Raw genomic sequence first — 72,089 nt, 5'->3', positions numbered from 1 at the left:
AAGAAACGGTGGGGTCGGCCCTGTTGATGAATCGATCTATGAAGTCCAACATTCGCACTCCCTTCGAAGTCACTAGACGATCCACCTCAAGTCTAGTCAACCCAAGTAAGTCTCTAAATTTGCTCTTGTACCCTTGCGAAGTAGAAGGAATGGCAGGCAAATGTTCAGGGTCCCACCCACCAATAGCGGCAATTTCTTCAAGAAATGGGCAAATATCTCCTCCAGGAAACGCAAAAACATGGTAATTCGGGTCCCAATAGTCAAGACAAGCATCCAAGAACGGTTTGACAACCTTGATGAGTTTTAAACTCAACAACGACCCAAGATTATAGGCACCCATATCATATTTCTCCATGTTCGAAAATTCGTTGGTCCATTCCTTCAAGCGAGCCTCCAAAGTATTCATGATGAAGAGTTTATTTTGAAAATTTTATGTAATAAGACGAAGAAGAGACGGAAGAATTGTATGAATAAAAGCCCCATCGACGTTTCTATTTATACTAATTTCTGTTTCCAAAAATCTGCCAGAACAGAACCACATGGGAACAGGCGCAGCACATGCTGCGCCTCTTCAAAGAGACGCAGCTCATGCTGCGCCTCTTCCTCAGCTCAACTTCTGTGATTTTCCGCGTTGGATCTTTCCTAATTCCATGACGAATAATTTCCTATTCCTACGGGTTATTGTTTTGGTAAATACGTGAAAATTACCATGTTTCAGGTTTCCTAATCCCACGGGCACGCATTTCGAGACGACATCAACATTTTCGTCATTTTACCACGTTTGCACATTTTCATTTTAGGAAATAATTTTCATTTTCTTAATTCATTTTAGGAAATAATTCTCATTTCGATTTACATTTATTTATTTCATTTCTTATAACTTATAGATTTATGTTTTTTCTTTTTTTAGGGGGTAACCCTCCCTACCGTCCGGTCATTTCAGGCAAATTTTTGCAAATTTTTGCATTTTTTTGAGTCTTTCGTTTTGCGCTAATTAAAAGCCATATGTATATACAAATGTATGTTTTGCGTGATTTCTATGTAAATTTCGGCGGCATGACGGCATAAACCATCATCTACCAAACCTGTTCAAAACTAACTGCGCAGTACAAGCAATGCAACCCAAAGAAAGAAAGGCACTCGTGGCCATCGTATATACAACCAAAAAGGGAAATGTACAACAAACTGGGGGCTCGAGCCCCGAACAAAGTCCAACATGTTCAAAATAAAGGTCCAAATGTACAAATACGGCCAACAAACAAACAAAAACTGCACAAAACTACTGCTGGTCGCCCTCCAGCTCTGCAACCCTTGCTGCAAGAGCGGCAATCTCGGCGTCTCGAACCTCGAGCTCCCTCAACAAGCGAGCTGTCTCCTCCCGAGACTGGGTCAACTCTCGCTCCAGCTCGCGGTCACCCTGTAAACAACAAAATTGGCTCATGTCAATCGTTTCAAGAAAAATCGGAAAATCAAAATTCAAAAATAGAACAGCCACAAGGTTCATACCTGACGGCCTCGACCGCCGATAAGTGCCTCGACGGCAGTAGCTCGCAGCCGGTTGGCCACCCTCCATAACACCACGAACCGAGACGGCGCGATCTGCATTTTCAAAAAGAAGTTCTCAATAATTGAACAAACTCAATCAAATGTGTTCTTACACAAAAATCACGCAAAATTAGAGGTTTACCCTCCGAATCAGATGCTGCCAGTCGTCCAGGCCAGCATCCGTCACAGCCACGTCAAAGTCACGCAGCTCGGAGATCGTCGTCCTCCAAGTCGCGTCAGTGTACTCGAGGGTCTCGGGGTACTCTGGGGGCTCGATGCCCGCCGCCTCAACCTCCTGTAAAACAAAATGTTGCTCATTAACCGATGATCTTTCATCATAGTTCTCAAAAAAAATCAAATAAAGAGAAAAGAAAAAAAAAGCTCACCACTACCGGCCAGTACGCCAGCCTCCCGTAGAGGAACGCCGAGTAGTCCTCGCCAGGAAGAAGGAGGGCGTCACCACTAGCGCCAGCCAAGTCCGCCTCCCTCTCTGCCTCAGAAGGCTCCCGGAACATCGTCCTAGGAGGATCGATGGGAACCGTCAACACGTCCCGAGAGCACTGACGAGCCAAATGCTCGCCCAAGTACCACACAGGACCCATCGACGTCCTCAATAGCAGCCGGCTCGAGCTCCTAGGTCGAAGGATCTCAGCCACAAAAGGAGGCACGTCAGCGTACTCCGCCCAAGGCATGGGCACCCACTGGGACAAGATAAACAAAGGAATAATTCTTATGATCAATATAAAAGCAATATAGAAGCAAATGAATATAAATGAGATGCTTACGTTGTCTAGCTGAAGAGCGTTCACATCCCGCCGGTAGACACCGTGAGAAGAACGCTTGCTCTTCGTCCTGCACATCACCCAATCCCTCACCACGGGATAGGCCTTCTCCAGCGGCTCCGTCCTCTTGGGCACGAGGCCCGGGAAGTAGGAGTACACCCACGCCTGCGAGGCAAGATAGTCAATGACGATCTTTCGTAAATTGGTAAGGAAAAGAATTGATTTTGATCTAAATGAAAGTTCATACCTCCAACAGTAGTCCAGGTCCGACAGCGCCAGGAGAAGTCCCCTTCTCCATCAACCCCGGACGAACCATGGCCCTCATGAAGCGGATGAGGACCGCAAAACCAGTAGTGACCCAGTCCCAACGCCCTAAAGAGCTCAGGTCAGAAAGGAAGGGAAGAAGCTTCGTCGACAGCCTCTCGCCCTTGTCTCCGAGGTAAATCGAAGACAGAAACCACCAGAGCCACAAACGAACCCTCTCTCGCCACCAGACAGGGAGGAGGAGCCGTCTCCCTCCCATCAATCGTCACCAGCGCCGGGATCTTTCCCACAAAGTAGTCTCGAACGTAGGAGCTGGGCACCAAACCCGGCACGGTGACAGCCCTCGGCGACAAGTTCCAGCCGATCAAACCCCTAGCCTCGGCCGAGTCCACCCTCATGGCAGTCTCCGGCCACTCCACAACCTCAGTCCCACACGGCAGACCAGAAATCATGCCGTAGTCCTCCAGAGTGACTCCCACCTCACCAAAAGGCATGTGAAACGTGGAAGTCCTATCCCAGAATCGGTCCAAGAAAGCGCGGACCAGGCTAAGGTTAGCCTGCAGCTTCCTCTTCGCGATACCCCTCCAGGCCTGCACCAAAGAACTGAACGCTCCGCGCTCGATCATGGCGCGCTCCTCCGCCGACAGCCGCTCGTAGTACTCCATCGCTGTCGTGTAGCCCGAGAATGACCTGATGTTCCCGGCCTCCTATTATGATTTGAAACAAAAGTTATCTTTAGTTTTGAATGAAAATGGGGAGAGATATGAACAAATGAATGAAAGAAGATGGATGATGAGTAGTGAATTCCTATTTACCAAACTCTTCACCGTCCTGTAGGACAGGTGACCCTCTGCAGCCCACAAAGAAGTGCTACTCTCCCGTGTCTCGGCCACGCAGAGCTCCCCTCAGCTGACGACCTCCTCGTCCAACGTTGGCCCATCTCGAGGCCTCCTCCTCCTCGACAGCCTCCTCCTCATGGACCTCATTCCCAGCAGCTATCACCGCGGCGGTGAAGGCCTGCTCAAAAGCCTCCTCTAAGTAGAAGCCTCGTCACCTGCAACATTAAAGCAAATTTAGGCCGCGTCACGTGACGACAAGCCTTAGTTAAGGGATTTTCGAACCTTCGGAAGCCCTGAAACCGCTCTTTTCTCGCCATCTTTGGCCGTATTCTCACAAACCCGATCACTCATGTGGTAATTTGGGTCAAGTCAAGCCTAATTTGAAGCCTAGTTTTGGGTTCGAGTCGAAATTTCGGCAGCATTTCGTTATAACGGCGGCGATTATGCCCTAGAAAAGTGTCCTGAAAAAGCTGTCACAAACCAAAATTCCGAGATGGTAGGAAGTTTACCCATCATCCAAGGATCCCAAATATCAAGTTTCATCGCAAATGGGCAATCCTAAGGCTATTTTCGAAGCAATTTACGGTTTAGCTGTGAAACTGTCTCAAATTTCACTCAAAGACTCAAAAACTCAACGAAAATTCGAGACAAATACATGGTTATGTTCCTTATATTACCAATTATCCATTTCTAATGTCAATTTGACAGGGCAAATGCATTTGGGGGAAAAGCCCCAAATTTTCGATCAATTGGGTCATAAACCCTAATTTTTCCGATCCAAAATTGGACAAATACCGAAGATTAATGCAAGAATGAGACACATACCTCGATTAGTCATGATTAAAGCAAGCTTTTGGATCAAACCTTGGCGGAAATGGTGAAGATTTGAGAGAGAAATGTGTGAATTATGTTTCGAAATAATGAACACAACCCCTTCTGATTATCGCGTTTTTACGCAGGAAATACACTTTGGGGAATAGACGCGGGCCGCGCGCTCTTCCAAGAGACGCAGCTCTTGCTGTGCCTCTTCCTTGTGTTCCCTCTATACGATTTTTCAAAAATTCGTTATGAGTTCGTTATTTGTGGGCCCATCTTTGGTGCGCCTATTCCCCGATGATATTTTATCCTTTTGGTCCGTTTGACGATTTTCTTTCGTTCCGGCCCGCATTTTCCAAGCCAAAGAGAGAGATCACATACATTATTTATTGCTTCCAAGACCTTTGCTTGTCGCAACGAGCATTTATTCCTTCACAGGTGTTTCGACACGCCTTCGTTATAACGAGAATAAGCGGATATACTTTCCCTCTCACGACATGGAGATCAACATTGTCTCCTCTCAGCAGTTCTCGCCTGTGTCCTGCTACTCGCAATTATTTCTCGAAGACTACCTAAGCAGTCTCCTCTCAGCAGTTCCCGCCTGTGTCCTGCTACTCGCACTTATTTCTCTCACTCGCAATTATTTCTCGAAGACTACCCAGGCAGTCTTCTCTCGGCAGTTCCCGCCTGTGTCCTGCTACTCGCCTTATTTAGCTCCCACGCTTGACCTTAGCTCAATAGCTCCCATGCACCTCCGGAAGCATCTCGAGAAGAAGTTTCAGGTATGGTTTCTTCTTATGGCTGGCGAGCCTCCTTACGTAGTCTAATGGACTTTAAACGACCCTCCCCGATAGTCGACAGACTCTAAAATGTTCCCGACGACAGGTCCTTGGCTCAGACCCCTTGAGCCGCCTCGCGTCGCCATAGTCGTCAGGTTATAATCTTCGATTGACCTGATGGCTATACTTTGACTTTCGCCTTGTCCAAGCCTTAGTCAAAGTGGGGGCTCTGTAGATACCTCATTTCTGCACCTCTCGCAAACCACCCGGTGATGATTGGGCCGCATGTGGGAAATAATCTGTATACTTCCCTTTATATTGAAGGATTATAACGAATTTAACATTGATGATCAAAAGTCATAAATAAAATACATAAATAAAGTATAAAGGATTCAGAATTAACCTTCGGTCTTAGCAAAATTGGCCTAAGAACAATATCAAAATTGATATTCGCCTATCAGTTGCACCCAAGACGATATGAGATATGCCCTATTGATTGTGCTAGAATCGATCTAAAATTTTCTGTGAAATTTAGTTGTTTTGTGTTTTTTCTGATGAGAGAGAGAGGCTAGGTCAAGAAAAAGAATTAGGGTAGAATAATTCTCTCCCTTTCTTTCTTATACTGGCCAAAAATTAGGATGAATAATACTTTCCTATTTTCGGCCTAACTGACCGAAATCTATCTATATATATATAAAAGAGAGTTTTTTCGAGCGATCTGAGAGCGTCCACATCATCAAAAATCAATTTAGGAAAGTATAATTTTTTATGTAAAAAATAAAGTGGAAAATCTTTTAATTATTATAATATGTATATTTCCTAAATTATATTCAAGTGATATTTCCAATTTTTATATCAAACTTTTACATTTCATTTGGCAAAAAAATATCGTTAAAAAAATTATGAAAATAATATAATTAGCTTTGTGTTAAAAAATGCTATCATTAGAGTATAAATTTCATATTATTTGCACATGTTAAAGATGGTGTACTTCTTAATACGTAAAATTGTATAATTTTTAGTATGTTTTGTCCCACATTGGAAAATAAGTAGGTGTGGTGAATATACTACATATAAATGGTAGAATTGTCTCACATCGAAAGATTAGTATAAGGTGATGTGATCCTATGATTATAAACAGGATACATATTTGGAACTTATGTATCCACCAAAATTTTTTGAGTCTCATAAATATTGTTTTAAAGAGCTCTTAAGATTTTCTATCGTTATTTATGATATGATATAAAAATAAAGTGGAAATCGTTGGGAATTACTCGGGAAAGAGTTAAGAATATGAACAAGAAAATCAAAAAATAACTAAAGGTTGAACAAGAAAATCAAAAAATAAAAGGTTTTACTAATGGTACTCTCCTGACACAATACAAAACTAAAGATTTTACTAATGGTTGTCTTCTGAATGCAGTAATAGAGCTTTAATGAGTCGTTTTATGTACAATGTAGAGATCCATATCTAATGATCGAGACTAAGTGGTTTTAACCTTCAAAGAAAAATAATATGTATACAATAGTGATTTTTTAAGAAGAGACATGTATTTCTTGGTATGTTATATCTTTCACATTGAAAAATAATGTAGGCATTATGAACATACTACGTCTAGATAATTAAATTATGTATCTCACATTGAAATAATAGTATACGGTAGGGTGATTCTATAAATATAAATAGGAGGCATCCTTGAAACTTAGGTATTAATCCAAAAAAATTTTGATATAAAAGATATAGACTTTTTAGTATGTTATATGTCCCACATTGAAAAATAATGTAGGTGTTGTGAATATATTATGTATAAATAATAGAAATGTCCCATATATATACATTTTCTATATTATATTAAAGTGATGTTTATTATTTTGATATAAAAACTTTATATTTCATTTGAAAAAAAATATCGTATGAAAATTATATAATTAGATTGTGACAAAAAAAATGCTATCATTAGAGTGTATATTGTATTGTATTGTATTTTCTAATTATTAAATCGGGTTGATCTCAAAGTAGGTACAAAAAAAATGGTGTACTTAATAGTTAGTATGTTATTTTTCCTACACTGAAAAGTAACGTAAGTGTGGTGAATATACTATGTATAAATATTAAAATTGTCCCACATCGGAAGATTACCGTAAGGCATGGTGATCTTATGATTATAAATAGAAGTCATAACCCAAAATCTTTTGATTCCCTTGAGTATGGTCAGAGATAACTCTTAAAAGAGTTTATATTACTGTTTCTACAATAATGATTTCTAACCTAAGTTAATGTTTGGAAAATCTTTTAGTTATTATAATATATACTATGTATTTCTTATTTTATATTCAAGTGATGTTTCTAATTTTCATATAAAAACTTTTAAATTTCATTTGACAAAATAATGTCGGTAAAAAAATTATGAAAATAATATTATTAGATTCATGGTAAGAAATGCTATCATTAGAGTATATATAGATTTCATATAATTTGCACATATTAAAGATGGTGTATTTCATAGTATGTTATATCTCCCACATTGAAAAATAATATAGGTGTGATAAATATACTACATATAAAAAATAGAATTTTCCCACATCAAAATATAGCATAAGGTGGGTGATTCTATGAGCATCCTTGGAATTTAGGCATCAACCCAAAATCTTTTGAGTCGCTTAAGTATTGTCTTGGAGAGATTCTACCTATAGAATTTATATGTCCCATATTGAAAAATAATGTAGGTGTGGTAAATCCATAAATATACAATGTTTAAATAATATAATTAGAATTGTGTTAAAATATATTCTATCATTAGAGTATATGTTCTTATCATTTGCACATATTTTAATTATGATAAAAAAATAGAAAACAAACGTCAATGGTAGCATGTGTAATCTATCAAAGTTCTAGGTTACCATGAGAAATTTTCAATATTATAATGATATAGTTAATTAAATTTGCATTTAAAAGAGAGATATTCGTACCAATAAAACAATAAAGGGGGTATTATTTTTTAATTGTTATTTTATTGCCACGCCATCAAACTTAACGTCCATTTAACAGCCTTTACATTAGAGGGTACCATGGGCAAAAAATGGAACCTCAAGGGTACCATGGGCAGATTTTTAAAAGTATGGGTAGCATGGAAAATCTAACAAAACTAAGGGGTACTAAGGGACATTTCCGTATCTCAATTATTTTAATTTTTTTTTTTGGAAGAAAAACAACGTACAAATATTATGTAATACTCCGTATTTATAAGTCTTGGGGTACTCTATCGAGTAGGCCTTACTTTGTCGAGTAAGGGTAAGTTGCGTTTTAGAAAAGTTTCTGACCTGTTGGGTACTCGATCGAGTAGCTGGGGCCCTCGATCGAGTAAGGGGGTACTCGATCGAGTACCTCGGGTACTCGATCGAGTAGCCGGTTTTACGGGGAGTTTTCTCGGGTTTTGTTAATTATGCGACTAAGTTATATAAGCTTTGTCGTCATTATTCTAAATCACTTTTGCAAAACCTAAATTACTGTTTAAGAGAGAAAGCAAGCAAGTTCTTCATCCTAATCGCATAATTAGCAATCCCCGGAGTTTGGAAGGTTAGTTCTTAGCGTTGGTTATACCGTTGAGTTCCTTGCGTCGAGGGTAAGATCTATGTACCCTTTTTATTGTATTTTCTTTATTTTGGTTAAACCCTAATTAAGGGATTTGGGGGTTTTTGTATAGTATATGATTCGGTAGCCTTTATATGTTGTATGATAGGAGGAGGGTTCATAGAGGAAGCTTTTTGATTCGGCAGTAGAGACCGTCTGATTGTGTGCTTACCAGGTAGGATTTCCTACTCAGTATTAGTCCCATAATGGGATGTTGGTTGATGTATTGAGATTGATTATTTGATATAGTAATTGTATTGTGACGGTTGTGATTGCGATAGTGATTGTGATTGTTGTATGTGGTTCTCGAGGCGTGTCCTCGGCTGAGTGGGGTTACTTGCGGGAGTGGCTTCACGCCCTAGTTTCGCCTTCTGTGGAACCCGCCACAGAAGGGATGTGCACATTAATGGACAGGGTTGTCGCTCACTATGTGGAGCGGGGATTTGGTGGGTACGGCCGGTCCCCCATCGGCGGTCGGGTCCAAAGGGATCAGTGATTGAGATGATTGGATTTGGCGTGATTGTGTGTGTGTGATTTAAGCCGTCTGTTTATCTTATTGTTAATATATATTGAATTGTGTGATTAGTACGACCCCGTGTTGTTTTGTAAACTGCGGTGATCCATTCGGAGATGGTGAGCGGATATTGAGCGGTATTGAGATGAGTCTGGGATAGGGGATTGCCACGACATGATGATAGGAGTCTTCCGCTGTAGCCTATTAGTTATTTATATTTCAGTTAGAACAGTCAGTTTGAGGACATGTATTATACATTTGGTTTGGTTTTGAGAATTGTAACTCTTCGCTAAGTATTTAAATTTAAACGTTGTTTCTTCATTGTTTATTTGATTATCATTGCCTCGGGTAACCGAGATGGTAATGTCTTCATACCTGAGTGGTCCTGGTAAGGCACTTGGAGTATGGGGGTGTTACATATTAATGCAGAGTACTTGATCATATTATTAAATTTAAATATAACTATTAGATATAATGAGTAGCAATTGTCTGTATTCGGTATTCGAGATCTGGTTGGATGTCGAACTAAGTGCAAAAAAGATGGTGTAATTCTGAGTATGTTATTTGTCCCACATTGAAAAATAATGCAGGTTTGATAATTATATATATTACGTATAAATATTAGAATTGTCCCACATCAGAACAAAAAATCCAATTTTTGTGAATATATTACTTATAAATAGTAGAATTGTCCCACATCGAAAGATTAATATAAGGTAGGGTGATTATATGATTATAAATCAGAGTTAACCCACGTATATATTAATCTTTTTTTTTGAAAGAGATATTTTAATAATATGTAAACAAATCATTAGACATATAATGTAAACATTAAACGCTTATAACGTTTTTTTTTTGCATTATAAATAATTTAATTACCCCGTTGCAACGCACGGGCATTCAAACTAGTAAGGAGTATATTCTCCTTATTTTTGGTCTTTCCAAAAATATATAAAATGTGTTGAATTGTCATCTAGTGAGGATCGAACCCATGACCTCTTGGTATGTGTACCCTCACTATTACCACTATGACACATTCATCTTGTTGATATTTAATATAACTGATTATATTTAATTACGAATTAACAGATTAATTCGTCCAAGCTAACATTACATATATTTAATTAAATATAACTTATTATATTTAATTTACGAATTGACAGTTAATTCGTCTCAACTAATATTATTTAATTTTCATTAAATAATTATCTCATCAACACATTGACTAACTTTTTAGTCATTTTGGGCATCAATGTGATTATATTTCTATAACCACATTTCTCAAACACATCCTATAGGTGTGACCTTTAGGGACCAGTTGATCACCGCCATCTGTATGATAATAACGTCAAACTTTCTAGCAAGCCAACCGTTATTAGGTAAACATTAATCAACTGATTAAATATACGAAGTATACCCTTGTGAACCTATAAGAGATTTACAAATGTTATCACACTAATTTGTGGAGGACACAAGCTCCAACAAACTCCCACTTGTCCTCACAAGTGTATGTGCGATAACCGATTCTCATATCCTAAAATTTCTCCCACTCAATATAAAACAATTCGCAAATCCGAATTCACAAAGGTCGTATTTTACAAGCGATCAATATCAAGAGTGGTTTCCCCGACTAGAGAGTAACTTAACTAATAAACGAATCAACATTCGAGCATGGCCATGCATTTCAGTTACAACTCCTCGAGTGGCCCTGAGAAATAACTACACCTGATAAGGGTTGGATATTTTCCTCAACTCGAATCCTGCAGATGTAAGCACGATGAAATGACCCGGAAAAAATCTACTTAGCCTCCGATTCACGACCGTGAGAAAGAAACCAAAGTCACCCAAAAACTGCCTTAATCTCAAGAGACAGTCGATAGTCAAAAGAATCGACTCTAGGAACACAATGGATGTCCTATCCACGACCTGACACCAATGTTTTAAACATTTAGGACTCCATTACGTTGTCACAAAAAGTTGTCCTACGAGGTATCGTCATAATCTCGCATCTGTGATCGATCAGTCAACCGTTTGACTTATGGCTCGTTGAACCCACCATCAATCGACTGCACAATATAATAGCCGGAGTTATCAGCTCACATTGGCGATTACGGACCAAAACAAATATAATGTAATTCAGTTCACTTTGTGGCGTTCAAAGTTGTCAGTACAATCCACATGAAAAACAAAATATTATATATAAAACGATGAAGTTATAAATAGTATATGAAAAAGATAAAGTATCAAATCCATAATCAAGTACTACAACTCAGAAACATGTTTAATTCCCATGGAATTAACATGCCCTACATGCTTATCATAATTCAACGGTTTGGTGAGAGGATCCGCGATGTTATCATCCGTCGCAATCTTGTCAATCACTATCTCTTCTTGCTCCACGTAATCACGGATCAGGTGAGCTTTCCGAAGTACATGTCTAGATTTGTTGCTAGACTTTGGCTCCTTAGCCTGGAAGATGGCACCTCTATTGTCACAATAGATGGTGATCGGGTCATTCGAATTAGGAACTACCGAAAGCCCTTGTAAGAATTGACGCATCCATATCGCTTCCTTTGCTGCCTCCGAAGCGGCATAGTACTCGGATTCAGTAGTAGAATCTGCTACAACACTCTGTTTGGAACTCTTCCAGCTGACCGCAGCACCATTAAGAGTGAAGACGAACCCGGACTGAGATTTTGAACCATCTCGATCCGTTTGGAAGCTAGCATCTGCGTAACCGGTTGCGCATAGCTTAGTATCGCCTCCATAAGTCAATACCCAATCCTTAGTCCTCCGTAGGTACTTGAGGATATTTTTGACTGCTATCCGGTGTGTTTCACTTGGAGTCTTTTGGTACCGACTCGTCATACGCAATGCATATGCCACGTCTGGACGTGTGCATATCATGGCATACATGATCGATCCTATTGCAGATGCATAAGGAACACGACTCATGCGCTCTATCCCTTCAGGCGTCGTGGGTGACTGAGACTTGCCCAACTGCATCCCAGTCGTCATAGGAAGGTTCCCCTTCTTGGAGTTGGTCATGCTGAACCTCTCAATAACCTTATCCAAATAAGACTCCTGACTAAGTGATAACGTCCGTCGTGATCTATCTCGGTAGATACGGATTCCCAAAATGCGTTGTGCCTCACCCAGATCTTTCATCTGGAAATGGTTCTTCAACCATTCTTTAACCGAAGATAGGAGAGGAATGTCATTCACAATCAAGAGTATGTCATCGACATACAATATCAAGAATACAATCTTGCTCCCACTCGACTTGATATATAAGCATGGTTCTTCGACCGATCGAGTGAAACCATACTCTTTTATCACTTGGTCGAAACGATGATTCCAACTCCGAGAAGCTTGCTTAAGTCCATAAATGGAACGCTTAAGCTTGCATACTTTCTTAGGATGCTCAGGATCTATGAAACCTTCGGGTTGCACCATGTACAACTCTTCCTCCAAATAACCGTTTAAGAAGGCGGTTTTCACATCCATTTGCCAAATTTCATAATCATGAAATGCGGCAATCGCTAAGATTATCCGAATAGAACGTAACATGACTACAGGTGCAAAAATCTCATCATAATGCAATCCGTACACTTGAGTGAAACCTTTTGCCACAAGTCATGCCTTATAGATATCTGGTTGCGCGTCTACAGAACGCTTTATTTTGTAAAGCCATTTGCACTGTAGAGGTTTTACCTTATTAGGTAAATCAACTAGATCCCATACGTTATTCTCATACATGGAGTCCATCTCGGATTGCATGGCTTCAAGCCATAGCTTTGAGTCGGAACAGGCCATAGCACCTTTATAGGTTGCGGGTTCATTACTTTCTAGAAGTAAAACGTCATTCTCCTCGACCATACCAATGTATCTGTCCGGAGGATGAGAGTCTCTACCCGACCTTCTAGGTTCCTCAGGAATATTAACCGTATCATCAGTTGAAAGAACCACTTCCTCCATCCGTTCCTCAGTCGTTGGTTCTGGAATCTCCGACAGCTCGAAGGTTCTATTACTCGTCTTGTTCTCGAGAAATTCTTTCTCTAAGAACGTCGCACTAGCCGCAACAAAAACTCGATGTTCGGTAGGCGAATAGAAGTAATGACCAAATGTTCCTTTTGGATAACCTATAAAGTATGTCTTGACCAATCGCGGGCCGAGCTTATCCTCGTGTCTCCACTTGACATAAGCCTCGCAGCCCCAAACCCGAATAAAGGACAAGTTAGGGACCGTTCCCTTCCATATTTCATATGGAGTCTTGTCGGCTTGACTTTAGACGGACTTCGGTTAAGTATAAGAGCGGCTGACAAAAGAGCATAACCCCATAATGAATCAGGTACTACCGTGTGACTCATCATGGATCGAACCATATCAAGTAAGGTTCGATTTCTCCGTTCGTACACACCATTCAATTGAGGTATTCCAGGTGGAGTTAACTGCAAAACGATTCCACAGTCTTTCAGGTGTTGATCAAACTCATTTGAAAGATATTCGCCACCCCGATCTGAACGGAGTGCTTTAATCTTTCTACCCATTGGTTCTGCCCTATTCTCGTATTCCTTGAATTTCTCAAAGGACTCACTTTTATGCTTCATTAAGTAGACATATCCGTATCTACTCAAATCGTCCGTGAAAGTGATAAAATATCTATAGCCATCTCTAGAGGTAATTGACATAGGTCCACATACGTCCGTATGTATGAGTCCTAATAGGTCACTAGCGCGCATTCCAATACCTTTGAAGAAAATTCGAGTCATCTTGCCAATGAGACATGATTCACACGTGCCATATGTAGAAAAATTGAATGTGTGAATAGTCCCATTATCGATGAGTTTCTCACACGTTTTTCATTTATGTGTCCCATTCGACAATGCCATAGATAGGTTTGATCTTTGTCACCAACCTTTAATTTCTTATTATTCTTGTGTAATACTTCCATGGTTTGATCTAAGATATAAATTCCATTAATGGAAACTGCTTTGCCATAAATCATTTCATTAAAAGAGAAAATACAACTATTATCCTTTATTGAAAATGTAAAACCGTCTTTAGCAAGTACGGAAACAGAAATAATGTTCTTAGATAAACTCGGTACATAGTAACAGTTATTTAAAAATAACTCAAAACCACTAGGGAGTTGGATTACATATGTTCCCTTCGAGGCAGCAGCAACTCGTGCTCCATTCCCGACTTGCAGGTCCACATCACCTTTTTCGAGAGGTGTGATGTTCTTTAGGCCCTGCAAATGATTACACAGATGAGAACCACAACCAGTTTCTAGTACCCAAGTTCCGAAACTTGCATGGTTAATCTCAATCATATGAATATAAGATGACATACCAACAGGAACGACGCGGCCTGCCTTGATGTCCTCACGGTAGACGGGACAGTTCCTCCTCCAATGTCCAGTCTTGTGACAATGGTGGGACTCTATGTCACCGCCCTTGCTCTTTGCCTTGCCTTGTGAGCCACTAGTCTCACCAGGCGCACTCTTACCGTTTCCTGGCTTCTTGAACTTTGGCTTACCTACAGCTAGGTCGCCATGAGCCTTGCCCTTACCTTTACCCTTGTTGTGAATTGTGAGAACATCCTACTTCATGCTCCCACTCAATTTCATATCCTTCTCGGTCTGTACGAGAAGGGAGTGTAGCTCATGAGGACTCTTTTTCAAGTCATTCATGTAGTAGTTCGCCCTGAAAAGAGCAAAGCCATCGTGAAGAGAATGAAGCATTCGGTCAATGACAATGCTCTCACTGATTTTACAATTCAGTGCCTCCAGCTTCTCGACATTCTTAATCATGTGAAGAATGTGTGGGCTAACCGGTTGGCCCTTCTGGAGTTTCGCATCAAAGAAGCGACAGGTATGCTCATATGTAACGATTCTCGGTGCCTTTGAGAACTCGTTAGTGAGTGTGGTGAAAATCTTGTTTGCACCTTGGGCAATGAAGCGTCTCTGCAAATTGGTTTCCATTGCAAAGATGAGTACGTTCTTTATCGCACCCGCTTCCATAACGAAATCATTATAAGCGAGTGACTCGTTGGCTCCTGCATTGGGGCCTGGGTTGACCGGTAATGACTCAGTTAAATACCTGAGCTTACCGTCAGCAGTGGCAGCATTCCGTAGTGCCGCCTCCCAGTCCGCAAAATTGGACCCATCATTCTTCAGTCGAGTGGACTGATTCATTTGGTCCATGAACATTTTTAGCCAGGACGAACGATCTAGTGTGGCACTAGGCATTGGGATTGCGTTATTTCCAACCATTTGTTGTAACAGTATTATCGATAATAAACGTGTTCTACACTGCGAAAGAAGAATAAAATAATAAGCATGTGCATCATTTTGATTTTAAGTCTAATGAACTAATGTCATAACGCGAAGACTCAAAACATTTATACAATTGACCTCCCTCAAGAATTATATAAATGACCCCAAGACTCAATTCTCTGCAAATTGATAAGCTAACCTTTTAGCTAATTCTACCGTTAGAATTCTTGGTCGAAAAATTTCTGTAAATTCTATCTTTAGTCCATCATAATCACGAGAAACTCTTCGGACTATGATGTTGAGGTAAACTAAGTCAACACAACTACTTACCCAACGTAGAAGGGGTCATATTAGGCCTACCGACGAAGAAGGGATTCATAGATGTTTGCCCTTATAAAGACTAATCTCAATTTCCGTTTTAGAGGAAGACCCCATCATCTTTACTTTAATTCATTTTAAATGAACTATAATCTAGCATGCGAGAATGAATAAACTAAGGTGATGGCTTATAGACTGTGACATCTGCATGTCCATGAAAACTAACATACAACCTATATGAGTCAATTTTCATGCATTTTAGAAGTAGGTGGTTTGGTTTTAGGCGGAATATGATGCAATTACTAACATGTGAATGAAAAGCAATAATAATGAAAAACGTAAAAAACAGTAAAAGTCCTAGTGTGGCCTATCCTATCAAAATGAACAATAAATACAAGTTTGGAATCCATCCTTGGACCCGAGAAGCTTGTCTTGATGTTCCATCTTGATCCATGTAGCGGAAGTGAGCTTGAATCTTCATCTTTAGTCTTCTTTGAAATTACAATAAATAAAATTACATAATTAACCTATTTATTACATTCTAATTTCAAAACCCAAAACTAAAATAAAGGAGATTCGAGATCTCATAATTACATAAAAAATCATGTTTCCTTCATTACGAAAACATAATTTGACTAAGGCCACACTAAGTAATACAAATTACAACCGATTGCAAAATTAAATACGTAAATAAAATTCATTCATTCGATTCATTCAACAAAATTAAAAGCATCAACTAAAAATAAATTAAACATACATGACACAATTCCTTAATTATGTTGATTAATTTATCCAAACCACCTATTTAAATCAAATTAAGTGACAATTCCTCAATTAATCACATTAATTTCATTCTTAATCCATTTTAAACTTGTAATATGAATTCTATCCGTCAAAATTTTAAACTGCTTTAAAATAATATGATATCTTTAAATTGTGAACCGTTTCACAATATCTAATTGGCCAAAATAAAAAAACAAAAATCCATTTTTATTTTATCTCGGCTGAACAAACAGATTTTTTTTTTTTTAAAATTCCATCACGGCTAAAAAAAACAGAAACAAAAAAAAAACTTTCTTTTCATACGGTAACTCAAAAAAACGAATTAATCCTATGAAAAAGACTCGGTTTTTCAACAAAAACCCAATTTTTTTTTTTTTTTTTTTTTATAAACTGCCGTGAACAGTACCAGAAGCAAAAAAAAAAGTAAAAAAAAAAACAGAAAACCCTTATGCCTCCTTTTTTTTCCTTTTGCGGCAAAATGCCCTAAAACAAGGTTTGATGAATAAAATTGTTTACAGTTGCTATTTAGAACATGATTAGCATATGAAATAATTAAACATGATTAATTTATATGCCAAAAACTATATAGCAAAACAATCTTTATATCATAAACATGATGATTCCATTTAATTTTAACTTAATCTGCATTAAATCAAAAAACTACCAATTCTTCATATGATAATTTTAACTGATTAAAACAACAATATGAAAGATAAAATGGAAAAATATCATCAAACAAAGAAGAAAAACGGCTGGAAACAAAAAATTCTCTCGGCCAAAAAAAAATTTCAGCCGAAAAACCCTAATTTTTTTTTTTCGAAAATCCCCATTGTTTACATACAATTTTACGAAAATCATCAAAATTAAAATCCGTGGCCTATGCTCTGATACCACTTGTGGGAAATAATCTGTATACTTCCCTTTATATTGAAGGATTATAACGAATTTAACATTGATGATCAAAAGTCATAAACAAAATACATAAACAAAGTATAAAGGATTCAGAATTAACCTTCGGTCCTAGCAAAATTGGCCTAAGAACAATATCAAAATTGATATTCGCCTATCAGTTGCACCCAAGACGATATGAGATATGCCCTATTGATTGTGCTAGAATCGATCTAAAATTTTCTGTAAAATTTAGTTGTTTTGTGTTTTTTCTGATGAGAGAGAGAGGCTAGGTCAAGAAAAAGAATTAGGGTAGAATAATTCTCTCCCTTTCTTTCTTATACTGGCCGAAAATTAGGATGAATAATACTTTCCTATTTTCGGCCCAACTGACCGAAATAAGGAGTATATTCTCCTTATTTTTGGTCTTTCCAAAAATATATAAAATGTGTTGAATTGTCATCTAGTGAGGATCGAACCCATGACCTCTTGGTATGTGTACCCTCACTATTACCACTATGACACGTTCATCTTGTTGATATTAAATATAACTGATTATATTTAATTACGAATTAACAGATTAATTCGTCCAAGCTAACATTACATATATTTAATTAAATATAGTTTATTATATTTAATTTACGAATTGATATGTTAATTCGTCTCAACTAATATTATTTAATTTTCATTAAATAATTATCTCATCAACACATTGACTAAATTTTTAGTCATTTTGGGCATCAATGTGATTATAATTCTATAACCACATTTCTCAAACACATCATATAGGTGTGACCTTTAGGGACCAGTTGATCACCGCCATCTGTATGATAATAACGTCAAACTTTCTAGCAAGCCAACCATTATTAGGTAAACGTTAATCAACTGATTAAATATACAAAGTATACCCTTGTGAACCTATAAGAGATTTACAAATGTTATCACACTAATTTGTGGAGGACACAAGCTCCAACATGTTTGCTACGCGAAACGATTTGTGACAATTCGTAAGTTTATCGTCAAGTGATTGCTCAAATATTAATGTATATCTCTTAGTTGTAATCTACGTGCCGATACGGTCGTTTTGACAGTAATTAGAGTACATTTGGAGTCCGGGCCTAAAACCGTCTTCATTTTCTGATAACCGTTAAATCTCGAGTCAGAATGTTCTGGAATGTTCCGGATATTTCTATTCCATATTTTACAAATATTTCACAATCTTTATCCTTTGGTAAATAATTTCCCGTAATATTCACATAAAATATTAAGGAAAGCCAAATTATTCCGTCCTACCATAACTTAAACACGGAAATCTTTCTTCCGCAGGAGGAAATCACTTGGGAACAGACGCAGCAGGTGTTGCGCCTCTTCCAAGAGACGCAGTGGCTGCTGCGCCTCTTCCCAGGTCCTTTTCTGCGTAATTTTCGTATCTTTTTCATATATTTCCGAGATTCACTTCCAAAGAGTCTCCGAAACCCTAATTCCTTTACGTGATTAGTATAAATAGGAGCCTTCGCTCCTCATATTTCTCACGTGAGTGTCCGCCCTTCTCTTCTCCCTTTGCATTCTAGTCCTTTGTTCTTACTTTTTGGCGTCTACGTGCTTGAACATTCGACCACGTAAGCTCGGATCCTTCTGAGTACCAGCCTCGTTTTGCATGACCGACCAATTTGACCAACTCCACATCAATCAACTTAATTAATCTAATCGTTTTCCTCTTACGAGGGCACTTTCGTTACATTCGCGTCGAGCATCACTAATCAATATCTTAGTCCTTCTCGTTTCGTCAAGCATGTAAGTCTGAGGGTGTGAATCTCTCTTTTATCATTGTATTTACTTTTTGTATCACTAATGTAAGATTTATGTCAAAAATACCAATTAAAACCGATTTCTAAAACCTTGTTTAAAACCCTTTTTTACGGATTTTCAGAAGACTAACCGTCGAGAAAGGACGCAGCAACTGCTGCGCCTCTTCGTGAGGCTGCCGCAGTTCCTGCTTCCTTTCTTCTTCCTTCGTCCTCTGTAATTCGTTGTTTGTTTTATTTGTTTTCGTTTGTTTCTTAATTCTTTGACATAATAGCATATTAGTTTCACATGTATATTAATTATCATCTTTAACACGTTTTATTCATCATAAATCCGACTTAAATCCCTTATAATCTCATATTTGTGGGTTTTCGTCATAAAATTCAATCCGGGTTGTAGAAATTCGATTTGTTCATATTGAGTTTCTGGAATTCGACCTTTGATATATTTTCATCTGTCTATTATGTTATTCGTCATTAATTTGTCATCAATTCATCTTGTTTAGTTTATTTCATTCATCCATGTCACTAATCAATCATTCTTTCATGTAAATAATCCGTCGTAATTCCGTCTTATCCGTGTTTTATTGTTTTATGACCATTAATCATATGTAATTAACCTACTAATCACTTTCATCCGAGTAAATAATTTAATCAATCATTAAATTTACCAAAGAGTATTAACAACACGCAATTAAAACTTCACGGCCTGAATTCGAGTCGAAACAGACGCAAAGAATCGTTGCGCCTATTCCAAGAGACGCACTCTGCTGCTTTATTCGGTTGAATTCTGTCCCTGAACTCCGTTTTTTGCCTTGACTTAGTTATTTAGCTTACGTATAATTAACTATTAATCGTATTATCACCTACTGACCTGTGCGTTAATTCTTTCTTTTATTCGTTTTTTCAAATTATCCGTTTTGAAGGTATTTTCGACATGAATCACCTAATCCATTGTAATTATTGTATTTTTTTCATTATTGTAATTTTCTTTATTGTATTTACCATTATTTCTTGTATCATTTGTATGTTTTCACATGTAATTGAACATTAAATCCTACTTCGACCCAATTGTTTGCTAATTACGTGTCAACCGACTTAGTTAATTTTCACATGTTAGGATTAAAACTTAGATGTTGCATTGCATGCATATAATCGACGATATATCAAGTATAAATGACTTCCCTAATCATTAGTAGATGCCGCTATCGAGGCGGGCGGGATTAGGTGTTCGATCAAAAGAGCTTCCTAATACGTACCCTCACCCCTTACTCCAGATCTCCGTGAACACCCGTGTTCATTGGCATCCACGAGAGTCATTCTAGACATAGAATGCTAAGGGTAACGATTGCTTAGTGTTCATGTCTTTACTTTGTGTCTTGACATGACACGAAGTATTCGAACGGTTCCAATTTCCCATAAAAATTGGTGGCGACTCCAACAAAAATGCAAACGCTTGTTCTCTTCCTCCCAAGCGCCCCCGTGGGCCCCCCGCTGTCCACACTAAGCTGAACTTTTGAAATTTTGTGACTGTTAGCGAATCTGGGCGTCCTGCAATAGAATCCGCCCGTCTTCAGAAAGACGCCCATCTTCAATGAAAGACGCCCGTCTTCTTGGCTGAGGAAAACAAGAAAAATCCCTGGAAAGGAATCCGCCCGTCTTCTCTTAAAGACGCTCGGCCCGCATTTTCAAACCCGCCCGTCTTTAGGCGAGAATTATGAAACCCAGAACAGACAGAATTCGGGCGTCCCGAAGGAAAGCCGCCCGTCTTCCCCCTGCATTTCAAATTTTTCGGGTTTATTATAAACCCCCTCCCACATTCATTTCTTCATTTCTTCATTCAAAACACTACCCATCAACCCCTTAACTCCAAAACCCTCATCCTCTCCATCACAAAAACAAGATTCCTCAACAACATTCACCAAAATCAAATCAAAACATCCTTTTAACAACAAATCAATCACTCCTCTTTCAACAAAAATCAAAACCAAGCGCAAAATCTTCAACCTTTGAGTCGATTTTTGAATCCATAAAGGCAAAGCCTTTCATCTTTAAATCGATTTGGGTGCACTAGAAATTGAAGATTTTTCACTCTTTTTCTTTGTTTATTCATCAATGGCAAGGACAAAGGGAGCAACAAAGGCAACAAAGGCAAAGGCACCAAAGGCAAAGGCACTCTCATCAAGACAAAAGAGTCTTCAAGCAAAGAAAGCATTGGCTATGGTGGTAGCTAGCCCAAACATGGAAATGCAACAAGAACAACCTCCCATGGAAGCAACAACATCTACTACTCCGGAAATTGCTCAACTTTCGAATTATCCGGAGGTAATTTTCATTTCCAAATCCCATAGGGACACTTTTGCCAAGTTTACTAGTAAATAATTTCTATCCACCAAGTTTATTTGTGAAGATGCCTTAGATAATTTGGGTGTCCTTGAGCAAACTAGAGCCTTCTTTAAAGCCATGGGGTTGGATAAATTGTTTACAACAAAAGAATTGACATACCCCTCCCTTACCTTAGAATTTTTGAGTTCTTTGAAAGTTAACAAGGTTGAGACTATGGAAAGCATCGAGTTTCGCCTAGCTAATGTTAGTAGGCGCATCTCCTTTGAGGAAATGGGCAAAGCTTTGGGTCTTAGCGATTCACCGAGTTATTTTAAGAATGTTGGCAAGTATGACCCCGACTCTCTTTGGGAGGCGATTTCCGGAAGGAAATTCGAGAGCTTTCATGCTAGTCGCGCTCTATTAGTCCACCATCCGGGCATTAGAGTGTGGCACAAGGTCATAGGAAACACCATCATTGCAAGAAAAGACACCAACCATTTCACCAAACTCGATTTTGTTCTTCTTGAGTCGGCCTTGAACATTGGAAGGGAATTCACCAAGCCTTTCAACTCTCTAAGGCTTTTGGTGGATAGATGGCTAAACATTGATTGTGGGAAGCAAGGCACTACCGTTATTGTTAATGGAGGTCTAGTCACTATCTTAGCTAAATACTTTGATCCAAACTTCAACAAAGATAACAAGTATGTGGCGAAGAAGGTGGTCATCTCATTGATATTGATACCATGATGAACAAATACAAGTGGGTCTCTCATAACCCTCTTGACACCAAGTATGGATGGCTCACTAGTGAGGCTAGATCTTTCACTTTACCTTCGAAGATTTGTCGTTTAAGTGTCCACCGGACCAACTATCTCCTTCCCCTTTCAAAAGAGGCCGAATACATTATCCAACAACAAAAGGGTGAAATTGAAATGCCCTCCTCTTCCATTGTCACACCACCCTATCCTTTCGAGTACCAAGAGTTCAAACCCGAAGGTATTGAAGCAAGCAATGATTATATGACTCTTCTTATGCAAGATATGCACAAGCAAGCCTTCAAGGATCGGAAAGATGCTTACTTAGCCCAATATCCACCCCTCCTTCACTTAGCTAGGCAAGAACTACTTGACCCTTCATGTCCTTTGCCTAGTTGGGCGGATAGGGAAGTCTTCTTTCCGAGTGCATCTAGGGGTGAGTTTTCGGGTGACGATGAGGTTATTGGTGATGCGATTGATGATAACATTGATGAAGAAGCTAGTGAAGAAGTAGAAGAGGATGATGAGCAAGGTGAACAAGAAAGTGAAGAAGAAAGTGGTGATGAGTCCACTTCTAGTGAGGAAGATGATGATAGTGATGATATGATGGAAGATTAGCAAGCTTTGGAGGCTCCTACCCTCTTGAGGTTTGTCTATTTCTCTCTTTGTTTTATTTATTTATCTTGATCATTGTTGGAGTAGTCCTAGCACCATAGAGGACTAGCACCTCTGCCCCATTGAGGTGTTCTCATTTTATTGTTCCCAACTTTTGAAAATCCAAAATGACAAGTTTAGTTTCATGCATTGCATCGTGTGTGCATGAACTACACCCAACCTTAGGACATTAGCAATAATGTCGAGCTCGGTTTGGGGAAGTACATGCATACACAACGGGAGGTAATCTAAATTATCCTCTCCGTCATAAACAAAAACCATGCATCATGTAGTGTAGATTAGTGTAGCTTGCATTTAGTGTAGAAATCATGCATCATGTTTGCATAATTTCCCATCATTTTGGTCATTGAGGACAATGCCCATATTAGTGTGGGGATGGGGAATTCTAACTTAACTTTTATTCAAAAATTCAAAAAAAAAATTGAAAAATTTCGAAAAACCATAAAAATTTGAAATTTGAAAAACCAAAAAACAAGTTCATTTCCTTTGTAGTGTAGTCATGTATATATTATTGTATATATTGTGTTTGTTCTATCCTTGTTCACATTGATCGACTACGCCACATCCGAGACATGAGGATCATGAAGACCGCATGGTATGATCTTTCCAATCTTCTTTCTCCTCTTTATGTTAATGACTATGTGGCTTTATTTTGATTGATGCGGTATAACAATGTGAACTTAGGACTTGTATTTAGTTTATATGTCATATTAGTTGGTAAAATCACTTGCATTAGGATGTATATAATAGTTGCATCATGGCATATAGTTGCATTTAGATGAAATATTTTGAAAAGTGCCTAATTGGGAACTTTGACAAGAGCAACTAAGCCATTACAAATACTTTTTCAACTTAAGACTTCGCCTACTAGAATGGTTGTAAAACACCTTAGATTGTGTCATACTAGTGTCTTTCGACCCATGACCCAAAGCCTAGTCAAGGGTTTGCATGTGAGTCACCTATTCCAACCCCGTGATGCGATGTGGACTTGGTTAACTTGTCTAGGTGACCTTGATTGACCTTGTGGTATGGCAACCCAAAAATACTTTCTATCAATAAGTTTGAAGTGCTCATTTCAAAGATTTTGTATGTGGAAACGTTTTATTGCCAAGAAAACCTCAAATGTTATGAAATGTTGAAATGTTGAGAATTTTAGTTGTTTTGATGGAGGCGTACCACTTCGATGTGCTTTGGAGAGGGATCCATTGAATTGGGCCCCCACACGGTTGTGAATTCAACCGCCCAGAGACAGAGTGACTATCACCCCGAAAAGCTATTATCTAGAGGTTAACCGGTTGCCTAATAAGCGACTGGCGAAAGCAAAGGACATTAGCACGGAAGGGACAAACCCCATCTCTAATTTTTGAAATGTGAAAGTTGAATGAGGTCAATTTTGAATACCAGTCATATCCACCCTTGTTTATAAAGACTTGAGCATTTCATTCCCAAAAAGCCTTTTTGTCAAGCCACTTTGTCGAGCTTGGGACGATCCATGACCTTTACTTTTGTAGAGAACTCGAGACTTGACATGTCATATGCTACTAGCATCATGGGGATCATCATTCCACACCATCCGATCGCTCTTGACGAAAGCATTTGGAAATTGAGGACGAAAGTAGTCTAGTTTAACACCATTTGGAGGTGATTTAGTGCCATCCTCTTAGCCTTAGTAATTTGTTGAACTAGTATTTGTGACGGAATATATGCTCTTAAATTTGTTCTCTTTTAGTTGACTTCGCCACTTGATGAGGAAGTGGCTATTCCTTTTGTAGATGCATCCATTATTTGATTTTGCATGCTTAATGTTTGGATGTGTCGCCATTTTGGCAAGACCCACCTTGCCTTGCAAGAAGGCATTCTACCTCATGGTTGTCTTGTTGTGAGTTGAAGAGGCGGAGTGAGACCCGCTAATTGTCTCATATCGGCTATGTTATTAGGTTAGTTTAAATAATGGTCCTAATCTTTGTCACCTCTTTACTCGGGACGAGCAAAGGTTCGGTTTAGGGATATTTGATGTGACCATAATTAGCGCATATTTAGTCCCCGAATTAGCCTTGTTCCCATGCTTTTTAGTGCATATTTGGGTCATTTATTGTCTTTAGTTCTTTGTTTTGCATATTCTTTGAGGTTTTGTGTCCTTGGTAGAAAAGGAGTACAAACCTTGCATTTTCATGGCAAAATGAGACTAAATTGATTGAATTCAATGACCAAGCATCAAGGAGAGACAAGATTAGAAGGCATTTGTACATACTATAGTAGATGGGCAATGACGCGAAAGGATCCTTGCATCCCCGAGGAAATCCCCAAGGATTTTATGAAGGAAAGGAAGAAAAGAAGAAAGAAGTGAAGCTGTCCAGCAATCCGTGCGGATTGACTGGAAGACGCTCGTCCTCCACCTCCACAATCCGGCCGTCTTCTCCTAAAGACGCCCGGGCAGCAAGCCCAGAAGACGCCCGGATTCCCTTGAAGACGCCCGGCGGACACTCGCTGAATCCGGCCGTCCCGTGCCTAAGACGCACGGATTCCAAGACAGCAAGATTTCGTTTCTTCAAGCTTCAATGAAAGACGCCCATCCTTCGAAAAATACCGGCGTTTCCCTGCTCAAATCTCAAAAGTGTAATTACTAGTTTAACCCTTAGTTAACCCTAATGCATCCACCTAATTTCCACTATAAATACCCCATTAGTCTAATTAGAAGAGCATGATCTTCTTATCAATTCTTAGAGTAGTTAATATCAATCAAATCTCTCTTTAGTTTTGTAATCAACAATTAATCAAGTTTTAATACAAGTTTTATTTCCTTAATCTCTCTTTTGTTCATCCTTTATTTTGGGTAATTGAAGATTATTTGGGTTATTATTGGGAGATTGACAACCTCTCAATCAAGCATCAAGTACTTCTTTTATTCTTTGCTTTATTATTGGAATCATTAGTAGGTATAATTCTCTTAATCCCTTTTTAATTATTGTTAATTATTTTCATTTATTCGTCATGTTTTACTTTGTTGGTATGATTGACAACCTTGCTAGCATGATAAACATGATAATGAGTGAGTAGTGACCTAGCTAGGGTAAATGGGTAATTAGGGGAAACCAACATGGGAATGATTCATGCTTAAATTAATATGCTTTCATGGTTTATTTGCTTGCTTGTTTTGAACTCAACTCATGCACATATTATGTTTGATGAAATGCGAGCCAATAAATCCTTACATTTTTTACCCATCACCTATCTTTTCAATGAGACTTGTAAGACATAAACCAACTCGAGTCTCATTAGACCATGCATGTTGTTGAGTAGGGAAGACTAAGTCGACTTGTAGGTGTTGTACAATCTAATCGATTCGGCTCCGGGACCCAAACTTTCCTAGGATTGTAAGATATAACCCAACTTAATCCATCACAACAATAATTGCTTGCTTATAATTTGAGAACATGTTTGTATGATCAATTCCCATGATTCCCCTATGACCCCATGATACCCTAGTGCTTTTTATCAATTGTTTACAACCCTTTCAATTCATCTTGCTTATTTACTTTCATTGATATTTAGTTTAGTGACCTTCTACATCAACCCAAATTGTGACACCCCTAAGACACCACTAGTTTCAATAGAAATCTCATCTCAATTCCCGTCCCTTGGGATCCGACCTTTACTTGCCTCTTTACTAATTGTAGAGTTGTTTGTGAAGTTATAAATTGTGTTTTGGTCTAGGTGCTTCCAACGACAATTGTTCCGAAAAATAGAATATAGCTCCGAAATAGTCCGACCACTGCTTCCGAAGCGGCATAGTACTCGGATTCAGTAGTATAATCTGCTACAACACTCTGTTTGGAACTCTTACAGCTGACCGCAACACCATTAAGAGTGAAGACGAACCCAGGCTGAGATTTTGAGTCATCTCGATCCGTTTGGAAGCTAGCATCTGCGTAACCGATTGCGCATAGCTTAGTATCGCCTCCATAAGTCAATACCCTATCCTTAGTCCTCCGTAGGTACTTGAGGATATTTTTAAAAGCTATCCAGTGTGTTTCACCTGGATTCTTTTGGTACCGACTCGTCATACTCAATGCATATGCCACGTCTAGACGTGTGCATATCATGGCATACATGATTGATCCTATTGCAGATGCATAAGGAACACGACTCATGCGCTCAATCCCTTCAGGCGTCGTAGGTGACTGAGACTTGCTCAACTACATCTCATACGTCATTGGAAGGTTCCCCTTCTTGGAGTTGGTCATGCTAAACTTCTCAATAATCTTATCCAAATAAGACTCCTGACTAAGTGATAACGTCCGTCGTGATCTATCTCGGTAGATACGGATTCCCAAAATGCGTTGTGCCTCACCCAGATCTTTCATCTGGAAATGGTTCTTCAACCATTCTTTAACCGGAGATAGGAGAGGAATGTCCCAATCAAGAGTATGTCATCGACATACAATATCAAGAATACAATCTTGCTCCCACTCGACTTGATATATAAGCATGGTTCCTCGACCGATCGAGTGAAACCATACTCTTTTATCACCTGGTCGAAACGATGATTCCAACTTCGAGAAACTTGCTTAAGTCCATAAATGGAACGCTTAAGCTTGCATACTTTCTTAGGATGTTCAGGATCTATGAAACCTTCGGGTTGCACCATGTACAACTCTTCGTCCAAATAACCGTTTAAGAAAGCGGTTTTCACATCCATTTGCCAAATTTCATAGTTATGAAATGCGGTAATTGCTAAGATTATCCTAATGGAACGTAGCATGACTACAGGTGCAAAAATCTCATCATAATGCAATCCGTGCACTTGAGTGAAACCTTTTGCCACTAGTCGTGCCTTATAGGTATCTGGTTGCGCGTCTACAGAACGATTTATTTTGTAAAGCCATTTGCACTGTAGAGGTTTTACCTTATTAGGTAAATCAACTAGATCCCATACGTCATTCTCATACATGGAGTCCATCTCGGATTGCATGGCTTCGAGCCATAGCTTTGAGTCGGAACAGGCCATTGCACCTTTATAGGTAGCGGGTTCATTACTCTCTAGGAGTAAAATGTCATTCTCCTCGACCATACCAATGTATCTGTCCGGAGGATTAGAGACTCTTCCCGACCTCCTAGGTTCCTCAGGAATATTAACCGTATCATCAGTTCGAGGAACAACTTCCTCCATCTGTTCCTCGGTTGTTGGTTCTGGAATCTCCGACATCTCGAAGGTTCTATTACTTGTCTTGTTCTCGAGAAATTCTTTCTCTAATAACGTCGCACTAGCCGCAACAAAAACTCGATGTTCGGTAGGTGAATAGAAGTAATGACCAAATGTTCCTTTTGGATAACCTATAAAGTATGTCTTGACCGATCGCGGGCCGAGCTTATCCTCGTGTCTCCACTTGACATAAGCCTCGCAGCCCCAAACCCGAATAAAGGACAAGTTAGGGACCGTTCTCTTCCACATTTCATATGGAGTCTTGTCGACAGCTTTAGTCGGACTTCGGTTAAGTATAAGAGCAGCTGACAAAAGAACAAAACCCCATAATGAATCAGGCACTACCGTGTGACTCATCATGGATCGAACCATATCAAGTAAGGTTCGATTTCTCCGTTCGGACACACCATTTAATTGAGGTGTTTCAGGTGGAGTTAACTGCAAAGCGATTCCACAGTCTTTAAGGTGTTGATCAAACTCGTTTGAAAGATATTCACTACCCCGATCTGAACGGAGTGCTTTAACCTTTCTACCCAGTTGGTTTTCAACCCTGTTCTGGTATTCCTTGAATTTCTCAAAGGACTCACTTTTATGCTTCATTAAGTAGACATATCCATATCTACTCAAATCGTCCGTGAAAGTGATAAAATATCTATAACCATCTCTAGCGGTAATTGACATAGGTCCACAAACATCAGTATGTATGAGTCCTAATAGGTCACTAGCGCGCATTCCAACACCTTTGAAGGAAATTAGAGTCATTTTGCCAATGAGACATGATTCACACGTGCCATATGTAGAAAATTCGAATGCGGGAATAGTCCCATTATCGACGAGTTTCTTTACACGTTTCTCATTTATGTGTCCCATTCGACAATGCCATAGATAGGTTTGATCTTTGTCACCAACCTTTAGTTTCTTATTATTCACGTGTAATACTTCTGTGGTTTGATCTAAGATGTAAATTCCATTCATGGAAACTGCTTTGCCATAAATCATTTCATTGAAAGAGAAAATACAGCTATTATCCTTTATTAAAAATGAAAATCCGTCTTTATCAAGTACGGAAACTGAAATAATGTTATTAGACAAACTGGGTACATAGTAACAGTTATTTAAAAATAACTCAAAACCACTAGGGAGTTGGATTACATATGTTCCCTTCGAGACAGCAGCAACTCTAGCTCCATTCCCGACTCGCAGGTCCACATCACCCTTTCCGAGAGGTGTGATGTTTCTTAGGCCCTGCAAATGACTACACAGACGAGAACCACAACCAGTATCAAGTACCCAAGTTCCGAAACTTGCATGGTTAATCTCAATCATATGAATATAAGATGACATACCAACATGAACGACGCGGCCTGCTTTAATGTCTTCATGGTACACGGGACAGTTCCTCCTCCAATGTCCAGTCTTGTGACAATGGTGGCACTCAATGTCACCGCCCTTGCTCTTTGCCTTGCCCTGTGAGCCACTAGTCTCACCCGGCCCACTCTTACCCTTTCCTGGCTTCTTGAATTTTGGCTTACCTACAGTTAGGTCGCCTAGAGCTTTGCCCTTACCTTTACCCTTGTTGGAAATCGTGAGAACATCCTGCTTCATGCTCCCACTCAATTTCATATCCTTCTCGGTGCTACGAGAAGGGAGTGTAGCTCATGAGGACTCTTTTTCAAGTCATTCATGTAGTAGTTCGCCCTGAAAAGGGCAAAACCATCGTGAAGAGAATGAAGCATTCGGTCAATGACAATGCTCTCACTGATTTTGCAATCAAGTGCCTCCAATTTCTCGACATTCTCAATCATGTTAAGAATGTGTGGGTTAACCGGTTGGCCCTTTTGGAGTTTCGCATCAAAGAAGCGACAGGTATGCTCATAAGTAACGATCCTCGGTGCTTTCGAGAACTCGTTAGTGAGCGTGGTGAAAATCTTGTTCGCACCTTGGGCAATGAAGCGTCTCTGCAAATTGGTTTCCATTGCAAAGATGAGTACGTTCTTTATCGCACCCGCTCTGATACCACTTGTGGGATTTATCTGTATGCATCCCTTTAATTTTAAGGTCTATAACGAATTCATTAAGATGAAACTAGTCATAAAAGAAATTACATAAACAAAATTAGAGAATAAAGAAATAACCTTTGGTCCTAGCAAATATGGCCTAAGTACAATATCGCAATGATATTCCACTATCAGTTGCACCCAAGACGATATGAGATATGCCGTTCTTAGTTTATTCATTCACGCATGCTAGATATTAGTTCACTTAAAATGAATTAAAATAAAGTTGGTGGGATCTTCCTCTAAAACGGAAATTAAAACATAATTTGACTAAGGCCACACTAGGTATTACAAATTACAACCGATTGCAAAAATACGTAAATAAAACCATTCAACGATTCATTCAACTAAATAAAATGCATCAACTAAAAAAAATAAACATGCAAGACATAATTCTTTAATTATGTAAATTAATTTTACCCAAACCACTTATTTAATTGATCAAATTAAGTGACAATTCCTCAATTAATCACATTAATTTTAATCTTAATTCATATTAAACTTGTAATATGAATTTAATCCATCAATATTTTAAACTGCTTTAAAATAATTAGGTATCTATGAATCATGAACCGCTTCACAATTATTTATCATACATTGTAAATTTAATGTATAATCATTCTAGGCCAAAAACTAAACAAAAAAAACCCCTTTTTTTATTTAGGTCTCGGCAAAAAACAGGAAAAACAAAAAAAACAGTTTTTTTTTCTTCTTTGCTCTCGGCTGGAGTAAAAAAAAACCAAACATCCCTTTTTTTTCGGCAATACAGCAAAAACAAAAAAAACAGAATCCTTTTTTTTTAAAAAAAATTTTTGGCTCGGCATTTCAGGAAAAACGCAACAAAAAAAACAGAATTTTTTTTTTTATTTCCATTCGGTTTTTCCGAAAATCAAAAATAGGAGGATAAATCCTCTTATTTTTAGATGTTTCCTTAATGTATAAAAATGTGTATCTTTTTATAAATTGTCAATTAAATTGATATGTATTAATAAGACTATACACAACGGCTTGCAATCGATTTATTAATACCGTTCTATCAACATTTATACTGACAATATAGTATAATATATACATTAACTATAAATATCGCATATTTATAATTAGCTTATTAAATATAACCAATTACATTTAATTACGAATTAACATATTAATTCGTCCAAGCTTAACATTATATACATTGATTAAATATAACATATTATATTCAATTTACGAATTGACAGTTAATTCGTCTCAGCTAATATTATTTAATCGGCATTAAATAATCGTCTCATCAACACGGTGACTAACTGTTTAGTCATATAAGGCATCAATGTGATTACATTTCCATAATCACATCTCTCAAACACATCCTTTAGGTGTGACTTTTAGGGACCAGTTGATCACCGCCATCAGTATGATAATAACGTCAAACTTTCTAGCAAGTCAACCGTTATTAGGTAATCGTTAATCAACTGATAAAATACGAAGTATACCCTTGTGAACCTTTAAGAGATTTACAAATGTTATCACACTAATTTGTGGAGGACACAAGCTCCAAGCTCCAACAGATGCTGGTGGTATTGTATGACGGAGGCGATGCTCGGCCGCTGCTATGATTGTCGGTGGCGGTGGATGCAGAGGAGCAGGTTGATGCGGGTTGATGGTGACGAAGTGCAGGGGAGCTGATGGTTGTGAAGGGGGCAGCCATGGTGACCGCCAATAGTGATTTATTGATTGGGTGAATCTGATGGGTCGAATTTGTGGTGATGTGAGGTGGAGCTCGGATGTTACAGCTGAACACGGGTTGAGATGAGGAGATGCATGGAGTAGCAGGGGTGAGATGGACGGCTGAGATGTGAAATGGGTTCGAATGGCGGTGATGTCGGGCTGTTGCTGCGGCTGTGGTACGCGGTGATTGCAGGGGGTTGTCGATTTTAATGGTGGCTGAGGAGAATGATGAAGTAGCAGGGTGTGCTTATTGTGGTTGATTGATGCGAGTGTTGGACAACCATAGTGGAGTTGAGACGAGCTGATGTTGGGTTTTCGGCGAAGAAACATGGAAATGGTGATGGTTAAATGATCACGAAGGAAGTCGGGAATGTTTGGTCGTAAAGCAATTGGAGGAGTGTGCAACAATGGTGGATTTTGGTGATTACTTTTGTAGTTGATGATGATAGTGAATTGAAATTGGGTGTTTGTTGGTTAATTCCAACGAAAATAACAGGGTCACATTGGGTTGGTATTAATTAGAGTTGGCATAAAGGGCCGCGGGCCGGTGGGCGGCACGGCCAGGCACGGCTTACGGCACAGCACGACACGGCCCGGCAAGAAAATCGAGGAAGCACGGACACGGCACGAATGAGCTTTAGACGGGCTCCGACGCGATTTTCTTCATAAATCCGTGCCCAGGCACGACACGGCCCAGGCACGGTGGAGCCCGGCACGCACCAGGCACGACGGGCTTGGCACGGCCCGACACGAATAATGGCCCGTTGATCATTATTTATTAAACAAAAAGCACATTAATATTTAATAAAATATATATTTAAACCATTAATCATCATTTATTAAATAAAAAGTACTAAAAATATATCTATTATATAACGTTTTTTTATTAAATAAAAAAAATATAAAGCATGTGGGCCGGCCCACGGACGAGGCACGAAAGCCCATGGGCCAGGCACGGTCCGAGCACGAAAATGGACGTGCCTTGAGCGGGCCGTGGCGTAGGTTTGGATCAGTGGGCCTGACACGGCACGACCCGAGGAGCCCAATATCCGTGCCTGGGTCGGGCCAATTATTGGGGAAGGCACGACGGGCAGGCACGCGGGCCGGCCCAGCACGGCCCATTGGCTACTCTAGGTATTATTGAGTAAAACAATAGGCAGCGTTGACTTGCTTGGACATGATTCAACACATTCTTTCACCCTTTCACGTGACTCCGTCTTAACCCGCTTTAATTTCGTATTAAATTACTCTTACTCGAATCTCCTCTTTATTATTCCACCTTGCCTACACATTAAATTAAAATAGTAATAAAATAATAGTAATAATACTAATATTATAATAACAATACGACTAATAATTATATATTAGTAAATTAAAATAACAATAAAAATACGATTAAATATTAAATATGACTAAGACACCTAATTATTATAAGTTAGCAATTAAATGAGCTTATTAGACAATTAGGCACAAAAATTGAGTCGGAATAAGGCAATAAGATGGGGCTAAATCGTCCTAAATTAGTACGATATCACCCTAATATTCCATAATTGTCCTTCTAAAAAAACATGAATTAGAATGACTTATCTCTCTAAACCTAACCAATCCCATCGTTCGATCATTACGGTGGTTGTACGTTGTAGGCGGGGGATGGGGATGAGTAGTTGGCCTTGTGGAGGGGGTTATTGTCGCGGGTATGAGGGTTTGCAGAGGTGGTCGGCGCGGGTACGGGGGGGTGGAGGGATGGTCGACACGTGGAAAGTGATGGGGACAGGTGGTCGGCGGCGTGGGAATTGAAGGTAGTTGGGGGGGTTTGTCGGGGTTGGGTTTTGGGTAGGGTTTTCAGGCATACAGGTTGGCGCGGGGATGGGTGTGTAGAAAGGTGGTCGTCGTCGCGGGAATAGGTGTGTGGTGGGGATAGTCGCCGACGTTAGGAGGGTGGTGAGGGAGGATGTCGGAGAAGAGAGTGTGGTGGGAGAGCTAGGGTGCCTGTAATATTTATTTTTGGGGGTTTTCATCTCTCTTGTTTCTCTTTTGGTGGGGGTGAAAATGAGAAGGGTACATTCATAATAAGGGGAAAAAGTGTGCAGAATTGAGTAAAATGTTGTGCGGGTCGGGATTTAGCACGTCCCATAATTAAACGGAATTACTTTTTTCACATGCGAATTATACTCTTTCACATATCCTTTTTCATTAACTTTTCATATCATACCCTTTTCCTAAAATTAAACATATTAACTTTTATGTGTACTTTTTAGTTTTTTTCTCTTAAAATCGAATCTAATTGCTTTAAAGACTTGAACAATGATTCATAATACTCCAATTAGTGAAGTAATTTAGTTGTTTACGAATTATGATATGACTAGTGGTGGTTTGTTGGTGGCTGAAATGTTTGGGAGTATCGATTATCGACGCTGTTTTTTTCTTGTGATTGATTGATTGATTTTGAATAGAAGAAACCCTATGCAAGATGTAATTCCTGGAAGACCAGATATTGCTAACATATGCATACATTTTTCAAGAACAATCCTTCTGTAATTCTAAGAATTGATGTTTTGATTAGTCCATTATCTTTTTATTATTTCATGATATGTAACTGTGTATGGCCAATTTCAATGTAAAATTGTTTAGCTCTGTAAAATGTTGTTGGCAGAACGTTTTCATTGATGTTGACCGATGCAGGGGTTGAACGGAGTATGGTCGGGCGAAGTGTGTTGCTGGAGGGAGGTGAAGAAATGAGGGGGCGTTTGGTTAGAGAAAGGGAAAGGGAAATGAAATTAGAAAGGGTAAGAAGGGGAAAGGTAAGGGATTACCTAAAACTTAACTAGTTGTTTGGTTACATCAAGAAAATGAAGTGTGGTGGTTTCACTGGTTTGTGGTTTGTTTTGGTGTACAGGTGGTGGTTTAGGTGGGGTGGTGGTAGCGTGGTGGTGGTGGTGATGGTGGTGGCAATGGGGTGGCTGTGGTGGTGGTGATGGTGGTGGCGGCGTCATGGTGGTTATGGAGGTGGTGTTGCGGTGGTGGTTTATGTAGGGTGGCGGTGGTTTTTGGTGGTGGTTTAGGTAGGGTGGTTGTGGTGGTGGTGGCGGTGGTGGCGTCATGGTGGTGATGGTAGTGGTAGTGGAGTGGCTGTGGTGGTTGTGATGGTGGTGGTGGCGGTGGTGGTTTATGTGGGGTGGATGTGTTGGTGGTTTTGGTGGTGGTGGTGGTGGCGATGGGGTCTTGTTGGTGACGGGTGTGGTGGGAGTCGTAATTGTGGTAATAGGTAAATAAGGTGGTTGAAGGATAACAAGGGTAATAAAATCTCATACCTTGGGGGGTGGGGGGTAAGGAATTAGATGGATTGAGAGGTAAGGAAGGGAATTGCATTCTCTTTGTTTGTGTCAAACAAACACCAACAAAGGGAATCAATAACTTTGTTTCCCTTTCTCTTTCTTATAGACCTCCAACCAAACGCCATCTCAATTAGTGAGGGGGAATATGAAAATGGTAAAATGGTAGAAGACGTATGTAAAAGAGTAAAATCGGTACATCCTTAATAAAATAGGCAAGGTAGAAAATCAAAACAATAGGTCTTGATATAGACGGGTGGGGCGAACAAACGGGTAAAGACCTCTAATAAAATGGGTAGGGGGGACAAGGTGGGGCACCCACATGTGCTTTCCACTTTATGGCAAATGAGTATTTTATGGGAGAAAATGATATCCGTCTATACGTATAGCCCGTCTATAATGAGAATTTGTGAAATCAAAATAGGTTGACAACTTATTATTGGTCAACTTATTATTGGTCCAAGCCATGAAACCTTTCCAACATGGAGACTTCCCATTGGCCAACCATTCCCAAACAAACGTGTTTCCTCAACAAAACAAAAATTCAACAACACACTCATCCCAATTCTCACACGACCCACACTATATTCACATCACCGTAGAATTGATTTCTCCGACGACCGAAAAAGACGCCGGGAAATAGGCCGGCGGTAACAAATTCGACCACCGTGGCGCCACCAACCACCCCCTCTCAATCTCTCACCAAGAGAAAACCATCCTTCCAACCGCCGTCTGAGTCGATAAAGCCCACCCGAATAGTTTACCGGGAGAAATTTCCGTCGGATTCAAACTTACCTTTTTGGCAGAAGACTTGGTTTATTCTCTTGCTTTTAATCATGGCTGCTTCCTTCTTCGCCCTCGCTATTTTCCTCTTTCTCTCTCTTGATTCTGATTTCTCTGCTTATACTTCCGTTTCTGCCGCTCCTGAAGGCGTTGAGGTATCGTCATTTCATTTTCTATTCGATTTTAAGTATTTGTGTTGGTAATGTGGTGTAGGTGATGATTTGATCTTGCGATCGATTAGAGAACTGTGTGATCATCAATCATTTGCTTGATTTAATCGTATTATCTTCGTTATTCTGTATGTATTGGTGTTTTTATCGGAATATTTGATGTTAATTTTAGAGATGAGAAATTAGGGAATAGTATGATATTAGGGTTGACATTTTGATTCGACGGTCGGTCTTGGTAATTTGATCGAATTTATTGGAGAATTGTGAAATGATCAATCGTTTACTTGATTTTATCGAATTATCATGTTATTGTTCATGAATTGGCTTTTGTTTTGTAATATTTGATGTTGATAGGGAAGTGTAGAGATGAAAAAAATAGGGAACGGATTAATGTAGCAACTGCATTCCGAAACGTGGTTTGTTAGATTTCTAGGTTATTAGAGAATGAGAAGCTTAGAGATATGTGAGTTGTTGGCGATTTTAATTTTGTTTCTTCAATTTTGACTATGTGAGGGATAGGGAGCTATTCGTTTCTGCAGTCGAGGTTTGGATGGATAACTGTAAGATCGGAGTTAGACTGATTGAATGTCAGTTTCATACCTCAAAAATTTTATGTGTCTTATGTATGTATCATTGTGCCCCAGCTAGAACACAACGAGAAAGAAGCTGTTGTGGTTTCTGAAGGACTTGGTGAACTTAATTTGGCAAGTATAGACAAATCTAGGTGCAATTTAATTAACAAATTTTATTCTTAAAAATAAGATATGTGGTTAATTGCACATTAAGAGAAACTTATGGGGTTGATTTGCTACATTTATAAGTTAAGGGGTTTAATTGCACATAGTATCAAACTTATGGGGGTGATTTGCTATATTTCCTGTTTGCGGACTACAACAGGTTTTTGACTTGTTCTCCATGATCGACAAGTCTTTGAGATTAGTATCGCCATTTTACTGTAAGATTATATCGTGAAGTATTTTTTATTCTCGTGAGCCCAGATGTGAAGCTCAGATTCTATTAGCATAATTGGTGTTCCTCGTTGTAATCTTGTATATTTCGAGAAACTGGTTGTGACGCTAAAGTTTGTTGCTTTAATTTAATTTAAAATCGTGACTTTGGTTTCTAACTCACCCTAAAAACTGGTCCGTCAATTGACACGTGCTCTTGTGTACTTTTGTAGGTTACATATGGATCGGTCATCAAACTGATGCATGAGAGGACGAAATACAGGCTGCACTCACATGACGTTCCATATGGTTCTGGAAGTGGTCAGCAATCAGTGACCGGTTTCCCTAATGTTGATGATTCCAATAGCTACTGGGTAATTGCATGTTTCCATGCATTTTCTGTGTATATGGCTTTTGTAGATGTGATTATTCCAAGTGAACCTTGAATCATCCTTTCCTTTTATAACTAGGTTGTGAAGCCTGTACACGAAACAACTGCAAAACAGGGGGACGCTATCAAAAGTGGAGCAGTTGTTCGCTTACAACACATGAAGACTCGTAAATGGTTACACAGCCACCTGCATGCATCCCCTATTTCGGGTAACTTGGAGGTAGGCAATGCTACATGATATGTTGGATTGTGTTTCACTTGTTCTTCTAGCCAATAAAATGTACTTCCATGCACAATAAGCTCTATATCCCTATATTGGATTTGTAGTGATCCAAATGGTGTGCTTATGTTGATAACATTGTTGAGTTACTAATTTTTTATGGGAGTTGCTTCACTCGCGCCAAATCTTTGCATGGTATTGTGAGTTTGGTAGTAGAATTTTTGAGTTTTTTTAGTTGATCTTCACTTCATAATTAATAGATAATTCTCGTTGGCATGGTGTTAATGAAGCTTTTTTGTTGCCGTTATTATCATTGTATGTGTCATCAACTTCACCTCGCTGCCTACATAGAAGTGCCTGAGGTGGAGGGTTTGGCTACTCCAGTACACCCTTGATCTCCATGTACATGACAAACACATCTAAACTGTAACCCAAGGTCATCTTTCTCATCACAGTGGTGGAACTTGAACATAGCCTGTCTCATATTTCATAAGATTATGTGTTCACTTTTCTATGTAAGTGTAGCAATTACTACTGGTGCTATAAAGGCAGTGGTATTTCACTAGAAATTTCCAAAATACATTTCTAGTGAAAATCCGTTATTTGATGTATATCAGAATACTCTTTAACTGTAATTTTTTTCTGACCGTTAATATAGGTTAGCTGTTTTGGAGGAGAAGATAATTCTGATACTGGAGATTATTGGAAGTAAGACTTAAACTTGCACAATTTTATTGATTTCAGACAATAATCTTTCAATTCTTGTTTGTTGATGAGCTATCAACCCTTATGTTTCTATAGGCTAGAAATAGAGGGAAAAGGAAACGTCTGGAAGCAAGATCAGAGGGTCAGACTTCAACATGTGGACACTGGTGGGTATTTGCACAGTCATGACAAGAAGTATCAACGTATAGCTGGTGGTCAACAAGAGGTAAGAAATCTGGAGTCCGTCCTTCCCTTGTAGCGCTTTACACCACGATGTAGACCGCATTTGTTAATTCGATTGTTGCAGTAAAGAACGCTTGATCAAATTGTGACTATGATTAATATCTTTCACTGGTCTAACTACAGTATTAGCCTTGCCTTCTTTCTTTTGTCTTGATTTGGGCAAGCGTTGCTTTTCTCAATAAAAAAAGTCCATAAGCGTAATATAACTTTTCTGAACCATTGTTTTGGAAGTTGACTAAAGCCAAGTTGGTGTCTATCATTGTTATTGCTGCATAGTGCATAAGCTTGTCAAACCGTCTTATAAAAATATATGTTTCACTTAATTGTAAGCTGTTGTCCACCTAGGAAGTGGTAAATTCGCTAGCTTTTGGTTGACTATGTTGTAGTTCCCCAATAACTCAAGTATTGTACGAAATGGAGGAAGTTGTTTACATAAGTGTGGTGCATAAGAGAGACTTCTCTATGGTTGTACAGAAGTTCTACTCCCTTGATCAACCACCAATTCACAGGAACTTCTATATCTCATGTGCAACCAAAACAGCACTTTAGTCTTTGATGTTCAGTTTTGTACCCATAGTCTTTTGGGCTATTTACTTAAGATTTCAGGTTGCCTTATACTAAGGTCATTCCTTTATGTCAACTTATACTAGTTTAGTAATTATAGTTTTTAGGCTGTTCAACTTCAGAAGCTGACTTGGTGACTTATACTCAGTCACGCCTTTCTCTATCAAGCTGTACTAAGGTCATTAATTTATGGGTTTTTTGTCAGAAACTACCTTTTATTTAGGGTCATTTGTCAACAACTACCTTTCATTTTATTTTTGGCTTTCAACTACCTTTTGTTTCTTCATTTTGCGAATGACTACCAAAAATCCATTTTCGGCGAAAAAAAAGTCAATTTTCCGGCGTTGACTTGCTCTTTTCTTCCTTTTTCACACATATAACCCATAATTTTGCCTTTGTTCACCCAACAAAAAAAGCTCCTCTCCATGCCCAACACCTTATCAAAAGTTTGTTCAAAGCAATGATTATTTTCGAATAGTTAGCACAGGTGATTCTAAAACTGAATCCATGATTATTTTCGAATCGTTAACATTCAGAGTTAATTTTGCCAACAAGGCCATAATAGATCATTATTGTTGAAAAATTATTTACTAATTCAAGTTAAGATTAATATCAATTATGATTTTGTTTCGGTGATTAGGACTTTGATTCGGGTTAGAGATAGACAAATTGAGGTGATTAATGTTGGGTTTAATCAATCTTTATCATCGATTATTAGGGTTATGAAATAAAGAGTTAGATTCAACATGAAATGTTAGTCAACGTCGTAAAGTTGACTTTTTTTCGCCGGAAGTGAATTTTTGGTAGTCTTTCGCAAAATGAAGAAATGAAAGGTAGTTCAATGTCAAAAATAAAATGAAAAGTACTTGTTCACAAATGGCCCTAAATAAAAGGTAGTTTTTCACAAAAAACCCTTAATTTATTTATCAACCTAATCGTTATGGATACTTAGAACTATACTCCCTTTATTCGTTTCATTTCCATGCGTTTGACGTATGTAAACGAAATGAATGGGGGGAGTACTAAAGTGGGGAGTACTAAGTATCGCAATACCAAGGAAGTTGTAATTCCTATGATACCATGTTTCGTGTGAATTTGTAGAAGTTGTTTGTTGCATGTATGAATTGGAGTTTCACAAGAATTCTCACTTATCTATGGAAACTAGTTAAGCAACGTACTCCACCTTCAGGAATTGGAATCCGTAGATTCGTGTGAATTGTGTCAACCAAACTAGTCGTCACTTTTATAAGTCATGGGAATTACAAATTTCCATTGTATTAATGGCTACATCTTAAGTCTAAACTTTTTGTACCCGTATTTCTCTAAACTTTATCTCTCTTCTTTCCCCCAAAACAAAACCCTAATTAAATCAGCCGCCGCCTCTCCCTTCCACACCTCCTCTCTTCTTCTCCCCCTACACGATTGCCGGAGATGGGTTCTCCTTTTAACCTATCTCCGGCAATCATCCACGTCTCATGTGTGTTACGGTCTTCCTTGGTTTGGGTTTACTCCACCTGCTTGTGACGGATCTGCGCTCCTCGTTAGTCCGGTGGACGGGTTTGGTGTTTCAGTTCGTGTTTCCGAGGTCGTTCCGTTCCTCCGTTCTGCTGTCCTATCACCGAATGGCTTGCATGCAAGCCAGGGGCGATTCCCCTCTCCCTCGCCCCTGGTAAGAATCCGTCAGTCCTTGAGATCGTCTGTCTTGTTGATGAGCATAGTCTTGTCTTTGTGTCGCTGTTTTTTTATGTGGTTGTGGTTTTGGAACTTTCTGGTGTTTCCCCTTCCCCCACCGGCCGGTCCCTTCTCCTCTTCTTGTTTGTGTCGGTCGGTCTGAGTTGTCCTCTGGTTTGGTTCTGTTGCATGTAAGCTGATGGTCCTGGGGGAGTCGGTTGGAATTTGGAGTCTCGGAGTCGATCTGTGTCGGGTTTTGGTGTGTTAAGGGTCTGCCGTGTCTTCGTGGTTGGCTTGTGAGGTCCGCTCTTTTTCTTTGGTGGGAGTGAGTCCTCGGCTGCTGAGGACCCTGTTGTGTATGTCTGAGGCGTGGTCGGTAGGGTGGAATTGAGGAGTTGGTAGTGGTGTTGGTTGGGTCAGATGCGGTGGCTTCCACTTGCCAATGTGGCTTCCACTTGCCAATGTATGTTTTATCTGTACGTAACGTATTTTTTATTGCACCGAATAATAACCTTCTATAGGTTTAACTTATCGTCTTTTTCATGGATGTCTGGGGTGTCCTGTCCCCTTATCTATGGGTTGATTGCTTTAGTTGTCGGGTTAATAATGGCAAGGGTTGATTTACATACGGTGTGTATTGTGCCCTTTTCTAGATGTTTTTGGCCTGGGGTTGTTCAAGTGGTTCTCTCTTTTGGCAGCTTTTCTCTTGCTCATCTTTCTGGAGTCTGACTCATATGGTCAATGGGTTCTATTTCTAAGGTGTAGGAGAGTCATCTCCGTTGATGGCAGACTTCGTTGTCTTGCTTATCGCTTTTTCTTTCTTCATTCTTTTCGTAAGAGTGGAAGTACACCTTATCATGGCTCTCTGCGACTCATATATGCCAATGCTTTCCGGAGGTCAAGCATGCGTTTGAAGCTGGTTCGGGTGCTCATGGCCAACCCTCCGTTCTTTTCCATCCAACCATCGATTTAGTTTCTCTTAATGTTGTTTTGTTAATGTTAATTAATGTTGGGATATTCTACATGGTACCCCTCAATTTTTCGACTTTCTACATGGTACCCCTACAATTTTTAAAACATACATGGTACCCCTAATTGTTGTCATTATCACTAATTGTACCCCTAAACTTTATTTTCCGTCAATTAAACTAGGTTTTAGGCGTTAAATGATTACTTGGACGCGTAACCAAGCTTGTCATTTATCATCCCATGACATAAGGACTCTATTAGGCTCAATATCCATCTTTGGACGTGATAATTTGGCAAGGAATCAATAAGTTTTCCGTCAAAAATTTTTCAGTTCATATATATCAATAAATATTAGGATCGAGACGGATATTGAGCCTAATAGAGTCCTTATGTCATGGGATAATAAATGACAAGTTTGGTTACGCGTCCAAGGCATTACCTAACGCCTAAAATCGAGTTTAATTGATGGAAAATAAAGTTTAGGGGTACACTTAGTGATAATGAAAACAATTAAGGGTACCATGTGTTTTAAAAAGTGTAGGGGTACCATGTAGAAAGTCGAAAATTTGAGGAGTACCATGTAGAATATCTGATTAATGTTTATGTTATCACTAGGTATGGCTTTGTAGTGCTAGATTTAGTTGTCGACTTTCTGGTGCTACCTAGTCGAGTAGCTTACTTTGTTACATTGTAAGTTATTCCCCCTTTTGCCGTCAATGGCCACATTTTCAGATTTTATGGTTATGGACAGTTAAACATGTAAAACATTTGTTTCCCATTTCCTGATACCAGTTCATTCTTGATTTCTGTTTCTTTTTTTTTTCACCTGTTTGAGTATTGTAAGAAATCCGGATTCCTAATTCTATTTCGGTTTTCAAAATCCTTTTAATATTTTCTCTCGATTTAAATTTTAAGTTTTTATAAAAAAAATCCGGAATTCGATTTTAAAACCTTTTAAGTTTACCTTGACCTTGCATTACATTTTGCTCTCCCTTTTGTTTTTCATTTTACCTTTTCTATTCGCATTTTGAGTTGTGGGTTCACCCATTGACGGTTCTAAAGGATGATTTATGTCAGCCAACCCCAAATCATTTTGGGATTAAGGCTCTGATGTTGTTGTTGTTTGAGTATTGTAAGAAACTCACATGTGAGTCTAGCTGAAATCGTTATTGCTCACTTAATTATTGGGCTAATGGGTTGGTTTGACATAAGACTGTCACGTATAATTATTTATGATTTGGGTAGTATATGACATAAACCAATTCTCTGCAGGTTTGCGGTGTCAAAGAAAAAGGAAGGGACAACGTTTGGCTAGCAGCCGAAGGTGTTTATCTTCCAATTAGCGATGGAAAAGCAGAATCATCATAGTTCCCTTTCTTTAATTAGGTGTATTCAGAAGCTCTACTGTACTGATTACTTAAGCGAATTTCTAGTCGATTGTGGTATTGATCTTCTTTTATGTTGTATTAAAAAAAAGTTTGATGGTTGGACTGGCAAAATTAATTATGTAACAAATGCTAATATAATTGAAGGTCTTTGATTTTTTGTGTTGATAGTCTTAACCTTAATTCATCGTTGTTGCCTATTTAACTACAGTACAAGTTTAGTCCCGGATTTTCGGTTTTGATGCTCTCTGTCTCAGATTAAGATCATTCAGAAACAAAATAGTGGTTGGAGAGAAATGTTTCGTAAGCATGGTAAGCAAATGTTGTAGCTTTGATTTTGCACTAATTCTTACATGAGACACCATCACAAATTCACAATAAGCTTATCATGAAATCTCTTGCATAAGAGATAGAGTTATTTTTTTATTCCATTATATTTTCCTATTTGTTAGTTTCTGGTGTTCTATTGGAAATAATTATAATAATAATCTTATTTCTTGTATATGGAGTATGATCCGCAGCTGCTAATTAATTTAATTATGAATGTGGCATAGTAACACCACATTTTCATTTTATAATCATGCCCGTCTTATATAAAAATTTGTGATAATCATAAGAGAATTGCGACCCAATTATTTCCGAGAAATTCCGATGGGAACATATGAATATATGATAGTGAAGCTGTGATAATTTCAAACTAGGTGGGGCTAAGGTGACTATAGTTAGTCTTCTTTGCTCCTTTTTAAAGGCTCAAGTCAAAGTCATCTCTTAGTTACTTAACTAATATGTTCTGAACCATAATCATATTTTGGTTAGTTAACTAACAACCACTAGATCACTTTTCAGTGTGATTTTATTAAATAAACATTGCTTCTTATGGGAGCTTTAGATTTCGTTGCATCAGTTTTGCAAGTCATAAAATGTTTGTGGGACTGTGTTTCTCCCCATGTAACTCTTGTCGGCGAGCTTGAAAACAATCTGCAGTCTTTACGATGTGCAACAGAAGGACTGCGGGACTTAAACGAAGATGTTAAGAGGAGAGTTGAGCTAGCCGAGCAACACCAAGTGGTGCGTACTCGAAAGCAAGTTGAAGGATGGCTTCAAAGGTCCGAAATCTTAGAGAAAGAAGCTAGTCGGATCATTGAAAGGGGTGAACGCGAAGTGCAAAGCAAGTGTTTGTGGGGCCGTTGTCCTAAGAACTTTGGTTCAAGCCATCGGGTTGGAGGAAGAGTTGAGAGGGCGCTTGTTAAGGTGAAGGAAGAATCGTCTAAGGGATGTTTTGAAGTTGTGGCTGATGAGTTACCCTATGATTTGGCTGAGGAAAGGCCCTTGGAAAATGTTGTGGGGTTAGAATTGATCTTTAGGGATGTATGGAAGTGTATAGTTGATGAAAAAGTCGGTGTCATTGGGTTGTATGGCTTAGGTGGTGTCGGAAAAACTACCCTCTTGACAAAAATCAATAACGAGTTTGTTCATCGAAATCATGAATTTAAGTTGGCAATTTGGGTGGTGATGTCGAAACAAACTAAGGTGGATGAGATGCAGGAAATCATCCACAATAGGGTGAATTTGAAGGATGCAAATTGGCATAGGAAAACAGAACATGAAAAGGCTGCCTCAATTTACAAGTTTTTGAAAGGGAAGAAGTTTGTTTTGCTTCTCGATGACATGATGGAACGAATTGACCTTGCACGAGTAGGGGTTCCTCTTTCAAGTGACGGGAACAAGGGCAAAGTTGTGTTTACAACGCGGTTTCAAGAGGTGTGTAGCCAAATGGAAGCTCAAACGAGGATCGAAGTGACCTGTTTGGCTAAATCCCAAGCCAATATCCTCTTCAATACCAAGGTCGGGGATGACACTTTGAAATCTCATCCTGAAATACGAAATCTTGCTCAGACTGTTTCTGAGGAATGTCATGGCTTGCCACTCGCTTTAATCACCATAGGACGTGCTATGGCAGGGAAAAAGGATCCTCGGCTTTGGAAAAGAGCGGTACAAGTTTTGAAGGATTCTCCATCAAAGTTTCAAGGTATGAGAGATCATGTCTTTCAGGTTTTGAGGTTTAGTTATGACAGTTTGAATGACGAAACAATCAAACAATGTTTTTTATACTGCTCAATCTTTCCTGAAAACTATGATATTCCTAAAGAGACCCTAATAGAGTATTGGATCAGTGACGGTCTAATAAACAATCCATATGATATAAATGAGGCTCGTCACCAAGGGAACGATTTCATTGAAATCCTGAAAAATGCATGCTTGTTGGAATCGAATAAAGACGGTGTCTCTGCAGACTCCATTAAAATGCATGCTGTGATTAGGGATATGGGTTTGTGGATATCTAACGAAGATACTAATGAAGGGGATAAAATAGTGGTAGAACATAAGACCAGAATAATCGATGCAATTAGAATTGCAAAATGGGATAAAGCTGAAAAAATTGCAGTTTTCGGGGCTGATAAAATCTGTAATTCACCCACCTGCCCTGATCTCAGAACATTAGTTGTCAGAGATTGCGGATTAACCCTATTCCCTTCCGGATTCTTCCTTCATCTGCCCGCCTTGAGAGTGCTTGATCTGTCGAATAACCGTGATTTAGCTGAGTTACCCGAGGAAATTACCATGTTGGTTACTTTACAATACCTAGATTTGTCGAGAACAAGGGTAGAGAGTTTACCTGCAGAATTCAGAAACCTGACAAAAATGAGACATTTGTTGCTGAACAATATGATGGACCTGACAACTATTCCTCAAGATGTGATTAGTAAATTCCTGCATCTTAGAGTGTTAAGCATGAACTATACTTGTTCAGACGACTCTTTAGATGAAGTTATCGAAGATAATGTCTTGTCGAATGGTAAGGAATGCCTACTACATGAGCTACAACTGTCAGAAAACCTGCAAGACTTGAGCTTGATACTGACAACACTTGAATCGGTAACAAAGCTATTGGGTTCTGAGAGGTTAAGGAGGTGTACAAGGAACTTATACCTCAAAAGGTGCAAAAATATGACCAAAATCATTGTACCATATTCATCTATCGATCAGATGATAAATCTTGAAAGACTTGAAATCAGAAACTGTCGGAATTTAAACCAGATGACAGTGATTCAAGACTCGGCATATGATTCCACTGGCTTTCGAAACCTTCATTCTGTCACTATAACAAATTGCTCAATGGTCGAAATGAGTTGGCTTATGCATGTCCCAAACCTCGAGTCCCTTCATTTACAAGGCTGTAAATTGCTGGAAGAAGTTATACGTGATGATCAAATGCTCTTAAACTACGAAAATCATCAAACACTCTTCTCAAAACTAAGCAGCATTATCTTGTTTGATCTTCCTCAGCTTAAGGCATTGTGTCCTAGACCCTTGCCTTTCCCTTGCCTTGAGCGGATGACAGTGACTTTGTGTTCGGCTTTGAGGACACTCCCATTTGACTCGACCAGCTGTCAAGGCCGGTTGAAGGAAATTGTCGGGTGGCCGTCATGGTGGGACAGTCTAGAATGGAATGATGACGGCATTGAGCCTATATTTCGCGCCCATTTCAGATCGAGTAATTAAATTTGACCCATATTAGAGATTGGGTCGGATTACTCGGTTATATGGTACTAAATACAGAATTGACTTACGAATCTAGTGACCACTATACGAATAAGCAAATAATTGAAGTCATTGACTGTATCAATTGAATTGTTGAAGTCCACTATACTTGTATACACGAGCCGTTCAGTCCTTTTGTGGTTCTCCGCTATTTACTGTCGGAGTTCTCTTCTTTTGGCAAATTTAACAAAATTAACCTAACCTTCTTACAATTTTCCCAATAAATTTTTTTTTTTTTAAACTTGCCTTTTCTATCACTTGTATAAACAGGGTACTCTACAGTTAGGAATTTAGACCTGTCAAATTCTTACATGACCCGACCCGACCCGACTCGTTAATTCCAGGGTCGCCTCATTCGAAAATTGTCTTGAATTTACTAGTGCCATAGCGTAATTCGAATGGCGGAGTATTTTTTTTTTTTTTAAAAGGTAAGGAAACTAGGTCAACCTATAACATCCTCGCGGATAAGAGCTTTCAATTGAAAGTAGTAATATTTAAAAAACCCAAAAAAAAAAAAAAAAAAACGAAAACAAAGGGTAGCCATTAAAGATGCTGAAAAACTACTTCTGAAAACCCTCATTTTGACCGACAAAAGGAAAGAATTCATCAACCTCATAAATCAAAAGATAGGAATTGAATGTAGTCATTTCAATCCTTCAATAAAAGATCACACCATCCAATTTGGGCATGTCACATCTGAACCATTATTGGTATCAGAAGGTGAAACTCTGAAAGCACTCTAGCAAAACAACATTTTTAACACAATGATTAACATTGCTACAATCTTTAAAGAGAAAATTGTTGATTACAGCCTTTTATAAACCACTTTTTGAAAATTACAACTTTTATAATTTTTTTAAAAAACTACATCCAAAATTTTACTTTTCTTCCAAAATTGCACCACGGTGCTGTTTCCGGTGAAATTTGTTAAAAAGTAACCGAACTACCCTTTCTTCACAAATGCTTGTTCTTCCCCAAAATTGTCCTCTTGTCAATCAATTTTTCCCAAATTCTTCTAATTTTAATGGATATTTCCTGCCTTGAATTATTCCCGATTATTAATCCTTCTAGCTACTTCATGTCCTTCGCATTCAATCAGCGGTTTAATTAAGTATTATTCTTCTATTGTTTTTATTTTCCCCAATTTCTCAGATTTTTCTATTTTTGGCGCTTTTAATTTATTCTCCGCCTCTTAATAAGTAGAATTTAAGAATTAATTATTCCTGCATCCATGGGGAAACGTAAGCTTTTTTTCCTTATTTTCAACTAGAAAGAATTCAGCAACAATGGTGGATAGCGACGATACCGACAGTGTCAACTCAGCATCATCAATTCGCTCAGATTTTATGTTGGGTCTATGAGAACAAGGGAAAAATTATTCAATCAATTACGAAAACTAAAGAACCCTAATTAATTTCAATTTGGGGAAAATTGATTTAGAAGGTATAAAAGAGAAATGAAGAATGGAAATAGGGTAGAAATTTCGTATATAATAGAAATAAGTGAATTCAATTTCGTATAAAAGAGAGCAAATTGAAATAGGGTAGAATTAAATTGAAATGATTAGGTAATATTGTTGAAGAAATTTCAAATGAAGAATTAGAGAGATGAAGTTGTGAAATCTGAAGGAGTGAAATTTGAAAAAGGAGATGAACATTGAGGGATTATAAAGGAGGATAAGGGTATTTTCATCATAAAAAATGAACTTAAGTGACAAAAATTCAAATTAAGGTCAATTGTCCACCGGAGTTAATGTTTTGGCTGTAATTTATTATCAGAAATAAAATTCTAGATGTAATTTTCAAAAAAATGTATAAGGCTGTAATTTTTAAAAAATGATTTATAAAAAGCGGTAATCAACAATTTTCTCATCTTTAAAAGAAATTAGATCTCAAAAAATGTTCTCTTTTACGATTCTTGATTTAAACCTTTGATCTTAAGATTTAGGACTAAATATAGTTCTCCTAGGCTAAAGTGGAGAACACATAAAGTCAAATCTTTGTTTAGGTAAAAATCAAGATTGTAGTTCTAGAAAAAGAAATAAAAGATGTTCTAATGAGCAGAGTATGATATGGCTATGGGTTGAATCAGGCCAAATTAGGGCAATAGCAAGTCAAGGAAGACTCATAACTAAAATTCCCATGTAAAATAGGGGTAATTGACGTGCAGGAAACAGCAAACTTGTAAGAAATCAATTGGACACACTGAAGTGCAACAACAAAAATGTCATTTCCTTCAAATGCATGAGCCACACAAACGATCAAAATGCTAACTTCCCCAAAGAAGTTGGAATTCTAATACAAAAACGAGATCTAAACATTGATCTAACATCAGATAGCAAATCATAAGTCTGCATCTTAGTGAGACTTGATATGTTGCTGAACCACATTGAGCCCTTCACTCTCCTCGCCGTAGTCCTAAACATCCCAACAGATATAATAAACATCAGAGAACTTGTAAAATTTTATTTGTCTAATAGCCAAACAAACGAAAAGATAAATGTTATCAAACTTCAAGAAAATGTGTGCTCTTAAGAACAAATGTTATGTAAGATATTCACCTTGACGACCACACATGAGCATCCCACAACTTTCCTGGCATTGCCCTCCGAGTCAATCTTGCACAACTGCGTAAGCATGCAAAATGTAGTCATTGAATGTGCTACAGCAATAAATTTAGACATACAATATCCTATAATGAGCCACACTAGATAAAATCAAAGCTTTGAAGTGTAGAGGAAACAACCAACTTATCCTCTGCAAATTATTTTCTTTTTCATTACTGGCCGAAATGAGGCAAACCCAATAGTCAACAATTAGACTACACATACGTCGAGCATAAAACGTCTAATACTTAAAATATAAAACACCACTCCAAAATCCTAAGATATCCTTGGTAGCCCCGTGAAACTGATCGCTACACTGGAATGCAACAACAAATGTGCGACAAATGAAAAAGTTGGCAGAGTATCTAAGATCAACAGGAAGGCTTACCAAACAGCAACAACAAATAAGAAGAGATTCACCGACAACAATCAACCATACTGAAAAGAAGCTAAATGTCGAGAAGGATAACTTACACCAGCCCACTCGCCCAAGGTTTTGGCACTAGGTACAGTGAGCAAGTTCACATTGTGCTCAGAGCAAAGAGCTTTGACCAATTTAACATAGTCAGGTTGGTCACAGTCCTCAGCCAACAAACACAGATGAGCTCCATGTTTCTCAATTGCCTTAGCACCTTCATGGAGCCCACGAGCAAGGCCTCCATGAGCCATGGACTTCTTCAGTACAAGCTGAAGGGCAGTCATCAAATCCATTGTCTCCCCCAATGGAGAGGGGTTCTCAACAGCAGCAACAACAGGCTCCTCACTGAAGGCAAAAGAAAAAGATAAATAAGAGTCTATATAGAACCAGCTATCTTAGTCGAGCATATGCAAATGACAAGCAGATTATTTTTGGTTCTGAAGGAGCAAAGGCACACAGGTGAAAAGCGCAACGAGGAACATATGCCTCATGCCCTTGAGCAGCACTTGTATTCAAGGAGGATACCATGTGAAAAGTAATGTCAGGCATAATAGAGCTAGGGAAATGACACAAAGATGAAAACGATATAAAAATTGCTAAACAGCACGCCTTACTAGCTGGGCTGGTAAATAAGGCTCATAGACATGTTTTTGTTAGTGCCTAAGTTTGATTTTTAAACTAAGGCCAGTTAAGGAGATAAAGAAAAGTATTTATAAATTATAACACATATTTGAAATATAAGACACAATGTGAAGTGTCAGTCCTTAAAAATTTTACCGAGAAAAGGATACAACATAAAATACACAAAACAATGGATAATACAACTAACTGAGAGATAGGCATCACATATTAGTAGTTCAAACAGAGCATGTATACTTACCCAGACATTTTGTTAAATGATGCAAATTTTGTTTTATCCTGCAAAGGAAAAACACTAATATATTAACAATCAAGATGATAATCACCAACTTCAATAGTACCAAAAACAAATACGCATTCAATCACAGTGTCTTTATCGTAATCGTTTTCAATCAACAATTATCACATTAAAAATAGCAAACTTGTGGGTAATGTTGTGTGAGTGTGACTGAGCGTAGATAGTAAATGGTGCTTTATTACTTCCGCCTTTCTTATTCAACGGTGTGTTCGACATAAATAAATAAATAAATTAAAAATACTCCCGACGAAACTATCATTAGATTTATAGCATAAAAACGTTTTCGAACTATTAAAGCATCGACATAAATAGGAGTATAATTATTTCTGTATAAATAAAATTATTTCTGTAGAAAGTGAAGGATGAAGTGAATACTGTTAAGAGGATAGCAATCGGGGCAAAGCTAAGATAAGAGGTTGGAGAAATGGCGAAAGCGGGTCAAGAAAATCATGGTTATTATTGTTGACATGTGAACATACTAAGCAATTTCTTCCCCCTATCAAATCCATTTCCCAGTACCATATAACTAAATCAACTTTACAAAAACAATACTACCTCGGATTCTTTGTGAGGAGTATTTTAATCTAATGGAGCAATTCCTAAGAATCGGAGGGAATAATTAACTATTTTGGAACTCAATCCCACATTAGAATCTATTATCCCAAATATAAACACTACTTAATCATCTATTCAGAAATATTTAATCTTTGATGATTTTACCTCGACCAATTTCACAAATACATTAAAAACTAAAATTGATTCAAATAAAATTTCACAAGCATTTAATTCTTAAATTAAAATGGTACATTTCAAACTTTGGGTACCAACAGAAAGCAAACAATTTTGCGATTGCAATAACAATGATAATAAATCGAATCAAAATGTTTGGAGAGATAGTTGTATGATTAACAAACAACAAAGAGAAAAATAGAACAAACCTTGAAGATTAAGCTGATGAGAGAGTGGAGTGGAGGCGCAAAATAGTCAAATGAGTTACGATTAGGTTTTAGGGTTTATATAGGGACTTTATATTATACATCTCTTTTCTTGGGCCATTCTTTTGCGTTTATAGGGTACACCAAATGGCTTGGCCCTTATCATAGCAAACCCACTTTTCATTCTGATAGACCCAACAAAGGTGACAGACACGAATAACTTCACCCGACACCCGAACTCAAGACTCGAACTTGATCTGCACCTGAATTGACCCGACCCAATATAATCCGACCCGAATATTTGTTGTTGCACACTTGATAATAATTGACCCATCCCAAAATCCGGTCCGGCCCGACCCGACCCAAAGTCTAGAGACCCGAAATAACTCGACCAGAAATTAATCTGACCCGAACCTGACCCAATTGATCCGTTTTCCAAACTAGACTGGACTCGCTCACAATTGGATTATTTCTTTTTTGTTGTATCAAAAAAAAAAAAAAAGGCAACCATCATTTTCTTACATTTGTTTCATAATATAATAAGTTTCCACTAAGTGGATTATACATTTGACATCAGATGGTATAATTTTTGAGCATTAAAATTAAGTTTTTGAGTTTTAATTTTAAATGTTTGAGTTTTATTATAAAGTTTTTGAGTTCATTTATTTAAACATTAATCTCAACAAGTTACATTATAGCTCAAAAAAATCACATATAAACTCAAAAAAATTTGATTTTTGACGTCATAAAACTAAAATGTAATTTATAAAGTCTATAGAACTCAAAAAAAAAAAAATACACAAAAATTAATAACTCATTAAGTGTGAGGTAGTACATCTGATATACAATCTTTTTTCTCAATAAGTCTCCCTTAAAATAAAGGTATTTCGCTTAAGAGTAACACGGGTCATATAAAACCATAGTCTGTTAAAATGGGTTAAAACTAACCCAAGATTAATTATAGGGTAGGGTATAGTACATGTTGTAGGTATATATTTTATATTTAAACTCTAATCTTTTAATTAAATTCACAATTATGAGTTTTTCAATAAAATAAACGCGGTATTAAACTATAGCTATAAGTTGTAAAAAAATTAGTAATGCAATAATTATTATTTTACAGAATAACTTAACACATACTTACTATTAGTTTCGTGACAAAAAACAAATTCATTAAAAAAATTACAACTTAACTTAATTCTCTTTGATTAGTTTTCTATTTCAAATTTTTCTGTTTCATATCAAAATACAATGGAAGAAATATTAAATGTTAATGAGATGCAGATTTAAAAAATATAAATAATACGCTCAAAAAAATAAAAATTATATATATCGCGCATACATTGCGCGGGATATATATTAACAATAAACAGTCTTTAATGTTTACACTACCTTTGCAGTTTTGAAACAATTGAACAAGTAATCTCAAAAAGTAAAAAAACAGAAAAGACCGTCATAATCCCAAAAGGAAATATGTTACCATTTTGAATTATATTATCTATAAAATACTATTAAAAGCCTAGACTAAAAATGCCACGTAGACAATGCCACATGGGATGAAAAAAGTCACGTACACAATAACTATGTGACTTGGCAAACGAAATGACATGAATTATCAATTTATTATTATATTGCGATAATTTAATTCACTTATTTCTTTTAAAAATCCATCCATATTCCATTATCTTTAAATTTAATTAACTAAAAAAAACTGCAATAAAAAAATACGCATTAACTATAAGTTAATCATTTCAAGATATCTATATAATAACATAAAAAGCCTAGATTGAGTAGTTAGTAGAATGACACAGGGCGCGCAACATTTACATGTTAGATCAATTTTTTATTTTTTATTTAAAAAAAAAATAGAAAATGAAAAAGTAAAGTAGTAATCAATAGACTAATTATTCATCTTATTTAAACACTTTCATTTACCATGCATTATTCCACTTAATAATCATTATTTAGTGATAATCTTTTTATATTCTACCGTTATGAAAAAATTTCACCTATAAAATAAAATAAAATAAATTGATAATATTCTAGCATATTCCTAGCAAAAACAAATTAATGAAAAATTAATGAAAAGTAACATAAAAAGCATAGATTGAGTAGTTACTAGAATAACACGTGACGAGCTACATTTACATGTTTGAACAATTTTTTATTTTTTATTTAAAAAAAAAGTAAAAATAGAAAATGAAAAGGCAAAGTAATAATCAATAGACTAATTACTCATATTATTTAAACACTTTCATTATAACACATTATTCCACTTAATAATCATTATTTAGTGCTAATCTTTTTATATTCTACCGTTATGAAAATATTTCACCTATAAAAGAAAATAAATTGATAAAATTCTAGCACATTCCTAGCAAAAACAAATTAATGAAAAAGTTTGTTTATTTTCACCTAATTATTTTATTTAATTTATTTATCAACAATTCTCATATCTTTACTTTGTTGTGTGTAGGAATTAAATGGGCAATAAATGCAGAGATAAGAGAGAAGTACAAGAAAAGTGGAGAATTCGGCAAGCATTTGTATTATATAGTTTGCTTTAGGAATTGTCGAATGTATATAAAGATACTTGAGATCGTCGACGATTGAATATAATCGTCAGCGAATGGTGGTTAAACTTTGGTGAAGGAAATCATCAGTGAATTACTGGCGAAAAAAGGTTGTTACTGAGTAACCCGCGTTTTCGCAGTAATATAACTTGACTAAATTGTAACTTTAGTTTTTTTTTAATCTCTTTTCAATAGTGATAGATTGTTTTGCGGATGTTTTTAATATATTCATCATTGTTAATGTGTAGTAAATTTATTAAGATTGATATTAACAACAAATTACAAATATGACTAGGGTAAGTTGGTGTAAATATAGTATTCTCTATATATTTAATTAAGTTGGTTAGATGGGTAAATCTATATGTTTCTTATGATTTGAATACTAATAAGATGAGATAGGACACATTTGATTTTGTTATCTTATTGTTGCTTTGATGATAAGATGGCAAAAGTACATTGTATATATCGATTTGTGATAATTTGTTTATATTAATTCTCTTAGTGTAATTATTTACATTTTATCCCAAAGCAACATAATACTAATGAGTAGAATATCTTTTTTACTTATAATTTTCAATGTGAGAATGGATGTTTTATCTATTTACCCACCTTATTTAAATTATTATCATTTGATTAAACGTTACAATAGTTAAGAGAAAATGAGTGAAGAATATTTTAAGTCTTAAATATCATAATTATTTTCAAATTAAAAAAAAGAGGTATATAAACTACGTTTAATACTACTTATTATTTTTTAATTAATACGGAGTATCATCATTTTAATAAAGTTGACTAACAAAAATATCAAATTTGACGTTGAACAAAAATGATATCATTTGGTTACAAAAGTGACGAGAATGAGAATAACAAAATAATAGGTTATAATAAAAAAAACAATACTAAAGAATGACGTAAAATCGTAAATAACTAAATATCAAGCTACTACAAAAAATAGTAAAATAAAATTTACGCCAACAAATTAATGAAAAGTTAGAGCTTAACTCTTACACTTTCACAATAGGTTATCTCCTATTAAATAAACCACCCCCCATCCTTTCAATTTCTCTATCATCATATCTATACAATTTAATTAAAAGGTTAGATAAAAGCATTAAATTAAATTACACATGGCATTAGTATTAAATTAAAATCCACATGGCTTTAGCATTAATTTAAAATACACATCACAACTCACACATTAATTCCTACACATTTTAGTCTACTACTCCGTACTAAATTTATTTATCTATCTATACTATATAGTTAAAAAGCAACTTAACACATTAAATTTTTTGTCATATAGGATTATCATAGTTAAATTCTATTAATTTATATTGGTTAATATTAAGGTTATTTTAGAGTTATTTTGTTAAAACTCTCTATAAGGTTTATTAATATTTTTTTTGAAATCATAAAATCATGATTAAACCTATACAATATAGTTAAAAGACTACTTAAAAACATTGAATTTTATTGCATCTGACATTTTCATATACAATAATATTAAAAAATTCCTTCAAAATAAAAAATTGGACGACATGTTGAGTGTTTAATTAATGAGATTTTCTATTTTCATAACCATTAAATGTTATTTCATGTGGCATTTTCATAATATCTTAATTTGTAGTATTGATTATCTCACCATTACACGTACACTTTGATCCCTTGATTCTTTTATCCTTTATACAATAATATTAAAAGACTTCTTTCAAAAAAAAAAAAATTAGAAAGCATATTGGGTACTTAATTTATGAGATTTTTCATTTTTTTTAGCTATGTATGATGTCACTTCACAACCATGTAGAACTAATACACTAACCCTTTCACATAAATATTAAATTTACTAAAATTCTTTACAAAAGTATCATTATATATTTTGTAACATATAAGTTAAAGAAAATTAAAGTATATCATCATTATTCTTAAATTAATTGTGTATATCATCATCAATTCCAACATTAAGACTAATGGAATATCAACATAGTGAAAAGCTTAGAGTCATGAACCATATAAATAATGTCATTAATAATTTGATATAATTAACCCCATTAAGACACTTTAATTTACTCATTTTATTTTTCACTATTAAGGGAATAGGAAGAGATATTCATATGTCTTTATTATAAAGTATGAATTTTTCCTAATTTTTTCCACTAACTCCCATAGATGTTGCTAATATTTTTCTTGATTATTGATCTATCTATTTTATAGCAACTTAGATGTATTTATATTTTTTTTGTTTTGAATAAGCTATGCATTATTATATGTTAATTTAGGTCGATGAATATACGTTTATCAATAAAAATGCTTTGACTTTTGATATTTTGGCATTCTATTGTTAAATAAATAATTATTCATTTACATGTCTCTTATGAAGTTTTTATGACTTTGCAGATATGAGATACATGATGATAAGACAAACGACGAGTTTACAGGATGTTTGTTTAGAGAGTCCATTTATATAGTATGTGGACTTTTCTACCCAAAAGCAAATAAAATGTAACATTTTTGATATTTTGGCATTCTATTGTTTAAGAAATAATTATTCATTTACATGTCTCTTATGAAGTTTTTATGACTTTGCAGATATGAGATACATGATGATAAGACAAACGACGAGTTTACAGGATGTTTGTTTAGAGAGTCCATTTATATAGTATGTGGACTTTTCTACCCAAAAGCAAATAAAATGTAACATTTTTGATATTTTGGCATTCTATTGTTTAAGAAATAATTATTCATTTACATGTCTCTTATGGAGTTTTTATGATTTTGCAGATATGAGATACATGATGATAAGACATATGACAAGTTTACATGTTGTTTGTTAAGATAGTCCGTTTTTATTGTAAGTGGACTTTAATTTCTACCCAAAAATAAAATAAAATGTTATATACCTTCTGCATATCCCGAGTATTGCCATCGTCAATCCATTTGGCCCTCCTTTTGTTTAGTGACTTTGGTTTTGTTATTTTGTCAACGATTAATAGATGGCAACTTTTGCTAAGGTTGATTGAATAAGAATGTTGAATTCGATTTCATTTTGCAATTAAAACGACCATTATCCCTCACATTTGTGTTCAGATTCTTAATTACAAGGTTTATTGTATCATTAATGAGGTAGCAATTTTTATGTATTGGTAAGTAAAATTAGCCTAAGAAAAACTGAGTTCTTTATTTTCCTATAAACATACAAAACACAAAACAAATAAATCATTTAAATTAAATATTATGAACATTATTAAACATAAACATTACTAATTACTCATACATCATCTTGTAGACATTCAAAAAAATTTAAAATGGACAACCATTATTATTTGGAGCATTGTGAATTTTGATTCATCTCCATATGATTCTATAAGCAGTTGTTCTACTTTTAATTTTAATGGATAAGTAATTTGATAACAATTACGAATCATATTATTAATTTTGTTGTCGTAAAAATACTCCCTCCATTTTTGATTGAAAAATGTGTTCTCATTTTCTGAGTCTTTTCATTTTTTAGATACTTATTACTCCCTCCAATTTTGATTATATGACGTTTTGTCTATATGCACAAGAATTAAGATATGCATTTACTCTACTTTTTTTTATCTCTCTTCATTTACTTAAAGTATATGTGTAAGACTAAGATTAACCAGGTATGAAGAAGCGTCGAAGTTATAGTGTAGAAAAATCGAGGGTGAGTGACTCACCTTAAGACCTTACAAAGATTTTTTGTGTAGATAAAAACGGGTCTTATTTATTGTGAGGATAAAAACACAATTACTCATATTTTTTGTTTTTGTTTCTTTATACCTATGGACAAAAATGGTAATGTTTTGAGCTACTAAGCAATGATCTCCTTCTACTCTTATAGCGAGTCTTATATCTATTTGTACTACGATTTAAGTGGCAATTTAAATTCATAAATTAAACACGCGGGCATACATTGTAAAAGTACACTTTGAAATCCCCTTGATCATCTAACTATTATGCCTCTTTGTTATCCAATCCCAATCCAACCATTAAATTCTCTAATAAAAACTTCATTATATCGAGGTTCTCCATCTTCTAATGCAATAAGTTGAGAAGTAGCATAATTTAGAGTAATAAAGCAAGCACTGCAGAATATGTGAAAAAAATATTGTCAAAAAACTTCAAATTATGTTATTACTCCGTATTAACCAAAATGGAGGGACCAATATAAAACTTATTTAATAAATAAAACAAGAAAAAATATACAATGATTCACACTATAATCAATAGTCTAATTTTAAAAAGCAATTCTTTCTACGGGCCCGTGCTTTTGCTTTTGGGTAGAAAGGTTAGATAAAAGCATTAAATTAAATTACACATGGCATTAGTATTAAATTAAAATCCACATGGCTTTAGCATTAATTTAAAATACACATCACAACTCACACATTAATTCCTACACATTTTAGTCTACTACTCCGTACTAAATTTATTTATCTATCTATACTATATAGTTAAAAAGCAACTTAACACATTAAATTTTTTGTCATATAGGATTATCATAGTTAAATTCTATTAATTTATATTGGTTAATATTAAGGTTATTTTAGAGTTATTTTGTTAAAACTCTCTATAAGGTTTATTAATATTTTTTTTGAAATCATAAAATCATGATTAAACCTATACAATATAGTTAAAAGACTACTTAAAAACATTGAATTTTATTGCATCTGACATTTTCATATACAATAATATTAAAAAATTCCTTCAAAATAAAAAATTGGACGACATGTTGAGTGTTTAATTAATGAGATTTTCTATTTTCATAACCATTAAATGTTATTTCATGTGGCATTTTCATAATATCTTAATTTGTAGTATTGATTATCTCACCATTACACGTACACTTTGATCCCTTGATTCTTTTATCCTTTATACAATAATATTAAAAGACTTCTTTCAAAAAAAAAAAAATTAGAAAGCATATTGGGTACTTAATTTATGAGATTTTTCATTTTTTTTAGCTATGTATGATGTCACTTCACAACCATGTAGAACTAATACACTAACCCTTTCACATAAATATTAAATTTACTAAAATTCTTTACAAAAGTATCATTATATATTTTGTAACATATAAGTTAAAGAAAATTAAAGTATATCATCATTATTCTTAAATTAATTGTGTATATCATCATCAATTCCAACATTAAGACTAATGGAATATCAACATAGTGAAAAGCTTAGAGTCATGAACCATATAAATAATGTCATTAATAATTTGATATAATTAACCCCATTAAGACACTTTAATTTACTCATTTTATTTTTCACTATTAAGGGAATAGGAAGAGACATTCATATGTCTTTATTATAAAGTATGAATTTTTCCTAATTTTTTCCACTAACTCCCATAGATGTTGCTAATATTTTTCTTGATTATTGATCTATCTATTTTATAGCAATTTAGATGTATTTATAATTTTTTTTTTTGAATAAGCTATGCATTATTATATGTTAATTTAGGTCGATGAATATACGTTTATCAATAAAAATGCTTTGACTTTTGATATTTTGGCATTCTATTGTTAAATAAATAATTATTCATTTACATGTCTCTTATGAAGTTTTTATGACTTTGCAGATATGAGATACATGATGATAAGACAAACGACGAGTTTACAGGATGTTTGTTTAGAGAGTCCATTTATATAGTATGTGGACTTTTCTACCCAAAAGCAAATAAAATGTAACATTTTTGATATTTTGGCATTCTATTGTTTAAGAAATAATTATTCATTTACATGTCTCTTATGAAGTTTTTATGACTTTGCAGATATGAGATACATGATGATAAGACAAACGACGAGTTTACAGGATGTTTGTTTAGAGAGTCCATTTATATAGTATGTGGACTTTTCTACCCAAAAGCAAATAAAATGTAACATTTTTGATATTTTGGCATTCTATTGTTTAAGAAATAATTATTCATTTACATGTCTCTTATGGAGTTTTTATGATTTTGCAGATATGAGATACATGATGATAAGACATATGACAAGTTTACATGTTGTTTGTTAAGATAGTCCGTTTTTATTGTAAGTGGACTTTAATTTCTACCCAAAAATAAAATAAAATGTTATATACCTTCTGCATATCCCGAGTATTGCCATCGTCAATCCATTTGGCCCTCCTTTTGTTTAGTGACTTTGGTTTTGTTATTTTGTCAACGATTAATAGATGGCAACTTTTGCTAAGGTTGATTGAATAAGAATGTTGAATTCGATTTCATTTTGCAATTAAAACGACCATTATCCCTCACATTTGTGTTCAGATTCTTAATTACAAGGTTTATTGTATCATTAATGAGGTAGCAATTTTTATGTATTGGTAAGTAAAATTAGCCTAAGAAAAACTGAGTTCTTTATTTTCCTATAAACATACAAAACACAAAACAAATAAATCATTTAAATTAAATATTATGAACATTATTAAACATAAACATTACTAATTACTCATACATCATCTTGTAGACATTCAAAAAAATTTAAAATGGACAACCATTATTATTTGGAGCATTGTGAATTTTGATTCATCTCCATATGATTCTATAAGCAGTTGTTCTACTTTTAATTTTAATGGATAAGTAATTTGATAACAATTACGAATCATATTATTAATTTTGTTGTCGTAAAAATACTCCCTCCATTTTTGATTGAAAAATGTGTTCTCATTTTCTGAGTCTTTTCATTTTTTAGATACTTATTACTCCCTCCAATTTTGATTATATGACGTTTTGTCTATATGCACAAGAATTAAGATATGCATTCTCTACTTTTTTTTTATCTCTCTTCATTTACTTAAAGTATATGTGTAAGACTAAGATTAACCAGGTATGAAGAAGCGTCTGAAGTTATAGTGTAGAAAAATCTGAGGGTGAGTGACTCACCTTAAGACCTTACAGTATTTTGTGTAGATAAAAACGGGTCTTATTTATTGTGAGGATAAAAACACAATTACTCATATTTTTTGTTTTTGTTTCTTTATACCTATGGACAAAAATGGTAATGTTTTGAGCTACTAAGCAATGATCTCCTTCTACTCTTATAGCGAGTCTTATATCTATTTGTACTACGATTTAAGTGGCAATTTAAATTCATAAATTAAACACGCGGGCATACATTGTAAAAGTACACTTTGAAATCCCCTTGATCATCTAACTATTATGCCTCTTTGTTATCCAATCCCAATCCAACCATTAAATTCTCTAATAAAAACTTCATTATATCGAGGTTCTCCATCTTCTAATCCAATAAGTTGAGAAGTAGCATAATTTAGAGTAATAAAGCAAGCACTCGAGAATATGTGAAAAAAATATTGTCAAAAAACTTCAAATTATGTTATTACTCCGTATTAACCAAAATGGAGGGACCAATATAAAACTTATTTAATAAATAAAACAAGAAAAAATATACAATGATTCACACTATAATCAATAGTCTAATTTTAAAAAGCAATTCTTTCTACGGGCCCGTGCTTTTGCTTTTGGGTAGAAAGGTTAGATAAAAGCATTAAATTAAATTACACATGGCATTAGTATTAAATTAAAATCCACATGGCTTTAGCATTAAATTAAAATACACATCACAACTCACACATTAATTCCTACACATTTTAGTCTACTACTCCGTACTAAATTTATTTATCTATCTATACTATATAGTTAAAAAGCAACTTAACACATTAAATTTTTTGTCATATAGGATTATCATAGTTAAATTCTATTAATTTATATTGGTTAATATTAAGGTTATTTTAGAGTTATTTTGTTAAAACTCTCTATAAGGTTTATTAATATTTTTTTTGAAATCATAAAATCATGATTAAACCTATACAATATAGTTAAAAGACTACTTAAAAACATTGAATTTTATTGCATCTGACATTTTCATATACAATAATATTAAAAAATTCCTTCAAAATAAAAAATTGGACGACATGTTGAGTGTTTAATTAATGAGATTTTCTATTTTCATAACCATTAAATGTTATTTCATGTGGCATTTTCATAATATCTTAATTTGTAGTATTGATTATCTCACCATTACACGTACACTTTGATCCCTTGATTCTTTTATCCTTTATACAATAATATTAAAAGACTTCTTTCAAAAAAAAAAAAAAATAGAAAGCATATTGGGTACTTAATTTATGAGATTTTTCATTTTTTTTAGCTATGTATGATGTCACTTCACAACCATGTAGAACTAATACACTAACCCTTTCACATAAATATTAAATTTACTAAAATTCTTTACAAAAGTATCATTATATATTTTGTAACATATAAGTTAAAGAAAATTAAAGTATATCATCATTATTCTTAAATTAATTGTGTATATCATCATCAATTCCAACATTAAGACTAATGGAATATCAACATAGTGAAAAGCTTAGAGTCATGAACCATATAAATAATGTCATTAATAATTTGATATAATTAACCCCATTAAGACACTTTAATTTACTCATTTTATTTTTCACTATTAAGGGAATAGGAAGAGATATTCATATGTCTTTATTATAAAGTATGAATTTTTCCTAATTTTTTCCACTAACTCCCATAGATGTTGCTAATATTTTTCTTGATTATTGATCTATCTATTTTATAGCAACTTAGATGTATTTATATTTTTTTTGTTTTGAATAAGCTATGCATTATTATATGTTAATTTAGGTCGATGAATATACGTTTATCAATAAAAATGCTTTGACTTTTGATATTTTGGCATTCTATTGTTAAATAAATAATTATTCATTTACATGTCTCTTATGAAGTTTTTATGACTTTGCAGATATGAGATACATGATGATAAGACAAACGACGAGTTTACAGGATGTTTGTTTAGAGAGTCCATTTATATAGTATGTGGACTTTTCTACCCAAAAGCAAATAAAATGTAACATTTTTGATATTTTGGCATTTTATTGTTTAAGAAATAATTATTCATTTACATGTCTCTCTCTTATGAAGTTTTTATGACTTTGCGGATATGAGATACATGATGATAAGACAAACGAGCGAGTTTACAGGGATGTTTGTTTAGAGAGTCCATTTATATAGTATGTGGACTTTTCTACCCAAAAGCAAATAAAATGTAACATTTTTGATATTTTGGCATTCTATTGTTTAAGAAATAATTATTCATTTACATGTCTCTTATGGAGTTTTTATGATTTTGCAGATATGAGATACATGATGATAAGACATATGACAAGTTTACATGTTGTTTGTTAAGATAGTCCGTTTTTATTGTAAGTGGACTTTAATTTCTACCCAAAAATAAAATAAAATGTTATATACCTTCTGCATATCCCGAGTATTGCCATCGTCAATCCATTTGGCCCTCCTTTTGTTTAGTGACTTTGGTTTTGTTATTTTGTCAACGATTAATAGATGGCAACTTTTGCTAAGGTTGATTGAATAAGAATGTTGAATTCGATTTCATTTTGCAATTAAAACGACCATTATCCCTCACATTTGTGTTCAGATTCTTAATTACAAGGTTTATTGTATCATTAATGAGGTAGCAATTTTTATGTATTGGTAAGTAAAATTAGCCTAAGAAAAACTGAGTTCTTTATTTTCCTATAAACATACAAAACACAAAACAAATAAATCATTTAAATTAAATATTATGAACATTATTAAACATAAACATTACTAATTACTCATACATCATCTTGTAGACATTCAAAAAAATTTAAAATGGACAACCATTATTATTTGGAGCATTGTGAATTTTGATTCATCTCCATATGATTCTATAAGCAATTGTTCTACTTTTAATTTTAATGGATAAGTAATTTGATAACAATTACGAATCATATTATTAATTTTGTTGTCGTAAAAATACTCCCTCCATTTTTGATTGAAAAATGTGTTCTCATTTTCTGAGTCTTTTCATTTTTTAGATACTTATTACTCCCTCCAATTTTGATTATATGACGTTTTGTCTATATGCACAAGAATTAAGATATGCATTCTCTACTTTTTTTTTTATCTCTCTTCATTTACTTAAAGTATATGTGTAAGACTAAGATTAACCAGGTATGAAGAAGCGTCTGAAGTTATAGTGTAGAAAAATCTGAGGGTGAGTGACTCACCTTAAGACCTTACAAAGATTTTTGTGTAGATAAAAACGGGTCTTATTTATTGTGAGGATAAAAACACAATTACTCATATTTTTTGTTTTTGTTTCTTTATACCTATGGACAAAAATGGTAATGTTTTGAGCTACTAAGCAATGATCTCCTTCTACTCTTATAGCGAGTCTTATATCTATTTGTACTACGATTTAAGTGGCAATTTAAATTCATAAATTAAACACGCGGGCATACATTGTAAAAGTACACTTTGAAATCCCCTTGATCATCTAACTATTATGCCTCTTTGTTATCCAATCCCAATCCAACCATTAAATTCTCTAATAAAAACTTCATTATATCGAGGTTCTCCATCTTCTAATGCAATAAGTTGAGAAGTAGCATAATTTAGAGTAATAAAGCAAGCACTGCAGAATATGTGAAAAAAATATTGTCAAAAAACTTCAAATTATGTTATTACTCCGTATTAACCAAAATGGAGGGACCAATATAAAACTTATTTAATAAATAAAACAAGAAAAAATATACAATGATTCACACTATAATCAATAGTCTAATTTTAAAAAGCAATTCTTTCTACGGGCCCGTGCTTTTGCACGGGCATTAAAACTAGTTACAATAGTTAGAACCCTACACAAATGCTTTGTGTGTCTTTCCATTTTTTATAACTTTTTAACTCTTTCATTATATTGCCATAAATTCAAATTCATCATCCTCTTTAAAAGCTCAATCTTTTACTTTTATAAAATATGAGTATATTAGTATGAGATATCGTGTAGGGTCTCATGTGTCAACTTTATTTTTGTTATCGATTCATAGAAACGACTCATTTTCTAGCTCAGTAAAACATACCTAAAATATGAACGACTAAAATAATTATAAAGATAGACCACGAATGAAAAATGGAAAAACCATCAAAAAACTAAAGAAGAAAATGCATGAACGATCCTTAAACCGAACCCGTGAATTTCACGGGTCACAAAACTAGTTTGTATTTATTGCAAAATGCAGTTATCTTAAATGGTAAAATATCAATAGACTCAAATGGTAACTTATGTTGTTTAAATGAAGGGGTTATTTGGTGATAATAATCCAAACTATGCATCCTCTTAATCCAGACTATACTTTACATCAGAATAATCTAAATTACGCCTTTATTTATCTCACAATATACCAGGTAACCGGATACTTGTTGGTCAGGTCATATTGGAATTCGTATATCGGTAATATATGAATGATTGTTATTTCGATTGCTTGCTCTTTACAGAATAGGCAACGTTATATATAATACATCGAGAATAACATATTTACGGAAATAATTATATAACAGCTATAATACACACAAAGACGAAAAGCGGAGATTGTTGCCTTCCTTGAGGAGATGTTGTGCAACGGCTCTTTGAGGAGTAAGAGCAACATCTCTATTATCCCCCCCCCAGGTGGAGCGTGGAGTGACGAGGCGCCCAACTTGGAGAGAAGTTCGTCAAAGGATGTACGTCCAAGAGCCTTGGTGAAGATATCCACGACTTAAGCCTTTGTATGGACGTAACTAGTAGAGATAGTGCCTTGTAAAATTTCGTCCTGCACAAAATGACAATCAACTTATAACACCCCCTTCTTACCCGACCAAGGTAATGAGAGGATGTTACCATCTCGGTTTTCCGAGGCGGTGAATCGGAGTTACAATTGAGAAACATTTAATATAAATAAAGTATTTAATGAATTACATAGTCATGAATGAATAGTATAGAATACAAGTCATACTACTACAACTCTCTAAGGAAAACTATGTCAACTATCTCATGGCGACTCGACTCCAAGTCTGAAGCTCGTCCCATCTCCCGTGTAATACCAAATCAACGTGTACTCAACATGCTCCCTTATGATCGGAAATATCAAATGGATCGACACAGGCCACCCCGGAAATAGGTGACAATTTACACACAACCCAAACATGCCAGTTTCAATAAATAAACATAGAACACAATGTAACATATAAGTATGCAATATACCAATCAAATGCATAACCCATGACTATACAACACCACAACGGTACCGGGACACGCCCAGCCGTACCCACAACAACACCGGTGCCAGGGACACACCCACGACACCACACCTCACAAATAGGTACTCGGGACACGCCTGTGGTACCGGGTCCGGAAGCCAACCGGATCTCATGCCATACGCCGTGCCTCAACCACACGAGTCCCTACGTACTCAAGCCATTAATGTGCACATCTCTCTTGAAGTGGGAAGCTCCGAGAGGCGACTCAAGCGTAAGACGGTCTCCCAACCGTCTTACGTCTTCTCAACAACCACCACATTCTCAACATATACGATAATAACAATGATATAACAAGCAACACAACATATCAAAATAAGACTAATTATGAGACACATTACACTTCAAAAACATGTCATGAATATCCATTCCTCAAATATCCCGACCCCTCGAGTCATCATAAACCAACATCATGTTATAATGCATTTTCCGACCACATTTAAGACTCGCTAAGATCCTCAAATACCAATACGATATGTAATACGACTCATACAATGCAAGCAAGGACAAATGACCCACTAACAAATATACACATTATCGAAATCGAGTAGGATAACCTACCTTTTAGCATATTCCATAAGCAAACCAACATAAGCAAAATCCATCTCATAAGACCGTCTCATAAAACCGCCTCATCCTACAATACTACAAAATAACTATCACAATACATCTCAAACTATTGTACCGTATAAATTCCCTTATTATCATCAACTAATTACTAATATTAATTATAATTACCCATAACTACTACAACATGAACAATACTAATTAACCTCTAATTACCTCACTTAATTAGTCACACCCTAATTAAAATCTCATCGTATAAATACTAGAAAATTAGGATTTACTTACTACCAAGAGAATAAAGAGGAAATAGTGAAAAGATTACTTACAAGGTATGAACAAAGAGAAGGAATAAAGATTTGAAGGTGAATCTTCAAAGTATGCACACGATCTTTAGGATAAGGCTTGGGGGGGGGGGGATTATTTGTGGATTTTAGAGTGATAAGAGGATAAGATTTTAGAGAGAATATGAGAGGAAATATGAAAATGGGGGTTTAAAAAGATAAGGCCCAATGCAACAACTTTCACGCGTAATAATAGATAGCGACAGGTCACTCGGTCGAGTGCTCGGTTCACTCCGTCGAGTGACCCTGTAACACCCCCACATACCAAGGAGCCTTAGCAAGACCTTCCCCAATAAGTAAGGGCATTACCATCTAGGTTGCCCGAGGTAAGTATATCAAATAGACCATAAAAGAACAATTAATAATCTTTTACAACTTACAGCGGAAACCAAAAGAAGAAGAACTAAACTATGACAACTATAAGAAAATATAACTGGTAAAACTACTATCGACCAAAGCCAACTCTATGTCATGCGACATCTCCAACCCAGCAGCTACAACGAGACAGCGACCATAGCAACCTGAAAAGTCTCACTGCTTACCATTTGCCGACAATATCAAATGGATCATCGCAGACATAGACAAGAGAAGAAACACAACAACCACACCACACTCAGTAACAGAATAAGATCAGTAGAACAAAAGTAACTCAACAAGACAATATAAACTCAAACCAACGATTACCGAACTCCACCACTCCAACCACATAATATTCAATGGTTCCCATCGCAACGGTAACCAACACCGTCAGTGGAAGACCGTAGCCTTGCCACCTAAGCCCCTCTCATCGCAACGAGCGTACCCAGATCATTAATGTGCACATCCCCCTTATGACGGGAGCCACAAGGAGCGAACATGGGGGTGAAGACCATCTCCCGACAATGGCTCTACAATCAAATACCAATAACAACAACCTCACCATCGTCACCATTTCATTACCGTAACTGAATCAACTCATCAAGACAGCCACCACAAGGATAACCACATAATACAATTAGACAAATAGCCATGAACTGAAACTGAGTAGGAAAACCCTACCTTTTCGCTATCCCATAAAAATGCATCAATCATATCACGCAAAGCAAGAATCCGCATCTTACCCTACAACCACGATTATGTCCTATTAATAGACTATTAAGATTGACTTACAATAACCAAATATCCATAAACTTACCTTGAAGAACAAACAAACACCGACGGCGGCGATGACTCCAAGTATAGCTATCTCCCTTCCCGGATTGTGGTTTAAGGTTAAATCTTGATTGGGTAGAAAGATGAGAGGATTGGAAGAGAGAGTGAGAGAATTAGGTTTTGAAAGGATGAAATGTATCTTGGAAATATGTTTAAGTCATAACCTCTATGTCATATAATAACACGCTCTCAGAACGCGTACTCGGGTGAGTATGGAACATACTCGGCCGAGTACTCTGCACTCGGTCGAGTACCACCGCTACTTGGTCGAGTGACCCTTACTAGGTCGAGTATACAGTAAAGGATGTGTTATAACTCCCTCCTCCATCCCTACCAGGGGTCTCACATGGTCAAAAGGTCAGTCAACGGGTCCCAAACAAGGCGGATATTAAAGAACCATCCACTCTGTCGAGTGACACACAACAGGAGCTCTGGGTTGCTGCCCATAGGGAACTCGGTCGAGTGAAGTGCCACTCGGTCGAGTGCTGGTGGCACTAGGTCGAGTGCCACCTCTACTAGGTCGAGTGTCACTTCCACTAGGTCGAGTGACAACTGCACTAGGTCGAGCGCCAGCTGCACTAGGTGATGTGACTCATATTTGCACACTTTTAATCCCCGAACTAGCCTCGTTCCTATGCTTTCTTGCATGTATTAGGGTCGTTTCTTATCTTTAGCTTCCCACTTTGCATATTCTTTGAGGTTTTATGTTCTTAGTAGGAGAGGAATGCAAGCCTTGCATTTAAGGAGCAATTTGGAGCTAAATGGATCGCATCTAACGACCAAGCATCAAAGAGGAGACCAATACTAAAGGCCTAAGTAGATAGAACAAGTAGAATGGGCAATGATGAAGACCCCCACGACCCCTCAATGATCCCCACGGATCTTAAGGTAGTCAAAGAAGAGGAAACTATGCTGATCTATTATTTGGGCGTCCCAGAGCTGCCCGAGCATCCTGAAGCTCAGACCGGGCGTCCCGAGGCTCAACCCGTGCATCCTGTAAGCAGGACGGGCGGGTCCCTATAGAAAGGTCGTGAGGCTCCTTGAGGACTTGCAAGGCGTTAATCTCCTTCTTAGGGACTTAATCGTCATTTAAGCCCTTAGTTACCCTAATACTTGTACTTAGTATAAATACCCTATTGTGTTAGGGGATTCATCATCAAGTTAATTTACCAATTCCTAATCTATTTTAGTAGAGCTTATTAGTTGTAATCACACAATTCAATATTAATCAAATCTTAATCTCTCTTTAATCATTCAAGTGTTCTTAGATTTAGTTGGGTAATTTGAAAACTATTTGGGGTTTATTGAAGAACTGACAACTCTTCATCATTCATCAAGTGTCCTTCTATTATTCTTTGCTTATTGTTTGGAATCCTTAAGTTGGTATAATCTCTTTTACCCTTTGCTTAATTAATTATTGCTTTACTCATTCAACATGTTTAACCTTGTTAGTATGATCAACACCCTTATTAGCATGTTTACCATGATCATGAGTGAGTAGTGTTCTAGCTAGGGTTAACGGGGGATTAAGGGAGTTAAACATGGGGGTAGATCCATACTTAATCTAATATGTTTTCATAAGAATGCTTGCTTGTTGTAGTTTCAACTTATGCACATGTTATGCATGATGAAATGCTTGATTGACAACCTTGCATGAATCTCTTACCCATTCAACAAGACCTGTAAGATATAAACTAACTCAAGGCTTGTTAGACCATGCATATAGTTGAATAGGAAGAAACTAAGTTGGCTTGTAGGTGTTGTACAGTCTTGATACGTTAGCGAAAGCGTTAAATATTTTATGGTTTCTACAAAGTGGAAATATATAAATAAAACACTTTTTTTGTGGGTTTTATGTTTATAATTAAAAAGAAAATAAAAATTAAAGATATGATTGCACAAATTCGACCTTAAATTTATACAAACTGGGGTGCTTAATATTAGACGACCTTACCTAATAATTAAACGATTGATTTCACCAACCGCAGCTAGAAAACCAAAATAGAATTGAATTACTTCTCAACTCTTGTATTAAAATTCAACGAGAACTTCAATGTGTAATTTGTATTAAAAATTTGATGATTATAATCAATTACAACATCACTTATTTACAGTGATTTAAGAAATGAATGTACGTAAACATGAAAACGTTCAACACTTATTACATTTAACATATGTAATTTATTTATCTCAAATAAACTTGCGAGATTACTAAAACTTCATGAGTTACCACAATTAACTCAATTGAATAAGCCTTCTGTTTTCATCCAACTTGAAATGCGTTGCACTGAGATAACTCTACATCTTAAGTTTTGTAAACTCCCATACTTGAATTACTAAAGAAACTCCCTACTTTATTTAATATGTCAACAATATGTTGAGAAGATAAGAAGTTTTCCAATCACTTTCATTAAGCGATTGGTCCATTAAAATAATCCTCATTAATCAACGTAATATGACTTAGACTTGAATTCACCCCAAATGAATAAGTCTAATTGTAGTACTTAAAAGAACTTCTTTGTCATTTACGTCAAATAATTATTGATCACTTACTCCCGCATCATCCTCTCCCTCTTGAAAAGGAATTGACCTCAATTCTGCAAGACCGCCATCATCTAAGTAAGGAGATAAATCACCAACATTGAATGTAGCATGAATACCGTAATCACCTGGTAACTCTAACTTGTAAGCATTATCATTCACACGCTCAATAATTTTATGTGGACCTTCTGCTCGAGGCATTAACTGTTGGGAAATGTGTCCTCAACAATAGTGCGATCACATGATTTAATATCATAATTAAATCTCATACTATGAATACGTGAGGGATGATTCTTTATACAGTCGACTGACCGTCATTAATCGGTAATGATTGACTAACTAGAGTTTGACATTACTGTCGTGTGACGGTGGTGGTCAGTTGATCCCTTTAGGTCACACCTATAGGATGAGGCCCAAATAGATATTTAATTAATTGTATGCGATACAGATTAATTAATTCCTTAATTATGGGAGTGCAATTTTGCGTCTTATTATAATGTGATTAAATAAGATTTAATTTAGTAATTAAGTGTTAAATTACTAAATTAGTTGAGGTATTAATATAAGTTTTGAGGTAGAGGTAATTAGTTGTTTAAAGTTACAAGAAGTTGTAATTTTAACCAACTAGTAATTATGGGACCCATTATATGTTGATATAATGGTAGTATACTACTCAAAATGTGGAGTGTATATTATATTATTAATTTTAATATTTAAGTGTTAAATGATTACATTAATAATTAATTATGTAAGATAGTCAACATATGACTTATAAGCATTTGTGGGACAAATGACAAAATGCAAAAATGGACCAAATCAAGTCCAATATTTCGGTCATA

At 36.1% G+C, this 72,089-nt stretch overlaps 3 protein-coding genes and 2 long non-coding RNA genes across 5 annotated transcripts; 4 read left to right on the top strand and 1 right to left on the bottom strand.

The window, feature by feature from the left end:
- The first annotated feature begins 35,792 nt into the window (after positions 1-35,792).
- LOC141599680 (stromal cell-derived factor 2-like protein) lies at positions 35,793-43,516 on the top strand. Its single transcript, XM_074419772.1, has 6 exons — positions 35,793-36,236; positions 37,432-37,572; positions 37,669-37,809; positions 38,468-38,517; positions 38,611-38,740; positions 43,234-43,516. The coding sequence occupies exons 1-6, from the start codon at positions 36,135-36,137 to the stop codon at positions 43,327-43,329; spliced, it is 660 nt and encodes a 219-aa protein (XP_074275873.1). The 5' UTR covers positions 35,793-36,134; the 3' UTR covers positions 43,330-43,516.
- Positions 43,517-44,222: 706 nt separating this feature from the next.
- Positions 44,223-46,910, top strand: LOC141600959 (putative disease resistance protein At5g63020). The gene has a single exon (XM_074421216.1). It carries the CDS (start codon positions 44,223-44,225, stop codon positions 46,908-46,910), a length of 2,688 nt encoding a protein of 895 aa, XP_074277317.1.
- Positions 46,911-49,159: 2,249 nt separating this feature from the next.
- On the bottom strand, positions 49,160-51,946 carry LOC141599677 (small ribosomal subunit protein eS12-like). The gene is made up of 5 exons (XM_074419771.1): positions 51,848-51,946; positions 50,853-50,890; positions 50,029-50,317; positions 49,510-49,575; positions 49,160-49,366 (listed from the first exon to the last, which is right to left on the bottom strand). The coding sequence occupies exons 2-5, from the start codon at positions 50,858-50,860 to the stop codon at positions 49,307-49,309; spliced, it is 423 nt and encodes a 140-aa protein (XP_074275872.1). The 5' UTR covers positions 50,861-50,890; positions 51,848-51,946; the 3' UTR covers positions 49,160-49,306.
- A 4,307-nt stretch (positions 51,947-56,253) lies between these two features.
- On the top strand, positions 56,254-57,573 carry LOC141602647 (uncharacterized). The gene is made up of 3 exons (XR_012524582.1): positions 56,254-56,916; positions 57,004-57,108; positions 57,196-57,573. It is a non-coding gene; the product is annotated as an uncharacterized LOC141602647 (long non-coding RNA).
- Positions 57,574-59,936: 2,363 nt separating this feature from the next.
- LOC141602646 (uncharacterized) lies at positions 59,937-60,784 on the top strand. Its single transcript, XR_012524581.1, has 3 exons — positions 59,937-60,127; positions 60,215-60,319; positions 60,407-60,784. It is a non-coding gene; the product is annotated as an uncharacterized LOC141602646 (long non-coding RNA).
- Positions 60,785-72,089: the final 11,305 nt, after the last annotated feature.

Source organism: Silene latifolia, chromosome 9 (assembly GCF_048544455.1).
Source record: "Silene latifolia isolate original U9 population chromosome 9, ASM4854445v1, whole genome shotgun sequence".
NCBI lineage: Eukaryota > Viridiplantae > Streptophyta > Magnoliopsida > Caryophyllales > Caryophyllaceae > Silene > Silene latifolia.
This window is presented reverse-complemented; position numbering and strand designations above follow the sequence as displayed.

Excerpts from the sequence above, each read along its gene's own strand:
- LOC141599680 (XM_074419772.1), top strand. The coding sequence starts at position 36,135 with ATGGCTGCTTCCTTCTTCGCCCTCGCTATTTTCCTCTTTCTCTCTCTT. Across the intron at positions 36,237-37,431 it reads CCGCTCCTGAAGGCGTTGAG|GTTACATATGGATCGGTCAT; the intron begins GTATCGTCATTT and ends GTACTTTTGTAG. Across the intron at positions 37,810-38,467 it reads CTATTTCGGGTAACTTGGAG|GTTAGCTGTTTTGGAGGAGA; the intron begins GTAGGCAATGCT and ends CCGTTAATATAG.
- LOC141600959 (XM_074421216.1), top strand. The coding sequence starts at position 44,223 with ATGGGAGCTTTAGATTTCGTTGCATCAGTTTTGCAAGTCATAAAATGT.
- LOC141599677 (XM_074419771.1), bottom strand. Across the intron at positions 49,576-50,028 it reads CCTTGGGCGAGTGGGCTGGT|TTGTGCAAGATTGACTCGGA; the intron begins GTAAGTTATCCT and ends ATGCTTACGCAG. Across the intron at positions 49,367-49,509 it reads GCTCATGTGTGGTCGTCAAG|GACTACGGCGAGGAGAGTGA; the intron begins GTGAATATCTTA and ends TGGGATGTTTAG.